The sequence below is a fragment of the Rhinopithecus bieti genome, unplaced genomic scaffold (assembly GCF_001698545.2).
Source record: "Rhinopithecus bieti isolate Rb0 unplaced genomic scaffold, ASM169854v2 scaffold_25396, whole genome shotgun sequence".
Taxonomy (NCBI): domain Eukaryota; kingdom Metazoa; phylum Chordata; class Mammalia; order Primates; family Cercopithecidae; genus Rhinopithecus; species Rhinopithecus bieti.
In genome coordinates, this window is record NW_016812016.1 from 2,522,543 (window position 1) to 2,594,631 (window position 72,089).

At 37.6% G+C, this 72,089-nt stretch overlaps 1 long non-coding RNA gene across 2 annotated transcripts; it reads left to right on the forward strand.

The window, feature by feature from the left end:
* Positions 1-7,888: 7,888 nt before the first annotated feature.
* Positions 7,889-34,208, forward strand: LOC108544418 (uncharacterized). Of its 2 annotated transcripts, none has more exons than XR_001889834.1 (4): positions 7,889-8,000; positions 8,104-8,211; positions 16,819-17,061; positions 33,998-34,208. It is a non-coding gene; the product is annotated as an uncharacterized LOC108544418 (long non-coding RNA). The 2 variants fall into 2 exon arrangements; XR_001889835.1 differs by having other exon boundaries at positions 7,903-7,955.
* Positions 34,209-72,089: the final 37,881 nt, after the last annotated feature.

Sequence of the window (72,089 nt, forward strand, 5' to 3'; positions counted from 1 at the left end):
ATTATAGTCATTAACAATGATGAATGCTGGAAATAGTTGTACTACATTGTGGAGCTAATTTTAAGTAAATGCACCTCACTTTCTTCTGCACATTTTGGATTACTGTAGAATGCCATGTTAATGGCTCCTAAGGGGCTGTGCAAAAGGAGACATTTTCCAGATAATTTTACGCTGAAAGGGAGAAATTTGTTATTAAGGGACATTTTGTCACATATTCCACATGTTATTTATCATATTTGGTTAAAACAATCAAAGAAGGGGAAAGGCTCACAAAATTCAATGTCTTCCTTCCATCAGAATTGATGACTATAATTGTTTTGCAATTATAAGAGCCTGGCAATTTAAGGGATTTTCCATATTACGGAAAGGTTATCAAATGTTGGTGCACATAAGAATGATCTGGACAACTTGTTGAACATCCAGGTTCCAGGCTCCACTCTCAGAGATTTGATTGAGCAGATGCCATTTGCCTGTCACTTGTCTCTTCACCCTCGGCTCCATGCCCTGTTCTACTGTGTGTGCCAGGGATGCACATGTCCCTGGTGACATGGCCCTGTAGCTTCCTGTTACAATAGGAATCACTGACAGAAGACTGGCAATTTAAGAATGGGAATATGTGTGGGCGTTTCTTCTTCTCCCTTTCTGTTTCAGGGGCACCTCTGGCAATGGCTGTACTTTTTCTGAAGTTCCAGCCTACATGGGACAGTACATCTCTTCATGATCTCAGCTCCTGTCTGATGACCTTGGCTTCTGGGCAGGTGACAGCACCACCCACTGTGTTTCTTCCATTCTAGGGCTGGTAATGGTTTTCTGCCATTGAGAACATTTAGGTTGCCTCACTGTCTCCTACTTGGCTGTCTCCTTCAGCACTGATGGAAGGATCTAGGCAGCATATCACAGTATTCCCGAAGAGGGTCAGACCCGGGCATGTGGCCATCCCACAGGACGTCTCCCTCTCTTACTTCTACCTTTGTGTACCTTCACATTCCACACACACAGACACATGCAAATTCACTGAGGACTGCAAAAAAATAAAATAAAATGCAACATATTATTTGGCCACTGACATCAATATTCTCAGTATTGGAACTTTTCTCCATTTTGAACCATTTTTCTATTTGGATAAAATCAAATCATGCAGGTCCAACAAAGAACATATGTAGGTAGAAATAATCTGGATTCTCAGTTCTCGTCTTAGTGTAAGGCTTAGATATTAAGTCCAACAAACCCTTGAGATAGCGGTGTGACATTTAGATAACATTTTCTGCAAGAGTTTGCTAAACAACACAAACTTATCAGCACATGAAATCAGGAGTTGGGAATAGGTCATCTGAAGATGGATTTTATTTTTCTTTAACCTGATTGCTTCCCAAACAAATGCCAGGGACACTGGACTGGCTTTGCTATCCAGCACCTGAGAGTTCTGAGGCAGAGTCTGAGGAGTGACTGGGTCACAATGGCCGGGCGTGTTCACAGAGTCCTGAGACCAGGAGGAAGAAGACAAAATCCTGGGCACAATTCAAGCAATGTCAAGGGAGAAGAGAAGATCAAGTTGTGAGCATGGACTGTCAGAGATGAAACAGGCAAGCAGAACCTCCAAGCTGGGCAGAGGCCAAAGCAGTCAGGAGGATGGACCATGAAGGGAATGGGCACAAAATGAGCGAAGGTGGAGGAAGAGCTGGTGCAGGTCACCCTTGGCTCAGCAGAGACATTCTGCATACATCTTTCTTATGGATGGATCAAGCCAGGGAGATGTTTGCAAGCGTTAGGCTCCTCCCTTCAGACATTGCACTAATTCTTCAGACATCAGGTTTCATAAGTTAGTTCTTTAAGCAAGCACGTCTCTGACTAAGGCAGGAAAAATGCCTTTAGTTGCACCTAGCAGAAGAGCAAATCACAACAATCTAATAGACTAAGGACTGCCCTTCCTTGATATGACTTTGGTGAAGGTACATAACAGAGCTCAGCCTCATGAACTCTTTTTGCAAATGGGGTCTATATGACCTATGGTAATTAAGAAACATGAGAGAACATCATCCATAAAGGTGCTCTGGGATCACCATCATTGAAATCCAGGGTGTTATCATTATGTTTTAAAAGGGCATTCATGGCCGGGCGCGGTGGCTCAAGCCTGTAATCCCAGCACTTTGGGAGGCCGAGACGGGCGGATCACGAGGTCAGGAGATCGAGACCATCCTGGCTAACACGGTGAAACCCCGTCTCTACTAAAAAATACAAAAAACTAGCCGGGCGAGGTGGCGGGCGCCTGTAGTCCCAGCTACTCCGGAGGCTGAGGCAGGAGAATGGCGTGAACCCGGGAGGCGGAGCTTGCAGTGAGCTGAGATCCGGCCACTGCACTCCAGCCTGGGCGACAGAGCGAGACTCCATCTCAAAAAAAAAAAAAAAAAAAGGCATTCATGACTGGCTTAGTAGCATCTAATGTCTTCATATTTCAAAATTCCCATTTTGAATTTGTGTTAGTCCTAAATAATATTAATACTTTGAGTCTTTAAATCTAGTCAAACAGCCTGATTAGCCGACATGGCCCAACAAAGGCTTTTCCCTGAACAGAAAAGAATGCTATATGACTATCATACTGCAAATATTCTAAGAAAAAACATAAACTTCAAATGTGTTATATATGCCTACCTATCTATAACACATAAATGATAGTCACTTAAATTTGCATAGTGCTTTTTGTTTGCAAATACCTTGATGTACATTATCTTATTTGATAGATATATTTTATTTCCTTTTCATATTATGACTTTAAGTTGAAAAAGCAGAAGTTTAGAGAATTTGATATCCAGTAACAAACAACATGGGACAAGGTATTTTGGTCTCAGAGTGACTGATTTCCTTTGTTCTACAAGCTCACACACAACAGAGGGATTCTCCCAGGTCCATGTGCAAATACTCCCCTTTGGGAGTCTTCATTCATAGTTTTGGGTACTTCCTCTCCTCATTCTGTGTCATTTAGTGCTTCCTTACTCTCTTTGCCAAGTGGCTTGACCTATGGGATTTAGTGCATTACAACTCCTCAGGGATCTACATTAAATGAATGAACAGTATTGAGACAAAGATAAAACCCTGGCTATGGAATTTTAGATATTGACACCAGCCTAGATATTTAGAAAGGTTTATGGAAGATCAGAGTTATACTGGCATGTATTGATTCAGATAGATTTAAAAGGCTTTCACTTGCCTATCCTATGTAAGCAGTCCCACCTTGAGACTTTGTATGCTGTGCATGCCTTTTCTTGCTCTATTTCCAAGTGGGTTACCCTTGATTTGGGAATGTTTTATTGAAATATGGATATACAAAGCAGAAACACTTAGCATTGACATGATCTCCACCTATGTTGTCCACTGTGGTAATGGGTCCCACAATACATATATGGCTGCCCACCACTTGTACTTTCATGAGAATACAATGTCCTTAATTGTCTGGCACCTTTCCTCCATCCCCTCAAATCCATCCTCCATTCTGGTCATACACACCTGCCTGCAGACTCTGGAACATGCGATCGAACAGCTGTGTGCATGCTGTTCCCTGAGTCTGCAAAGTCTTTTTCTTCATCCTTCCTTCAAAATTTCTTCCTTCAAGATTCAACTCCTGCTTTAACCATGCTCCTCTAGGCTGAATTAGTTACATCTCTTCTGTATGCTCACATTGCCCTTGTATAGCTCAGTTGTAACAATTACTATATCGTCTTGCAATTTTTCATTCACCTGTTATGTCCACCGCCTGCCACCCTCACCCAAAGGAACTTAGAGTGTGACTGTGGGGAAGGCTTCCTTTGTATCTCTGCCACTTCATATGCTTTTTGAATGAGTAAAACAAAGAATGAATGAATGAATAAGTTTATTGGATGTAGAACTGAAAGAGGATCAAAGATGAGTTCTCTATAATTAGGGCCTTTGAATGGGGGAACCAACTGGAGCCTGCTTGAGACTCTTCAAACAGCATCTTCAGGACAGCTTGCTGGTCAAGGGGTGGGACCAGGAGGTCGCAGTTGTCATTAAATGTAGTTTATAATATCTACGGCCTGGATGAATGATTTGTGTTTTGTTTTTTAGATCCACGTTTTCCACGAATGATTCTACTTAGTTTGTAGCTAGGGGCTAACTAAAACATCAACTGGTGAGACGACACAGAATATGATGTGTTCTGCTGATAAGTTGCTACAACGGATTTCTTGGGATAGGAGAGAAGGAGAAAATCTCACAGCTAAGGGACATGGTAAAATCCGAGTGTAAAGTGGGAAGAAACTGTTAAGCAACAGCTTCAAGCAGCATAAGCAAAGTTCTAGCAATGCTTTTTGAGGAACAGTAATATCCTTTCCCTGTAAATATATATTACTCTGACACCAGTTCAACTTCAGTTGTTTTTTTTCCCCCTTATAATCATCAGATAAATACCAGAACAATCTACTCTGCCTAAATACTGACTGGGGCACAAGGTAATTTTTAATTGAATAATTATTGAACAGCATTGAAAAGAATTGTTTGAAAATAACAGGCAGGTGAAACAACATTTTAAAATAACAGTCTTCTCTAAAAAAGTATGGTATTTACAAACCATTGAATGATCACAGCTCATAGGAATATTTCTGAACTTAAAGTATATCCTGAGATTAAAGCATGTAATGCAGTCATGCATCCCCACTATTTATTCAACAGATATTTAAGTGCCTACTAAATGTTAACCAGTTTTTCAACAAAAGTATAAGCAGCGTGTTGCTGAACACAGGTAATAAATGACCACTAGTGTTCAAAAACTTAACATATGATGAAAACCAGAAAACACATTTTAGACGGCCCTTTGCAATGTACCCAATGAACCCAATCTACTCATGGGTGCATTGCCACATAGGACAGTAAAATCCACCATGAAAATATTTTAGCTTTTGCATGTGGAATTACAAACTCATCCAACAAACTGATCTTAATTCTGACATTTGTTCATGGCTTTAAATTGGCAGAAATCTAATTTTCTTTCCCTCAAGAGCAAATGTCAGTATATTTGTTACCTTGTACCTTTGAACAGAAGCAGAGTAGAATTTGATAATTTTGAGGGGAGACAGTGGTGCTTCTGGAACATATGAGAGGTAAGTTTAAATTTGGCCAAGATTTTTCTACTTTAATATAGGTTGTAAACACTTATCACCAAAGGCAATGTGAAATGATCCTACTTGTTCCCAAACTAAGTTTTATCCATATTTCATTAAACTGATAAATGAGAAACAGATACACTTATGGTACACAATGTGATGCTTTGATATATGTATACCTTGTGGAATGATTGAATCAAGCCAACTAATATTTATCACCTCATATCCTTATCATTTTTGTGATGAGAACATTTCAATCTACTCTCTTAGCAATTTCCAAATATACAATACGTTATTAACTACAGCCATCATTCCGTACAATAGACCTCCAGAACTTATTCCTCCTGTCTAACTGAAACATTGTACTTCTAGATTTTCTCTGGTAATGCACAAAGGTCCTAAGGTAACTGTTCTAACCTGGTATTAGTATGGTAAGTGAGCTGGACCATCCAGCTGAAATTCCTGAGAAGTCTCCAGAAGCCATGTTTTCTGGGCTAGCACCTCTGTCAATTATTCAGGCAGATGAACTTGCTCCATTGCTGTGGAGATGCACGTTTCAGAGCCATATCTACCACATTGCTCTATGCAAAATGCTAGTTAGGGTGCTTGGCAGTCAGTTAGCATGAAAGATAGTCAACACATCCACAATCCACTGTTAACAGTTTAGTTCATGCTGATAACTTTCTAGATGATTGATTCCATTCATTAATTCTGGAGACCTCTCCCAAACTCCCTCCTCAACTGCATCCCTATAAACAAATGAGGGAAACGCAATGGGCAAGGAGAATAATATTTCTTCTTCTTCTAAAGGTAGCTAGGAGTTAATTAAAACATCAACTGGTGAGATGACACAGAATATGATGTGTTCTACTGATAAGTTGCTACAATGGATTTCTTGGAATAGGAGAGAAGGAGAAAATCTTACAGCTAAGGGACATGGTAAAATCTGAGTATAAGATGGGAAGAAACTGTTAAGCAACAGCTTCAAGCAGCATAAGCAAAGTTCATAACATACATAAACATAGCATTTTTTTTCTTTCATTTCGAAGAATGTCAGGTGGGTTTTGAAGAAACTTTTGCAATTTTCATCTTATTTCCTATGAAGGGTAGGAAATTTTGTTTCTTTAATAGGTGTGTCATAGGAAAAGGTATCTGAGATGTTTAACAATCCTCTTATCTAAATAATATCTTAAATACATAATCTCCCTTAGTATTTATTGAAATGATCCAAAGTCTCCTCTTGAATTGGGTATAAATCATGGATATCTTTATTCTGAAAAATTAGAAAAATTAGTCTGCAGCCAACTGACATTCTCTGAAATACTACCATTGTTTCTCTTCTTATCTTTGAAAAGCTTTGTTATAATCCCAATGACTGCTGGAATGAAGGTTATATCTGTTACATGAGGAAGATGGTAGTTTTTGAAAACAGTCTAAAGAAGAAAATGGCTTTCAAGAAACAGCTACCCAAAAGAAAAGTTCTACTATTTTTAAGGCAATTAGTTCACTATTTACCATGATTCAGTGCTGCATATTCTCACTCATAATGACAAACACACCTTATTTCACTTATTATTCCTTTAACTGTTCATTAGTACTGGAATATGTTAATGCTGTAAGAGCTAAAGTTCGTATGTCAGCCACATTTTTTATTATTAAAAATGCTGAGAACTTTAGAAGGACCGTAGCAAACACATGTAGAAGTAAATGCCATATCATTTCAAAGATAAGCTTCACATCACATTATTTTGTTTCTTATATTCTTCCTAATGTCCATCGTACAGACACATTTTCCTCTGCATATTTTGCAGACATATAATTTATAAGGCATTATACTAAACACCTTAGTGACAAAAGTAGTTTAATAAAAGAATTTGTATTCAGGACTGCCTTTACTTATGCTTTTTGTAAAAAACAAATTCATTGATTTTGGAATAAAATAATTTCTTTTTTTTCTTTTTTCTTGTTTTTTTTTTTTTTTTTTTTTTTTGAGACAGAGTCTCACTCCGTCCCCAGGCTGGAGTGCAGTGACGCGATCTCGGCTCACTGCAAGCTCCGCCTCCCAGGTTCACGCCATTCTCCTGCCTCAGCCTCCCGAGTAGCTGGGACTACAGGTGCTCGCCACCACGCAAGGCTAATGTTTGTATTTGTAGTAGACACGGGGTTTCACCGTGTTGGCCAGGATGGTCTTGATCTCCTGATCTCGTGATCCGCTGGCCTCGGCCTCCCAAAGTGCTGGGATTACAGGCGTGAGACACCACGCCTGGCTGGAATAAAGTAATTTCATAGCAATAATGTTTCAAGGTAGATGAGACTTCCTCTCCATTCAAAAGCTTTAAAAAAGTTTTGAGTTAATGTTTATTCATTAAATGTTTGATGTGTAGGAAAAATATACATCTTTATGGATATATCTGCATTAAAGAACTTCCAAAACCTCCAAGTTCTTGAGAGTCTGCCATATATAGTAGAACTTAGCACGTAGTAGGTTTTCAGTAAATGTAGTGTTTTTTCACCTTTCCCTCCCCAACACCTCCCACTGCCACTTCCCATCCCCCATGCGTATTCCCTTATCAGAGACAACAGCAATAACGGGAAATAATACAATTCGAAGTGAGGTATCTGAATATAAACTCCAGAGATTCAAATGTGTTGGTGTGTATAATTAACAAATATCAGAATATTTCTTTAAATTAAGAATTACAAATATCTGTGCACAACTTCTCTTTATGATCAAAGTTTTATATTACTGTATTTCTTTATAATTGCAGATGTTTAAAGGCAGACAGTACTGCCTTCTGATGAATCAGTTGTTTCCACTGGAAGAGGTTGAGCAGAAGTCTGGTAATCTTCACGATGGCCCTGGACGAGGGCGAATTCCTGTAGAGGGTGTGAAGTTGGATTTGGGCAGAGAATTTGAATTTTATAGATAAATGAAGGGTGCTGAAAACATTGAGTGCTCTTCATGAATCTCAATTTTTTCTTATTCCAGTTAAAAACATACATCTGTATACATCACTGATATCTTCTCTAGCCATCATGCCAAAAAGAAAGGATATTTCAACACCAAGAAAGCAAGAAGTGCAGCATCTCTGAATAGGTAATCCTCAGAAAATGGGAGGTGATAATTCTTACAAAGAAGAATGTGCATCATTGTTGTAGTATACATATTCAATACATATCATTAGTATCTACCTATTGCTGGGAATAACCTGATGTGAAATGTAGTGGCTTAAACAAACCATTTTATCATGTCTACAATCGGATGGGTTGACTGAGTTCAGCTTGGATCTCAATTGGGTCTCAATGTAAGTCAGCTGGCATTGGCTGGGAGATCAGCCTTGGACCAGAGTATCTATGTGTGGTTTTGCCATGTGGCTCAAGCTTTTCATAGTATGACGCCTGTGTCCTGGAAGGGAGTGTCTCAAGAGCAAGCATTCAACATAGGAGGCAGAAGCTTCTAGTCCCCCTAAAGTTTATGCCTAACCTGGCTCAGTAGTCACAGGAGCCACCCAGATTTAAGAGAAAGGGAAAGAGATGCCACCTTTCAGTGGGGGCCATGACAAAACTCTGCGGACATCTTTAATCTCTCAAAACCATTATTCTTATGTTTTTCTCAATTTGCTTTGGCCTGGTAAGAACATTGTCAAAGATTGGCACTTGTCGATGGACCATCATTCGAAAATCACAGGTGGCCTAAATCACCTCAACAAGTCATACTTTCAACTCATAAATGTATTTATTTTCTTAAAATAAGTAAAAATGCCACAGTTATGTACTTTTTTATACTTATTTGGCATCAACTATCAGAAAGAAATTTAGCTTAAAAACATATTCCTTCACTAAATCAACAAACATTAATGAGTGTCTATTCCAGGCATTGCTGAATGGTGGATATAGTGAATTAAGTCCTCACAGAGGCCCTGGCCAACAAGAGCTTGCATGAATAACTAAGTCTTTTCTTTGAAGGGATTTTTCCATGGGTAGTGCCTCTTAATGGGTAGGGGAGAGCTGAAATACTCATCAGCTCCATATTTGTTCCCCAAAATATTATAGCAATGATTCATTTCCTCATGCCAGGCTACGCTGGTGTCAAGCTCTTTTCACAGGCCACTCAGCAAAGCAGAAGAATATCTAAAATTGCTATGTCATGAATAGGCTGCAGTAACCATGCAGTAAACTTCATAGATTGGGCATGAAAGGGTGAAGAAAAAATACTTTGCTTTCCCACCTTCTAAACACATAATTTTCTTTCAAGCTTGCATTTCCCCTCCTATTCTAGAAAGTAACAGATTGCCCTACAGATCTCTACAAGAGTCTATAGACTTTGCTAATGAAATATACTCAGGCAAGGTAAAATAATCATATCTTAAAATAGCATTTTATATCACTGATATCTCACAAACGTATTGTAACTGAGAAAGTAACACACACACACATTCACACACACACACACACAGAGAGAGAGAGGGAGAGAGAGAGAGAGAGAGAGAGAGAGAGAGAGAGAGAGAGAGAGACTTAAGATATGTGATTCATCAGCGGGCTCATTGAAATCACAAAAATTAAATCAATTCTCCCCAAGCCCTAGCTTGGTAATAGTAACTTGTACAATTGATCAAGGAAGCTGTACAGTCAATTCAAGTCAATCACTGACAGCTGAGCTTATCAGTGAGACCACCATAGCCACCAATTGCTCAGCAATTAATTGGATTTCTCTGTGGTCTATCCAATTACATCATTAAGAAAAAACCAGACCAACCATTTTACAGTCTGGTTACTCCAGTTGTCTTAATGACTAAATTGTACTGGGCTGCCCAGTGACTCCATCAATGGCTTCACAATTGGCCTGCAAATGATCAAGACAGCCAGTCATCCATGGCCAGTGTAATTTCACTAATAAAGTGGACCTGTCTCCTCATATGCTGCAGAAGCACTAACAGGATTGTTTTCACTATAAGCCATGGCCCCATCTGACACAAGGACATTTTCTGACAATTACACAGCCATATGTACATTTGACCAGCCTGCTCATGGCTTAGAATAACTCTACCACCTCCAGTATGGAAGCTGCAGTGTTACTGAAGATGCAAATCTGATTAAGTAAATTGCAGTTGCAAACCAAGCATGTTGATAAATAGTTGGAAACTTATGAACGCCGTGATGACTGCTATTTAATGTAAATCTCTTTTTTTTTTTCCTGCTTTCAAAAGAAATAAATGACCATTTTCTTCCTTGGCTGACATGTTTGATCAAAGAATGGAATAAAAACATTGAAGAAGTAGTGCTTTTAAAAGCAATCTAGTCATTCTTGGACTATAAAACCTAAATTACAACCCCAGATTTTTCTGGCAGATGTGTCTGTTCAATGCAGCTCTTTGCTATTCAGAAGATATGGGTCTTATTTTGCAAATACGATTTGCTTCACATAGACAGCTATAGACACACACACACATACACATACACACACACACGAAGAGTTCACCTGCTACTATCTTACATTTTCCTCTCTTTCCTTAGTCTGTGCTTGATTTGAAAAGTGCAGATTTTAAAGCCATAGTTACAGATATTTTATAGTTCACTTTTGCTTTGTCATTAGCAATACTCTTTCAAATATTTATCCATGTTGCTTCTAAATAAAACGCCCAAGCAAACATTTATGAGGCATTTGTGAATATATTTAGAAGAGGAATGATTGTCTGTGGGTCGTAAGACATTCTCTGCTGTCATAGATTTTAACTCAGCAGTTTATTTGTAGGTGCTGTAGTGGAAACCAACGTGCCGGCTGGTTCATGGCCTGTAGGAACATCAGCAGAGATCCATTTAATGAGCATCACCAAACACAGGGAAATTAGTATAATTCAGCATGTAAATTGTCACTGAAGTAGATACTCCACCTCCTCCTCCCTTATCTGTGGTTTTCTTTCCTACTTCTGCTGTCCTTTCTTAATCTCTAAAATCTCTTCCTTTCTTCTGCCCACAAAAGACCAGATTGAATATTCCATGTGATATTGATGGATAATTTCAAATATGTATTTAAAAATCATGGTTGGTGTTCTCTCTATAAAAATAGCAAATGGGGATCAATTTAGTGAAATTAAAGCTATTTCAATACTGTTATTAGTTCAATAATGTTACTAGGATTTATTTTCTTACATGCAAATGTAAAAATTTACATGTATTACTTGTAACCAGTTCTATCCATAAAAGATAACAGTAAATTGCACAGTAACTTTCACTTTCATTCCTGTACATTACCATTTCTTAATAAATATAATTAAGTTATGACTTCAAACATGGTATATTTTATCACAACTATTTCATTAACTATCCATGAAAAAAATAAAGAAAAATTCAACTCTTCAAACAAAAGTTTAGGATGTATCACATATCATTTGGCTTAGAGACTATTAATATAGTTTATATTAATATAATGTTGTAAAACACACACACACTACATTTTAGATCTGTTGTCTGATAAATGTATGCCACAAAGGTACAAGAATAGATCCCAGGATTCAAGCTGGATTATTTTCCCTGCTGGACTTTCCTTTAACTTGTATCTTTATAATGGCCAGGTGACCAGATCTGCATGTCCCTAAATTCCTGATCTTTAAAGTTCATTCTGATGTTTTCAATTATTAATGAGGCTACTTGTTTTTTCAATACTTCTTGACTAAAAGTGAAACAGCAATCACATAATAATTATTTAACAGAATTTCAATGTAGTTCATGTACTTTCCAGTGCTCTAGATTGAGTGTCCTAACTGTTGTATGTACAGCTCAAGTCCTGACATTACATTGAAAGATCTAGTCCTATAAAATAATGCAGTTTTCACACTCTTCATATGGTATGCAGTCATCCCTCGGTATCCACAGGGGACTGGTTCTAAGACTAAGACCCCCTTGGATACCAAAAGCCACAATGCTCCAGCCCCTTATAAAAAATGGCATACTATTTGCATATAATCTATGCACATCCTCCTGTGTACTTTAAATCATCCTTAGAGTACTTATAGTACTTAATACAAGGTAAATACTATGTAGATAGTTGTTATACTGTATTGTTCAGAGAATAATGACAAGAAAATTGCCTGTACATGTTTAGTACAGACACACTATCCATTTTTTTAATATTTTCAATCCAAGATTAGTTGAATCTACAGACACAGAGCCCACAGATTCAGAGGGTTGACTGTGCATACAAGTATGTACAATTTATTTCAATAAGAAAACTGAAAGTTAGCGTTTCCAAATGGGGGCCCAGACTCTATTTAATGCAAAACTATCATGGTGATGTCAGGGTCAGAAATGTATTATTAGCACCTAATATACTTTCTTGTCTTCAAAACTAAATTTTAAAAAATCTAATTTATAATAAATATTAAATAGAAATACTAATTACAACCAAGTAATTTGTAATATGTCCTGTGGAGTGAGGCACTTATAAAACACAGGAGGAAAATTGCTGGATATTTAGAAGCTACATTTTAAATAAAATAGTAAAATGAAGAAATATTTTAATAATTTACACAAAATATTATACAACTTAATATGAAGACAAGCAATGCTTTAAGGAAATACATACACAAAGTAACTATAAAGGAGAAGAATTGAAGTTTATTAAAATTAAGAATTTGTGGTCATTAAGACACTACTAAGGGAATAAAAAGGCAAACCACCGAGAAGATATTTGCAGTATGATCAAGGATCTGTGTCTGTGGATCTATTTGATGGCACACATGTCTGGAGAGGTAAATGCTAGCCTCTCAGAAAGGCGCTCCATTGTGTAATGTGAGCAGCAGGGGCTTAGTCCCAATACTGAGCACAACATATTTTGGTGGCTATACATTCAGGCGACTTGGGGCTCTGAAGTCTAAAACTGAGAGACTATCTTATTTCTCATGTTGATATAGCATGAATACCAATTACCAAATACACATTAATAAAGTTCAGATGACATCTTAAGGAGTGACAGAGACAATGAAAAGACAATGGGAGCAACTATAAAAAACTTGAAACAAGCTATCCTTGCTGGAGAGTTTTCTTAAAAGAATTTTTAGGCAGAGAAAAGATAGCAGTGAACACATTTAAGAAAATACATATCAAAGCTGATTTTATTTTAAAGGGCTTATTCCCAGTTCTGACAGGCCATTGAGAATAGGTACAATTTTAATATAAATCATTCGATCAGGTTTTAGTTAGACACGCAACCCATCTTCTTAAAATATTCAAACTACTATACTAAAAACTGGCAGAAGGGGCCAGGCACAGTGGTTCATGACTGTAATCCCAGCACTTTGAGAGGCCAAGGAGGAAGGATCACTTGAGCCTGGGAGTTTGAGAACAGCCTGGGCAACATGGTGAGACCCTGTCTCTACCAAAAATAATAAAAATTAGCTGGACGTGGTGGTGTGCTCCTGTAGTCATAACTAAAGGTGCTGAGGTGGGAGGACCACTCGAGCCTGGGAGATTGAGGCTGCAGTGAGATTGTGCCACTACACTTCAGCCTGGGTAACAGAGCAAGACCCTGTCCTCACCCCATCCCCACTCCCACCAAAAGTGAAAAGACTGACAAAGAGGTGGAGGGTGGCTAATGGAAAGACTTTAACTGTAGCCATTCATGCTTCAGCACACAGTGTCGCTTCTCCTAGGATATAGAGCATGGTATGGTTGAGGTTTAAAGAGCTGCTTAAATACAAAAAAATGTACTGTCTATATTTAAGATTGGCAACGTGATATTATGGGATACATAGAGATCATAAAATGTTACTACAGTGAAGCCATTTAACATATCTATCATTTCACATAGTTCTTTTTTATTGGGATGAGAATAACAAAAATCTACTTATGTAACAAAAATCCAAAATACAATTTTATTAGCTGTAGCCTTCATGCTATACATTCAGTCTCTGGAGTTTTCATTCTATGTATCTGCCACTTTGTATCTGTTGACCTAGATCTCTCCATGTCCTCCCTCTCTTCCCAACCTCTGGATGGCTTTATTCTTTATCTCTGAATATCCAAACTTTGTTAAAAATTGTACATATAAATGAGATTATGCAACATTTTACCTTCTGCATCTGGCCTATTTTGCTGAACATAAACGTCCTTCATGCCCATCTATTTTGTGGTAAATGGCAGGATCTCTTTCTATTTTAAGGCTAAATAATATTCCATTGTATATCAATATAGATATATATTTATATATCAATATCACCCTATATATTTATATATACTTATAGAGAGATGGATATATAAAATATATGCATGTAGATATCTTTCTAATAATATGTACATATTTACATATGTATGTATATATAAATATATAGATATAGATTTACACTACATTTTCTTTGTCCATTCATCCATCAATTAACAGGTTGTTTTCAGAGCCTGGCTATTGCACATAGTGCTGCAATGAACATGAAAATGCAGATATCTTTACAAGGTAGTGATTTCATCTACTTTGGGCATATACCCAGCAGAGAGACTGTTGCGTCACATGGTATCAAAGAGTTTGTCTTTGAATCTCTGCTTCTCCAATTACTAATTGTGTAATAACTTCACAACTTTGACTTCATTTGTCAAGCAAATAATTGCTGAACTGGCACATAGTACCAGCTGCAGGGAACGCATAACCAAAAACAGTCACAGTTCGTGACTTCTCGGTGAGAGAAACAAACAAGTTAACAATTGCTGTCATTAGAGCATGGTCAGTGCTGTGATCGAATCTATTAGCACAGGGCACTGGATCCAGGAGCATAGCAGCAGGATACTAAAGTCAGTCTTGTCAGAGGAGTTTGAACAAGAGTGACTTCATCTTGAATACCGGATGGGTAAAACGAGGCTGAGACCTACTGGGCTGCATTCCCAGGAGGTTAAGGCATTCTAAATCACAGGATGAGATAAGAGGTCAGCACAGGATAGGGGTCATAAAGACCTTGCTGATAAAACAGGTTGTGGTAAAGAAACTGGCCCAAACCAGCCAAAACCAAGGTGGCAGTAAAAGTGACCCCTGGTTGTCCTCATTGCTCATTACATACTAATTCAAATACATTAGCATCCTAAAAGACACTCCTATCAATGCCATGACAGTTTACAAATGCCATGGCAACTTCTGGAAGTTACCCTGAATGGTCTAAAAGGGGGAGGAACCCTCAGTTCTGGGAATTGCCCACCCTTTTCCCAGAAAACTCATGAATAATTCACACCTTGTTTAGCATATAATCAAAAAACAACTATAAGTATACTCAGTTGAGCAGCCCATGCCACTGCTCTGCCTATGGAGTAGTCATTTTTTTATTCCTTTACTCTCTTAATCAACTGGTTTTCACTTTACTCTTTGGACTCTCCCTGAATTCTTTCTCGAGAGAGGTCCAAGAACCCTCTCTTGGGGTCTAGGATGGGACCCCTTTCCGGCAACAGCCTTGAGGGACCAGGAAAAGCCACCAGAGGATGGGACAAAACATGTTAGCTGCGCCCTGAACAATGAGCAAGGGTTCCCCAAGGCATGAAGGAAGAGCAGAGAAGAGACCCTGCTATGAAAATCCTCGAGGAAAAAGAAAGCATAGCTTTTGGGGGAACAACAAGTGGTCCAGTAGGTAACTGGCACTCCAATAATAAAATGATAAGAAGTAAGGCTGAAGGAAGGGGAGGGCCAGGCCAGGCCACACTAAGGATGCACCTAAGCTTTATTCTGAAACTAAGCAGGAATTTTAGGGAGGAAAGAACCCAAATAAAATTGCAATTTTAAAACCTTCATTGGGACTTTAAAGGGTGGGATGGAGAGGAGGATGGTGGCAAAAATATAGACAGAGAGATTAGAAGGGTGTGGGGGTGATCCAGGAGAGATACGGTGGCGGTCTAATCTAAGATATTGGCACCAGGGATTAAGAGAAGAAACAGATATGAGAGGCATTAGGAAAGAAAAATTTACAGAACTTAGTAAGATACAGGACATAGTGAACAATGGGATGTCAGAAATGAGGCTTGGATTTATTTTGGGCATAGTTTGGTATGACGCATTGGATACCATTCAAACCTGCATAAGTGAGTTTCAGGAGAAAGTACCATGTTTAGCAAACTGTCACTGCAAAATCTGCTCTGAAAAACTAATTTTTTGGTGGGCACATTCAGGGAGGCTGATCAATTGTTAGAAAGAGTCTAATATTTCCTAAAGGAATCTAACAACAGTGTTGTATCAGAGGAATAGCAGGACATTCAAATAAACACAGCTTATCTCCTTCTTTCTTGTCACTGAGTAATGTGCTTTATAAATTGGTTTGAAGAAAAATAATTATTAGAAGTTTGCCTTTACTTAGATTAAGAGAGAACTGAGTACTTGAAGCACTCCCTCTTCAGCTGACAGCGTCTTTCGTGTACAGTATGGATAACCAGATCAAACACCAACCAATAACAGTTCTATAACAAGCCATGTTAACTGAGCCTACAACATGTGAGAAGAATCTTGAGAACTTACAAAGGCTTAGCCTCTGCTCTCATTGAACTCCATTAAGATCAGGTAACGAGCATCATTTTTTTTTTTTTTGTGCATGGACAAGTAGGTATTGAATTCTCACTGGCAGGAACATGGCACCTCATTTAAGCCATTAGACAAAGTCTCTACCACCAGGGTTTATCAATTTATCACTACCAGAGTTTTAAGCGCTTCTATCTATTTTCACAAAATTGTCTTGGTCTTTTACAGGTTTTAGTCCTCTTTCTCCAGCAAGGCCGTAAGTCCCATGGGAGACAGGGATCCTGCTATATCCTTTCTTTGCATCTGGACTCACCATCATAATACCTAGCACAGACTGGAGCTACTGAAGTCCTGCTGCCTGGAGTTGAACTAACAAGAGGGTTGATCATCTGTCAGTATCAGATACAAGTTTGCCCGTCAAATATCAAAGGAGCAGAAGGAAGAAGGCGTGGGAGTTATTAAAGTCCTTTGGTAAGCTATAAGGCCTATGAATGATTATATGAGTCTACTTGCACTTGATGAGTTTAGCTTAGTGGCTGCAATGTGTGTATTGCTATGGCTTGTAGATGATGAAAATCTATTTTTTTGTTGTTAAAATCAGAAACAAACGAGAATTTGAAGACTATGCCATGTGTGGATAGGTAAATGTTTCATGGTTGCCAGTAGAATTCAGGCTGGTTTGCATGAATTAATGAAAAAGTGATTCCAGTACAATTCTGGGGTTCCATGCAGTTGACCTAGCATACAAAAGTCATTGTAGGCTACGTGTGGATCACAGGACACTTACAGAAAACATATTTGCTAAGTGGAAGAAGCAGCTGCGTTATCTACCAGATAATTTACAATACATCAATTCATCGATCTTCTTACCATGAGCTCTTCTCACTCTTCTCATATTACTTTAGTTAGTCCTATGGGCATAGTATGTCAGGCCAAATAGGATCATATATGTGATGTATATGTATTAAATACATTTAATGAATATATGCAGAGAGAGACAGAGACAGAAAGAGACACACACACACACACAAAGGGAGACAGAGAGATGGACTGGGGAAGGAAAAATAGCTTTTCTGATGATTAAATAATGTTAGCTTGACACATTAATAACTCCTCAGATATTCAGGTTACAATTGACTAATTATGTAAATAAACTTAAGATTTATAAGTTTTGAAATCTAATCATCAACATCATGAAAAAAAAAACCAAACTCTGTTAACTTCTAGAATCCCATTTTACTTATTAGTGGCAACAAGCTGACTGGCAGAAGGCAGAAAAATTGCATAATTTGACTAGAAGTCTAAAAGTCAGACTCATATAATTTCAACATAAAAAAGATAACTGAGGAGACAATTTTTCCAGGAAATCCTTGCTTCAGTTCTCTGAATATTTTAGTAAAAAAACTCCAAACTTAGAACTACCTGGACAACTGTCATAATATTTCATTTTGCTATGATCATGAAGACATCACTCAAGAAGAAGTGTTCTTACTTTTGACTATTATCTCCCATTTCTTGTCTACCCAAGGGAGACTGAGATTGGGATAAAAGGAGGCATCTAACAATATCATATGAACACCAGCTGTTGCACATAGGTCTCGAGTTCCATTTTATTTTAGACTACATTAAAAAAAGAAGAACTATTGTTTTGCCATTTAAAAACTCTGTTAAAATATGCCACAGAATTTTAGCCTTGGGGCAAATAACAAAACGAAAACCCACTGGGTTCTTTATCCTTTAAGCTTTAAGGCACTTTACAGAGGTGTCCATAAAATAAGTTATGTGCATTTTACCTAACTCAGGCGAGCTCTCACTGTGCTGCACTTTGAGTGATAAAAATCTTCCTCTCTCATATTCACATTTTTAAAGAAATGAGTCACCGCATTCTCAGTTTCCATGTCCAGCACTTGAAGCCAAATCCTTCTCATTTGAAAGGGATGAGGCATCCAGAGTGACTGATTTTGCAAGTTGACCTCTATGATAAATTATTCCCAGATGCTGAGATGGATAAAGTAGCCCCTCTCCCCTGAAATACCTAAGCAGGTGGATTTCGACCAGATGGTTTCAAACACTACATATACTGCCATTCTTCTGGACATAATTAAAAGTTGAATAAAGACCTTTCCACTGCCAAAGGCATAATCATCACACTTCACCTGATAAAACATTTAGTAAGCACAGACTGTGTGCAAGAACTGTCCTATAGCAAAAGCTTTCCATTGGTGGAATTTGTCTGCACTCAGAAAATATTTATGAAACACCTGTGATGGATATTGAGGAAAGTAGGGAGAATGCATAATCCAGGTAAGTGCAATATCATGAAAAAAATTTGTACAGGTCTTAATAATAGAAGCTGTTACAATTCTAATGAATGTAGTCCAAAGACAAACTGTTATGAACAGAAATAGTAGTTACCTTATTTGTGTTCCACCAGGGGATAGCGTTAAGACTAGGATATGAGTTCAAATGGTTTATTTAGGAGATGATCCCAGGGAGCATGGAAAGAGTGGTGAAGTGATACAGGAGAGGCAAAGCAATCAACAAAGGGTATTATTAAGCCAGCTACCACAATGGGTCACTGGAGCTTACTGCTGCAGAGAAGCTCTGAGATGTGGTGTATAAGAGAAGGCTTAGAATTATGGCAGCCAAGAGGAGAGGAGCTGGGGTATTGATATACTAGAGAATCACTGATTGAGGGAAAGGTTTTAAGGGAAGTTAATTTCTTGTCACTGGCAGCCTGCCATGTGCAGAGTAGCCTTCTGCTGACCAGGAACGTTTCCACTATTATGGAAAAGAACCCCTGGACACAGAGTTGCAGATACTGGAAGCTAAAAAGTGTGTGGAGCACAGTGAAGCATTAAGGTCCAATGTGAACAGGGTATGGGCAACATCTCCTGCAGTGATGTGATTTTACCCTCATATATTTTCTTTTTTTCTGTCCTTCCTCTTTTCTTCTCTTCCTATTTCTACTTCTCTCCTCAATTAATTTGGTTAAGGGTATCAGAGCAAAGGGGTCTTGTCTCTTTTCTAATTGTTATTTTTCCCTTGAGAAAATTATTTACTTGGCAATATTACTTTACAATATATTTCCAAAACAACATGAACATGGAAAACAAAACTTTTAATAAAAGCAATGGTAGGTAAACTATGCTGTTTTATGTAATACTGAACTCTGTGGGCTAGTTTCTTCCCTATGTGCACACGTATCACACTGTCACTATTAAAACATCTGAAGTTCAAGATATTGTGTTGTTGTTGTCGTTGTTTTGAGACGGGGATCTCCCTCTGTCTCCCAGGCTGAAGTGCAGTGGCCCAATCACTGCTCACCGAAGCCTTGAACTCCTGGGCTCAAGCGATCCTCCCACCTCAGCCTCCTGGGTAGTGGGGATCACAAGCATGTGCCACCATGCCTGGCTAATTTTTAAAATTTTTTATAGAGACAAGGTCTCACTATGTTTCCCATGCTGGTCTTGAACTCATGAACTCAAGTGATCCTCTTGCCTCACGCTCCCAAAGTGCTAGGATTATAAGTGTGAGCCACTGCATCCAGCCAGGATATTTTAATATTCAAGGTTTGACAATATATTTAATTCTATTCAGCTGGCATCCAACAAGAAACAAAACTTTCTTGAGTCCCTGCTTCCCTAGCTCAAAAGTTTCTCATAGGAAATCAATTGACTTGTAGACTTAACATGACTCTACAGGGCTGCCTTGTTTTGCCTTTTATATGAGCATTCATCATTTTAGAAAAGTGAGCTTAAGAAGTAGCAAGACTTGTAAGCAACAGAATGTCAGATGAAGTCGTGGTTACATCAAAGATTTAGAAATGTCCAATGGTTTTGAGTTGTTGAGTTAGGAATCAAGTTGGGTTTCTGTAAATTTGCTTTAGTTTGTGCTTTTTGTGGGAAGGGGTTGGTGCATGCTAATGATTAAGGGAATATGTTCTACATAAAGACATAGGGAATTAATAAAATATATAGGAAAAATACAGCTTTCCATAATAAGGGGGGAATCAGTCCTATAAAAGAAGTCTTTGAGATATTTCTGGGGTTTCTGAACCTGTTAGTTCACATTCCAAGTGAGCATATCAAACATCACTATGATTAATATATCATTTCTCCACTGTATTCACATTTCTCTGTCATAATAATCCGAACCAGATCTAAGCCTATTTGTTTCAGTCTGTTGTAAATACTGTGGCTCTAGAAGGTAATTTATGAAGTGGTATAAAATCAAGGCACCCATTTGTCCTTCCAACATTGAAGAGACAAAAGCAAACAACTTAAGTTAGCTCTGTACTAAAATTCTGATCACCAAGACTTGGTTTCTACTCACCTACTCAAACAAATGTAATTGAATACCTTGCTAAAATTATGTCTAATGAAGACTAATCTCTGGAAAATGAACAGGCATTTCAGAATTGATAGTTCTTGCAAGGATGCAGACTTTTCAGGTGAGTATCTTTTCTTTTCTTTTTCTAATCCAATATACCAAGAATGGATTCCCTTTTCCTGTTTCAACCCAAGGGGAGAAATACCTTATCCACATCTCTGAAAGCCCCTTCTGGGCCTTCTTTATTGTCAATATGGTATTTTTCCATAGTGAAAACCTGTGGAGCATGTCAATTTATTGTGCATGTCCATCCTCCATATTTATTCAAAGTAACTATTATGGAGGATCAATGGAGCATGAGTTATTCTTGCACTTTGTGTAATATCTCAGAATAGTCTAGACAGCCCCAAGTATCAGTTCAGATAACATTCTGAAAAATAATAAGAGAAAGGACTTAATTAAACTCAATAGGCATTTGCTGGAAGCCCACTTTGTATAAGGCATTGCGCTACAAGTAAAGAAGAATTCAAGAGGTGGGGGACAGCCCCTGATTTTTTTCAGTTTACAATCTCACGAGGAGCTTAAACATTGAGGTGGAGTAAGCAAGCTGACATGCAAAGCATGCTTCATATTGCAGAATGTTCAGACATTTGGGGTTACAATATAGTCCAAATCAGGCTTCTCAAGCAGTTGCCTCTTATGAACTGGTGGGCTCCTTCCTGGCTACCTGTCCTCATGTCTCAACATTACTCCCACTTCTTACTGCAGCTTGACTCAACTTTTAGTAGTTCTCTGAGCATGACAGCCTGTTTTTAGCCACCAGACTCTTGCTCTTTTGCCCAGAAGTTTAAACCCTTTGCTGATTGCCTGGCCACCTCCTGCTTATCCATATGTACCAGCTGAGATAGTATATCCTTCAGAAAACTTCTAATCTGGATTAGATACCACCTCTATTTCCTCCCTTACTCTGAATTCTCTCTGCCTTTACACTTATGAAACTATCATATCCATTCACCCACCAGGTCAGCCAGCATTTAATTATTGAAAGCCTTTGATATGTCTGGGGAAAAAAAAGATCAAATAAAAGAGATAAGGCTTGTGTTCTTAATTCTATGAAAAAGGATAGACAACAAATAACTAGGCAAATTTAAAGTAAAAGATAATTTGGGGTAGTTGTTAGCAATATAAAGAGAATTAAATAGGAAAACGAGATACAAGGTCACTGTCAGGAGTAAAGGGGAGTTAACTTAAGATAGGGTGGCCAGAGAAGGCAACTCAGATGTGTCCACAAGACTGACTCTCCCTGTATTTTCCATTATTCTTAAGCTTTAAGAGAGAGTTCCAGGCAAAGGGGATGCAATAGGTTAATGCTTGACCCTTCCAAATTGCATGTTGAAATGTGGTCTCCAGTATTAGAGGTGGGGCCTAACGGGAGGTGTTTGGGTCAGAGGGGCAGACCCTTCATGGATGGCTTGGTGTCATTCTCATTGTAACAACTGGGCTGTCACTCCATTAGTTCTTGTGAGAGTTGGTTGCTTTAAAAGAGCCTGGCACCTTCCCACATACTCTCTCTAGCTTCTCCTCTTGTCAAGTAATCTCTGCACACATTGGCTCTCTTTTGCCTTCTGCAGTGAGTAGAAGCAGCCTGAGGCACTCCCTAGAAGCAGATGCTGAAGCCATGCTTCCTTACAGCCTGCAGAACCATGAGCCAATAAATTTCTTTTCTTTGTAAATTACTCACACTCAGGTATTACTTTATAGCAACACAAATAGACTAAGATGAAGGATGCCAAAGGCAAAGACCTGGAGGCATCAGTCAGCTGGAGAGTTGAGTGTGAAGGGTAGAGGAGACAGGGAGTAAAGTGGAAAAGGCAATAGAGGTCACATCACGCAGTGTCTTGAGGGCTATGGTAAGATTTTATTGTAAGTGCACTGAAAATCTACTTTGGATTTTAAAAGGTAGATGTGGGAGGGATAAAATATGATTATTTTAACAAAATCATGATGATTGTTACATAGAAAATGGCTGCTATGTAGAAAAAGAGTGCACTGATCTGGATGACAGTGATGGTTCTTGTCGGCTTAGTGATCTGTTTCTCCATTCTACCATATTATGCTTTCTTGGAAGTAGAGGACATATGCTTTGTGCATATCTCTTTATATTTCCATAGTAAGAATAATGGTTTATATATTTTAAGAGTTTCCAACTTAAATGGGAAATGGCTAGTCATTGTTTGTTCAACAACTCTGTTCTCGCCAACTAATTCTTCTACCCAAGCCAATGTGTTAGAATAGGGATATTGAAATATGAGCCTTCTAATTGATTAAAAAACACATTTTTCCTATATATTATTGAAATGTCACAAAGATGCTTTTACAAATGAATATTATTTACTTTGAGAGTAGATCTTTTATTTCTTATTACATATCACAGATACTTAGCATCTGTCAAATGATAATTGTGCTTTTTAAAACCTAGCTTATTAATGAAACAAATATAGTGGAAAAAACAGACACAAATAATAAAATAATAGAACATACTTTTATAAGTAAAATAGTAAGTTGAAATATACTGAATTTTCATAATTTATAAAATAAATACTTTCTTAATAGTTTTGTGTATGCATGTAGAATTCAAAAACATATGTAAAGCTATTTAATTTATGAACTAACATTTCTAAGTAGCTGGCCTTATTAATTATATGGGTTTATTGGCATCATTTTACATCGGATTCATAGGTACAATATTTTTAGGTGAATTAAAGGGGTGAACAGATGAATTACAAGTAAGAAGCTCAGTTTCTTTATTCTCCAAAGTAATGAAGAAGAGGAGTATCAGTCCCTTAGATCCTTATTTCCAGAACTTTCTGATAGAAATATTATGTTGGCAACATATGTCATTAAAATCTAAAAAGAAATTTGCAATTAATTTTATATTTATCTAACTCAATACATCCAAACATTATCATTTCAACTTATAATCAATATAAAAAATTATTAATGAGCTAATTTACATTCTTTTCTTGGTATTACGTTTTTGAAATTCACAGTGTCTTTTACAACACCCCTCAGTTTGCACTCACCACATTCTCATTGCTCAATGGACAAACGTGGCTTGTGGGGACTGAATTAGACAGTGCAGCCTTACATCTTCATCTAGAATCTTCTATCTTGGAGAAGAGAGTGTTTGTGTATTAAAGTAGGAAGAAGGTGACAAAATACAACCCACAATGACTTCAGAAGAGGGTTCTTTCTTTGAAGCTCCCCCGATGGTCCACATAATAATCCATAGCCTTATTATTTTTTGTCACCAAAATCATAGCCTGATGAAGGCCATGTTTTGGTCACTAAAATTCTCAAGCCAACTTCATCCACCTGCCTGCTCTACCTGTGATTCCTGGGACCTATGTCTTACTTAGTTGGAGCTTGGTTATTGGTGGAAGTCAATGTAATCAGCTGGATTCTCCAGTGGAAGAGGTAATATTAAGAAACCCTATCAAGGTGAACGTAATTTTTCCGTTTCATCGCAAATGTTCTGGAAATATGTGCATAGGTTTGTATGGACAGAATTTTAAAAATTCCATCCATAAAACAAGGCAAGCAAAGGTCATGGTCTCCTCCAACTGGAGATCAGCCATTTTCTTGGGGCCAGTGGGTAAATACATCTTTGGCTCATTTCTAGGGTGGAGAGAAAATAGCTCAAACCTGTCACCCTAGGAAATTATTGTTCTTTTGGTCTTTCAGTAAATTTTCCTAAATATCTCCTTTCAATCTTTTTAAAACCCCTTATCCACATGGCCGAATTAAGGTCATAGAGTTTCTTTTCACCTGGCTCATTCAAATAGTGATATATTGTCTTTTGCTGTTTTCAAATGAAACAAAATTACATCATTTTAAGGCTGAATGCCCATTCCTCCACACTGAATATTTAATCAATAAGCTGAAAAGCAAAATTAAAATAGTCAAATATATTGGTAAATGTCTGATAAGAAGTTTTATTTAGAGCTCAGAGAACTCTATTCTTTGAAAAAAAATATAAGGACCAGCTGTGAAAAACTTCCTCAGTTATCAGTGTTTAAGATCACTATGTTTTCTTCTTAGCAAAATAAATAAATAATCACAGACATAATAAATAAAAATTTGGGGCAGCTATAAAAGTCGGGGGAGCCCTGTGTTGAGCATGCTGTTAGCTTTCCAACACTTGAAAGGTGTTAAGTGGCTTGAAAATCTGTGCTAAGTGAGGACTGGTGAAAGTGTAAGTTCACTTCCACTGTCTGGCAGGGAACATTTTAGTATCTTCATTGAACCAGTGTAAATGAGGTTGTCACTAGCTGCAGTGTTAAGATAGGGCCACCAACTGTTAAACAGATCCTGACTTTGACATACTAAAAATGTGGCTCTGATCACTCATTAGAAGGTCTATTGTTAAGAAAAGCTCATATTTTTTATTCACTCAGGGAAAAGGCATGTTGGAGGATTTCAGTGCAGAGAAAAGAGAGATAAGAAATTTTATGTGTATTGGAAGGCTGAAGAAAAATCCATAAACTCATGAAATACTGACTATATCTCCAGAGGTTTCACAGGGTCTGTTCTTTTGGAGAAATGAGCCCCATTCTGATGAACTATAAGGTTGCTTCAGGAAATTCTCAAGACCAATAAATATTACCCTGTAAGCAGAGGCTACAAATTAGACATAGATCAAAACAGCTAAGGGCCCTGCCATACTCCCAGTTTGCCAAGAGTGTTATCTTTGCTTCCTCCCTCCTGTTTGCTCCTCCCTTACCAACTCAGTCAACATCAATCCTCACTGATTCTCCATCATGTACCTTGGAAACATTCCTTATTTTCATTTTAACTTCCTCCCCACGAATCCAACTTCTCTTTACCTGCCGCTAGATAATCATAATAATAGTGATAAAACTCAGTTCCCTAGGCTCCAGGCTCTTCCCAGCCACACCCCTCCCCTTGAAGCAAAGTGAACTATAGACAAAAGCGAAGATCATTTTCCTTTAACAACACACCCTTCTCTTGTTCAGAAGCCTACAGTTCTACATCATTGCCTATTCTATCCAGTTCTTGAGCTTCTCAGATCCCAACATCTGCAGCTAACCCCTACTGCGCCTTTGTGGGAATCAGCCTCAATATGTCGTAAGTTGGATTTCCCCAGAGACAGACTCCAAAGACACAGATTTAAGTAAAATGGTTTGTTTGGGAGGTGATCCTAGGAATTACCAGTAGGGATATTGAAAAGTGAGATAGAGAAGGGAGTCAATAAGGATGCATTGTTGAGCAGGTAACCACTATGGGCAACTCGGGTGCCATCTTACTGGGAAGCTCTGGGAGACAGTGTAGAAAATATCTTGGCATTATCCCACTGGTGGTCAGGGGAGCTGAGGCATTCAGGAATCATCCCTATTGATCATGGGTTGACAGCCACTCATGGGAAGGTGGGAGATATTAAATCCCTTGCTTTTCTTGCCTGGGCTACATGGGCTGTAACAGGGAAAGATGACCCTTGGGCAAAGAGTCACAGGTATTTGCAGTTGGAAGCCACCACACTGGCATCCATGATATTGGAGTGCCAAAGAGATATAGGTAAACACTGACACCTTTCTCCAGACAGACACAGCCTCAGACCTAGATGTGTGGGTGGGCAGAGTCCTACCCACTGTAAACTCTCAGCTGTGTGCTTTTCTACAAAGAACAAACCTTAGTGACTTTTTGACAATGCACATGCCCTAAAATGTTTTTATTACCATGGCATAAGGCAACCTTTTGAAAGCACTTCACATTTCATAGAGAAATGTACTATCAAATGTTATTCAAATGAAAGTTTGTCATCTTTTACAGAATCAGTGAATATTTGTAACTAGAAAGGTCACTGATTTATAGGATTGAAATGAACTTCTCTGTCAGACTGTTAAGTATTAAGCAGAATACTATTAGGTGGCTTTAAGACAAAGTGAGGGAAGCATAAGGATTTTTTATACACATAAGGACAGCATTTGTATTGCTTTGGTGACCAAGCCAGTTTTTAGGACTCTACAATTTAAATAACTGTCCAAAGATGTTGTCACAGCACAGCTCACAATAGCTCCATGTATCAAATGCCAACTTTAAGAAGTTTATAAGTAGGGCCTGATCTGATGGAATAGAACTTCTCAAGGTCATGATTCTAAGCCACTTCATCATCCAAAAGCCAAACACTGAGTTGGGGAAATACCAAATTCATTAGACTGGGTTAGCACATTAAATTAGGTGCAAACATCTACTCGAAACATCTCAAATGAGGCCTATACATTTATTTGGGAGCCTAAAATATTTTAAACCAAAAACTGCTTTTTCCCTAATTCTAAGAACTTATAGTTTAAAGAAACATCGGGAAGCATTTTAAAATAAGCTAAGTAGGTGCTTAAGAGCAATTTATCTTTGGCTTTTTACTAGAATTTTACTGTTTTATTGTTGTTTTCCTCTCTATTTTGTATTGCTATGTCAAAGTTCAGTGTAATGGACTTTGATGAGCGTGTTGGATTGAAAAGCCTGGTCTACCCTTTTTTATGACTGGTGTAATCAGAAGGACAAGAAGGCCCTGAACTCACCATGACAGAATGTCCCTGGAAGAAATAGCTAGTGGAGAAGGAGGATAGAACAGTAGAGTCAATAGCATCCCAGGCATTGCACTGTGGGAAATCACTAAATGATTGGATGTTATGTAGGAGCCCCTTCAACACACTGACCACCCTTATTTTTAATGTTATTTCCCATTCTCAATACACACTTTTTCTTCTGACATAATGATCTCCTCCCCAACTCCAATGAGACCAATAGCGTCCCTCCCTTTCATCATCAGGCACTTTTATTTGAAATACATTTTCTCTTTCTTTTCATCCATCCCTTTTATCTTTCAAGGTTCAAATTAATAAAATCCTACACTAGGGTAGCTTTTCCACTGTCCAGCTGAGAAAATCTCAGCCTCATTTTAAAGCCATCAGAAGTATCTCTTTTTGATGTGTTGGATTCAGTCTGCTGATGTTTTATTAAGGAGTTTTGCATCTTTCATCAGGGATATTGGCCTGTATTTTTCATTGTTTGCTGTGTCCTTGCCTGGTTTTGGTATCAGAGTGATGCTGGCTTCATAGGGTGAGTTAGGAAGAATTCCCTCCTCTTTAAGTTTTTGGAATAGTTTGAGAAAAATTGGTGCTAGTTTTCTTTATAACTTTGGTAGAATTCAGCAATAAGCCATCTGGTCCTGGGCTTTTTCTTTATTGGGAAACTTTTTATTACCAATTTAATCTCATTACTCGTTATTGGTCTGTTCAGGTTTTCTATTTCTTCCTGCTTTAATCTTGGTAGACTGTAGGTGTTCAGGAAAGTATCCATTTCCTCTGGGTTTTCCACTTTGTTAGCATATAGTTGTTCATAATAATTTCTAACGATTCTTTGTATTTTTGTTATATCGGTTGTAATGTCTCCTTTTTCATGTTTTATGTTATTTATTTGGATATATTATCTTTTTTTTCTTGGTTAGTCTTGCTAGCAGTTTATTTATTTTGTTTATCTTTGCAAAAAAACAACATTTCACTTCATTGATCCAATGTATTATTTTTTAGTCACAATTTCAGTTCGTTGTGCTTGGATCTTTACTATTTTTTTTTCCTGTTAATTTTGGATTTGGTTTGTTCTCACTTTTTTAATCCGTTAAGGGATTAAAAATAAGGTACATCATTAGGGTGTTTATTTGAAAACTTTATATACAATGGTCAAGTGACATTTATCCCAGGGATGCAAGGATAGTTCAACGTACACAAATAAATAAGTATGATAAATCACATCAACAGAATGAAGGACAGAAACAATATGATCATCTCAATAGATGCAGAAAAAGCATTCAATGAAATCCAACATCCTTTCATTATAAAAACTCTTAACAAGTCATACATAATAGCAAGGCAGCTCAACAGAATAAAAACCGTATATGACAAACCCACAGCTGGCATCATATTGAAGGGTGAAAAGCTGAAAGCTGAAATAACTAGAACAATAGGAAGATGACTTTCACTACTCTGATTCAACACAGTACTGGAATTCTAGCCAGAGCAATCAGTCAAGAGAAATAAATGGAAGTCATCCAAATTGAAAAATGAGGAAGTCAAATTGTCCCTTCCCACAGATGATATGATCTTATATACAGACTAACCTAAAAGTTCACTGAAAACTCTTAGATCTGATAATCAAATTAAGTAAAGTTGCAGGATACAAAATTAATATAAAAATTAGTAGCATTTCTATATACCAATAATGAATTAGCTAAAAAGAAATCAAGAAAGCAATTCAATTTATAATAGCCAATAAAATACCTAGGAATAAATTTAACCAAGAATATTAAAGACTTCTGCAATAAAAACTACAAAACACTAATGAAAGAAAATGAAAGGGGCACAATTAAAGGGAAAGACATCCCATGTTCATGAATCAGAAGAACTGATATAATTAAAATATCCACACTACACAAAGCAATCTGGAGATTCAATGCAATGCTTATCAAAATGCCAATGATATTTTTCACAGAAATAGACCAAAAACCTTAAATTTATATAGGACCACAAAAGACCCTGAATAGCCAGAGCAATTCTGAGCAAAAAGAACAAAGTTGGAGGCATCATACAATCTGACTTCAAAATATACTATAAACCTATAGTAACCCAAACACCATGGTACTAGTATAAAAAAAAAGATGCATAGACTAATGGAAGATAATAGAGAATCCAGAAGTAAGTCAATGTATTTCAGCCAACTGATTTTCAACAAAGGCATCAAGAACATACATTGAGGAAAGGACATCCTCTTTAATAGATCGTGTTGGGAAAACTGAATATCTATATGCAGAAGAATAAAACTAGGCCTTTATCTTTTATACAAAAATTAACTGAAAATGAATTAAAGATATAGATATAAAATCTGAAACTATAAAAACTACTAGAAGAAAACATAGGGGACATTGGTCTAGGCAAAGACATTGGTCTAGGCAAAGACTTTATGGCTCAGACTTCATAAGCACAGGCAAAAAACAAAAAATAGGCAAATGGGACTATATTAAATTAAAAAGCTTCTGCACACCAAAGGAAACAATCAACAAAGTGAAAAAATCACTTATAGAATGGAAGAAAATATCTGTAAACTATTCATTCAACAAGCTGCTAATACTCAGAATATACAAAGAACTCAAAACAACTCAACAGCAAAAAGAAACAAAGAATTCCATTAAAAAGTGGGCCAAAATCTGAATAGACATTTCTCAAAAGAAGACATACAAATGGCCAACAAGCATATGAAAATTGCTCAACATCATAAGTCATCAAGGAAATACAAATCAAAACCACAATAAGATACCACTATGCTCCACTCAGCGTAGCCATTATCAAACAGACCAAAAAAAAAGTGCTGACCAGGATTCAGAGAACAGGGAACTCTTATAAACTATTGCTGGAAATATAAATTAGTATAGCCATCATGCAAAACAATATAGAGATAGAACTACCATATGATCCAGCAGTCCCATTACTGATTACTTATCAAAAAGAAAGGAAATAAAATATTTTAAAGGGATGCCTGCAGTCAACTGTTTATTGCCACACTGTTCACATAGCTAAGATGGGGAATCAACCTTACTGACCATTAACAAATGAATGCATAAAGAAAATATGTTTATATACACAATGGAATGCTGTTCTGTCATAAAAATGATGAAATTCTGTCATTTGCAAGAAACATGAATAGAGGTGAAGGCATTATGTTAAGTGAAATCGCCCAGACACAAAAAGACAAATATTGTGTATTTTCACTCATATGTGGAAGCTAAAAAATTAATCTCACGGAGAAGGGAGTAGAATGATGGTTACCAGAGGCTGGGAAGTGTGGGTGGGAGGAGGAATGAAGGGAGGTTGGTTAATGGATACAAACATATTAGAGAATTAGATAGAAAGAATAAGTTCTAGCATTTCATAGCTCAGTAGAATAACTCCAGTTAATGATAAATTATTACCTCATTAAAAATAGCCAGAAGATTTGAAATGTTCCCAACACAAATAAATGATAAACATTTGAGGTGAGGGATATTACACATTGTGTGCATGTATCCCAATATTACATGTACCCTATAGATACATACAATTATTATGTATCAATATAAAGTGTTTCTTTTGACATACCAGATGCTTCTTCATTGATATTTATCTTTTTTAAAACTATAGTCCCAATTTCCCAAAAGATCATAAGTTCTTTGAAGAGAAGAGTTGGTGCCTTGAACTTGGCAGTTCTTGGCATTACTCTTACACACAAAAGAAATCAAAGGTCTTTGCTAAATAATGATGTTGGATGATGGATGATACATACCATGGGTCTCTTTCTTTGTTCATTTGTTTTGATTCCATCCCTGAAAACCTAGCCAAGGTCCTGCTGAAATAAAAAATCAAAACTATCTGGCTGACTAGACAGGCAATGGGGCCATAGAAAAGCAGCTGTATTGGCCAGGTAAAACTTTGTGGTCATACCCAGAAATCCTCCCATATCATGCTCTGATAGACCTACATTCTATGCTCTGATGCTGGGACAGAGGTTTCTAATGAGGTATCTAGAGCCTCAATAATCTGTCTGAGGGAGGCAACAGACATTGGTATGCGTCTGCTTTTGGCAGAATGTATTTTCCAAAGGTAGCCACAAAAAATATTTCCCCTGATACATACCCTTCTATAACGTGACCATGTCATTCCCTTGTCAAGGTGAAATTTAATTCTCCCTTTGAATTTGAGCAGGCTTATGACTTTCTTTTTACCAATAGAATGAGATGCAAGTGATGATGCTCCTGACTTTCCAGGGCAGGTCCATGAAGACCATAAACCTCTCCCTGGTTTTCTTGGCAATTTCCCTCTTAGAACTCAGACACCATGCTGTGAAAATCTCAGTCCCAAGGAGAGGCAACAGGTAGGTGTTCTGATCCAGAGTCAGGGCAGAGCGGGTGTCCTAGCCATCCTAGCTCAGGTGTCAGACATGTGAATGAAGAAGCTTCCAGCTGATTCCAGTCCCCAAGCACCCAAGTCAATCACAGGCATTGGGATCTTCCCACCTAAAGCCCCAAATATTGTGAGACAGGGAAGAGTCATCCCCACTGTGCTCTTTCATAATTCACTGAATTCATGAACATAAAATGGAATAATTTGCTATACTACCACAATAACTGAACTAATATGCAATATTAATTTCTATCATCCTCTATTCCAAAGCCAGTGCACATTTGTTTTTGTAAATAAAGTTTTAGCAAAACATAGCTATGCTCATTTGTTCATGAAATGTCTACGACAGCTTTTGCACTGAAATTTGTGGTGCAGAATGTACAACTTACAAAAATAAGATATTTACCATATAACTCTTTACAGAAAATGTTTGTGATGTTATACAGAAGATCTCAAAGTGTGATCCCAGATAACAGCATCACTATCACTTGGGAACTTGTTAGAAATGCAAATTGTTGAGCCCTAGTCCAGACCTACTGAACTAGAAATCCTGGCAGTGGGACTCAAAGTTTTGCTTCAGTAAGCCCTTCAGGTGATTTTGATGCTCATTAAAGTTTGAGAACCATTGCTCTATGCTAATAGAACCCTGATTTTTTTTAAGGCTGCAATATCCCAACCTTTAGTTGGTAGATTATGGTTAGTCTACCCAGGACAATCCTTTACCTGCTTTTCCAGCTTCCCTTGTAGCTATGAGTGGCTACATGACAGTTTTAGCCAATGAGATATAAGGAAGACTCTGCTGGGGATATATTTAAGAAGCTTTTACTTTGCTGATAAAAATGACCATCTGATGATGATCCTTGATCCCTTCTTTTGGCTTGTAATGCTGGTAGGAGGTCTGGATATCACAGCTACTCTGTGACCATAGGGTCACTAGCATAAAGATAGAACCCCGAAAGGTCAGGATGCTGGAAGAAAATGACAGAAACAGCTGGTTCCTCAAGGACATTTTTGAGCACCTAAATCAAGGACAACAAACTCCTACCTCGATGTGTAAGAAAATATACTGCTAATTATTTAGGACACTATTAATTGCAGTCAAACACACTCCTAGCTCATATATATAACAGGCATTCAAATATATATGTTATTCTCAATACTTTAAAAAAGTGAATCTCACAAAGCAAACTTGGCCTTGAAGAGATACTATAAACTATGTGGAGAGTCAAGTTTGCTTGCTTTTGGCTCGAATCATGTCAATTCACTGTTACCGGTACTCATTTCATGTTATTTAGAAGTTACATTTGATTGCATCTGACACCAAAGACATTTTCAGGAGATAATAATTCTAAGTATTATTGAGCATTTGCCAAATGCCCAGCACTCTGCTGACATGACCCTCTATACTTTTGACTATAATTCCTGCTTCCCAGATGGGAGACTAAGGTCCATTAAGAGAGGTGACTGTTTCAGTTGGCATACTGTGCATATCAATCCAGGGAATCTGATTTTAGAGCCTACACATTCAATCACAGCTAATATTAAATAACTTCTTTATTTAATTGCATACTCAAAACTATTTGTTACATGCAAAGGCTTTGAAAGGCGCAATCTTGAAACAAACGTGTACATCAAGAGGAAAAGACTTAAAAATGTGTGTGTGTGTGTGTGTGTGTGTGTGTGTGGTAGGAAAGTTCAATTGTTAAAATTAGAGAGCTCAATGGAATTTTGGCCTGAGTCTCAAAGTACGTCCATCTGCCTTGCACCTTAGCAGGAAGTATAACTGCAGGGATTGAAGAGGATAGATTTTCTGAGTATTAACATGGGCTTCTAAGTTAACACCACTATGGAAAATGGCTCAGATAAGGCAGTGTATGTGTATTCCATTTCTTTACATTCCTTATTACAATCTCCTTCCATTAATACCTACGTCCATTTCTGCTATCCCAAATTGCTTCCCTTTCAGTCTCTAGAGGTGTTGAGGTGCAACATAGTCTTTTAACAGATGCACCCCCACTGAAATGGTGCCCTTCAAAGAGCTCAAAGCACCCCTTTTTTGTCTACAGGTTGAGAAATGTCTCTCCGAAGATCTCCCAGCCTCTTATGACCACAGAGCATGAGAATAGAAATGCTAATGTGGCATTATGAGTGAGAGGTAAGGACTGTCCAGCCTTTTGTGGACAGGAGGCCTTTTGGGCTGATTGAAATGTGTGCATACAGTAGAACGAATGCCACCAACGGATGTTCCCACAGTCGGCACTCAGAGATAGCCCAGGCATTGGTGAGCCTTTTATCTATACTCAGTTTTGAAAGACAACTTGACATTCTTATAATGCCATGCAAATGTATTCCCTTATACAATGTCAGTGATTACTCAGACTCCCAGGACAAGCCACACATATCTTAATAAATTGGGACTACACATTAAACAATTTAGAGAATAATGGTCTTTCACTGAGAGAGAAGCCATGGTTTGTGTCCTTCAAATTACAAGAGAAAGTGTTTAAATTATTCTCAGCTGGCATTCACACCAGACAATGGCGGGCAACAGTGGCATTCTTGTTGTTTCCAACTACACCATGACCTACCCTCCCACTCCCCTCGGCTCTGAGTGTGACGCATTCTGAAACGCCCAAATCAAATGTCATCTTCTCTTTGATGCCTTTCTTGATTCCTGCACCCCATCCCAAGCAGAATTTGCTACACCCTCATTGCTGATCTCACACCCCTTTAGTCATATATCTAGAGAAACATAAATGTAACTTGAGTTATGACTTACAGTAACCTGTGGCTGTAACCTCTTTCCCCACTAACCATTCTCCTATTACGAACTCTGACAAGGCACAAATGATGTCTTATAACTCATCACAATAACTCCCCGTCCTTTGGCCCAGCTTAGTGCCATGAATAGCTAGGAAGGTTGCAATTGCACAACTCCCTGGGGGCACTATTCACATTAAAATCCATATAAATGGCAACTTTTGTGCGGACAAGGAGCTCTTTTCTCAGTACCTACCTAGCATACAAGACATGCTCCGTCAAATGCTTGTTAAGTTAAATAACAGCAGACTGGTTGGGTGGGGGTAGAAAAGAGGAAGCCATTAATTATTTATCCAACATTCATAGGAACTAGCCACAGGGTTCAGTTCTTTTTAATAGTGCATCTATTGGTCTATCTGATCATAGCTAATCAGGCGTTAGTGGCATATGGTTTGAGAGAAATAGCATTCCCTGTTACAGATGTCAGTTAAAAAAGAGACTTTTAAAGCTTCACTTGATGCAAGCCGCCTGCTTAACTTGAGGCCATAAGGAGATGGTGACAGACAAGCTTTACAGCCTCCACTTGCAATCAATTTGCTCTGACCGTGATTCCAAGTATTAACCTTGTTCTATCAAACCCCTGGAGTGTGGGGATGGGAAGACAAGAACATGCACAGAGGAAGCTGAGATCAGCCCAAATAGCTAATGAACCAACAGATTTGATCTTTAGGGGAAAGGAGAAAAAATGGCCTTGGTATGGAAAACAAAACATAAGAATTCATTCCCTTGGGAACCCGACTACAGCTTGCTTTGCTGCCGACATGGTCTAGTGCAATGCCTGTTTGCTCAGGTTTTCTGCCCCAGCTAAAGATATGAGGGTTGGCAAGACAGGGATTTAAATTTGTAGCTATTTCATATTTGTTCGCATGTGTTATTCAGTGCTCCTAAAGGAGACTATACAATGAACGCTGAATAAATAAAAAATAATATAAATCTAAACAAAAGAAAAGTAATACCAAGAGAAGATTGTAGGAATATGACCTGTTAAAAGAAAAAAAGGAGTGGATAGAATTGGACAATCCATTTGTTGTTGTTGTTGTTATTGTTTTAAATCTTTACAAAGTTCATATCCAGAAATGCAATGCAATCATAAAGCTGTATTAACAGAAATACAAATAAGACAGCATATCCCAACGCCAGGAGTCTTCCTTAAGGATTTGCCATCTTGTCTGTCATCTTAAGTGGTTCTCTATGATAGCTATTGCATGCTGCATATTGTCATTCTTATTTTATAGAAAATAGTGATGGTTCTTTCATTCTTTTATATACAATATACATCTTTTATTATCTTTTATGTTAATTTGGCACTAACTTTCATATTATACATTACATAAAATAATGTAGATACCTAATCCTAATAAAATTATATTATATAATTACATATTATATATTTATATAATACATATTTTATGATATATATAGTATAAAATAATGTACATCCCCAATATTCTTAAAATATTTTTATTTCTTGGCGTACCACACAAGCTAATCTAATTTCTGAGTTCAAATTATGGTACAAGAATCTACCTAGGAGGAATAAACAAGAAAAATTTAATACTTCACTAAGTCTATTCTTAAGGAAATGAATTACCAAACAAAATATTTAAGTAGCAACTATAAAGCAGTGTATTTGGTCTTATTTGGTAGAATTTTTTAAATGGTATGGCTTTTAACATGTGATTAAGTATAAAGAAAAAAATTAAAATACCCCAGAATCTTACAATTCAGATTGCTGCTTTTGATCTTAAAGAAAAACAAAAGGAATACATACACAATTTTTAAAAATTAAATGAACAGGAAGATATCAAGTGAAAAGCCTAGTTCCTCTCCATAGAGGGTCTACATAGTGTGGTGCCTAGACCAGAAGCAGCAGTATCCCCTGGGAAACTGTTAGAAATACAAATTCTTAGGCTTTACCCCCGATTCATTGAATCAGAGTCTCTATGGTGGGGACCTGGGTATTAAGAAACTCTCCCGGTAATTGTGATGCACACTGAAATCTAAGAACCAGTATTCTAGACAAAGGCAATCAGAGTTCAAAATCTTACATCTTTCCAGACACATTTTAATCACACACATGCACATGCACACACATATACAGTCTTTTTTTATACAAAGTGAACCACATTATACACAGTGATCATCATTTTAATTTTTAAATGACGTCGTTTGTCTTGTAGGTCGTTTCATATCTGCACTTAGAGATGCACGTCATGTTTTAAGATTATTTAGCCTTTCATTGGTTGTGCCATATACCTTAATGGTTCAACCAGGTCAGTTATGTGATCATTTCTGGTATTTTCAGTTTGTATATTTTACAGTGAGCATTCTTGCTAGTACATATTAGAAAACATGTATGAGCATATTATTGAATAAATTCCCATCAGAGGCAACCCAAAGTCACGAGGAAAAGTATATTTTAGACTTTTGTGCATATGACCTAAATGTCTGACAAAGAGGTCGAGCCAATTTACACCCCAAGCAACAATTTATAAACAGTGGCTATTTTTCTGGATTCATTTGACACCGGATATCATCAAATTTATTTTAACTGCTATCAATCTGATTGATTACAACATGACATCTCATTATCGTTTATTTGCCTTTCTTTAATTAGGAAAGCAAAGATGGTCCTCTTGCATTTTTATTGTCCATTTGTATTTCTTTTTCTGCAACTTGTCCATTTTCCCTTGGGTTCAGTGTATTTTTTCCTTACTAATTTGTATAAAATTTTGCAAATTAAGATTAGTCTGACCTGTCACATGTTTAGACTGTATTTTTATTAGTTCAGATATTTTTAAGTGGGTTGTAAATTAATAGATTTGTTAATGTTTTCTGTTTTGTGCTGTGTGTCTCGTGTCCTGCGTGGAAACACTTTCTACTAATTCCAAAATTTTAAATAAATTCACTCATGTTTTTCCTCAAACTGACATAGTTTAATTTTCACTTTCTGGAATTTACTTTGGTAAAAGAAATGAGATTAGCATCCATTTTTTTTTTTTTTTTTAAATCCAGTTAGTACCTTGTCCCGGCACCACTTAGTGAAGAAGTTCTTTTCCCAATGATTTGAATGCCATTATTACCTCTGAATCTGGAGAATTTGGGACCATTCTATTACAATCTATTGGTTCTCTAGTGCCAAGCTCATTAGCTAGTACAGCCTCATTGGCTATTTTTATATAGATAATACTATTTCCAGCTCATTCATTTTGTTTTGAAACATTTCAAAGCATTTTCACTTTTATTTTTCATTATGAACTTTGTATTATTTTGTCAAGTACAAAAATAAATTTGGATAGAGGGTTAAGACATTGAATTTGCAGCTTAATAAACTGAGATTTGTCCGTTTGTCAATATATAATATTGTGGTTTCCTATAGAGAATACCTGTATCTCTAATTTTACTGAAGAATTCTTTTATGTTATCTTTAGAGCTTCAAGTTTTCTTCATATAGGTCTTTCACATTTCTGGTTAACTTTAATACTAGGTATTTTATTTTTCTTGTTGCTATTATAAATGGATTATTTATCTCTCCCACTGTATTTTCTAATTGCTCTGGGTTGTTTACAAAGCTACGAATTTTAATTCTTCATGTGTGTTTATCTTTTGTGATGCTTGTAATGAATTCTTAAAAATTATAATCCCCCCAAACATGATGCTTACACATCTAAATGAATGTTAGCTACTGAAAAGAAGCATAATCAGACTTCATTAAAAACATATTTTGAACATCCCTTTTTTTTTTAAATTGCCCACCAGAGACAATGTCTCATTTACTTCACAGTGACACATTTTTTTTTTTAATACAGATTGATATGGCCTTGCTTGGCCAACCAGTGTATATCAGCTAGGCTTTCTTTAGATAAACTTAACTACTTTTTTATATTACCCAGTGAAAATAAATAGAAGAGTATTTGTGATCATTTAAAATATTCCAAAAAAAGAATGTTAACTTCAAAGAAATCTCCAAATATGAAGTTCCAGAAGTGGCTTTGCCAATGGAGAGAACATTGAGCATCCAGATAAAGAATTGAAAAGAATGACTGACTACTTCCATGGAAATCAAAAAGAAGGTGACAAGAAAGATTGAAAACAAAATAGAAAGAAAAATAATAGTAGAATTGATCAGTGAGTCTTAGACCTTTTAAAAAACAAAGCATAATAAAAATGAAAAAGGCAGAAAACAAAGACATGTACACAACAGTTAAAATCTTAACAGGTTAATAATAGATATAGAGAAAATGAAATTAATGATAACATAATACTTTATAAAACTCATCCAAATACATTGAAACATCTATTTTCTATGTATAATTAAACTGACCAAATAGAAAAGATGAAAAGTCAAAGCTAATGATTTTGTTCCTGGCACTTTTGTATATTAACTAATTATTTGGTATATTTCTCAGTTGATTCCACTGCATTTACTAGGTATACAATTATATAAGCAGCAACTAACAATAATTTTTTTTCTAAAAAGATTTAATGCCACATGGTTTAGATTAAGCTGGATCTATGAAACATTGAATTCATCTTTTATTTTCTCTGTGAGCAGGGGCTCCCCTTCTATTTTCTACCATCTAGAGACGAATCTATATTTGTCAATATTTACATAAATCAGAAGCATAAATCACATAAGAACCCTAGACATGGCCTCCAGGATCATCTGACTCTTGCCCGTTTCTCTTCTCAATTATGTTGTCAGAGAGCGATACCTGAGATGAAGTCTCTCAGGAACAGAACTAACAATAATTCTTGTCTCTTCCTTACCAATACCTACACTTTTAATTTTCATGTCTCATGTTGAATTACATGTGCTATTTCTAGGATAATTTTAATGGTGGGGATAGTAGGCATTGCTATCTTATCCATAGTAAGAATATAAAACTTAACAATTTTTATCATTTAACTTGATGCTGAATATTTATTTGAAAACGTACATATTCTTGGTTAATGATAGACAATTATTTTAATATGCCACCATTCATTTTGCTAACATTTAATGTTTCGGCCCCAATAGTTGTATGATTATATTACATAAGACTGTGACAAGATTGTCCTATTTCATCATCTCTATCAAATTTCTACTTAGATGTTATATTGTCTTTGCATAAAAAATTCGGAAGCTGCATTATTTCTCTATGTTTTGGAAAGCTTAAGTAATTAGTAAATTGGTTCTTTAAAATTTCAGAAGAATTCCCCTTGAAAACCATTTGAGTCTGGATATTTCTTTTGCTACACTCTTTAAATAATTTTCTAAATAATTTTTGTAGTTATTCATCAACTTGAGTTTCATCTCCTCTCTAGAATCACTTTTGTTAACACTTGGTTCCTAAAATTTTGAGAATTGTTAACGTGCATTTTTGAAGAGCTTTATAAAGTACTATTTTATTATTCTTTTAATTTCTAATGTAACTCCCATTTCCTTTATGCCATTTTAAATTTTATGCACTTGTGTTTTCTTCCTTCTTTATGTAGTGTTTCCAAAAAGTAAAGTTATTAATCAACTTGAATATATTTTTTCACTGTTTAATTCATTATTTTTACATTTGCCACTTCCTTTTCATACTGCAGGTTTTATTTTTTAAGCTTTTCTATTTCCAACTTTTTCTTAGATATTCAATACTCTTTTATGGCCTGGAATATTTCTGAAACTTCATTTTTGGGAACTCATTTTAGAATCCCTGTTACAGTCTTTGAATTATTTAAATGGTGACAAATCCTTCCCTTTGTGTTTATGCTGTCATATAAGAAAAGTGGCTGAATATTATTTCAAACAAAGCTTGCCTGATATGAATGTTGACCAGCTGGGTCATATGATTTTACGTTAGGAATCCTGTGCCTCCGTAATTAAATGAGGCATTGTTTCTTGTGGGTCTCATATACTGACTCTGAAGGCAATCCAAAACATAGTTCAAAACATGCTTTCAACCAAAGGCTATTCTTTAGAAGCTAAAACTCCTTTGAATGTGTAAGCACTTCTTTTTGTCATTTTAAGAGCTCATTACCATGTAGTCAGATGCTTGTTCACTGTGGCTAGAAATCAGAAAGGCAGATAAACCAGGGATGAAAAAGCAAGGATTCAGCAAGGCTGGAACTTCTGTAGAAGTCCTGAGCTGATCTTTTTCATTCAGCCTAAAATGCAAAGTCGCTCATTTCAAGGGAAGAAGTAGCTGCATTTCTTTATAGCTATTAGACAAATATGCAAAGCAAAATGCTTTTCTAAGTGAAGAATGAAGCACAAGCCAATATAAATACTTCAAAATAACGTGTGCTTTTGATAAAGGGTAATGAAGAGAGAGACTGCAAAAAACAGTATTGGTAAACATTAAGTTTTAATGTAACCTTACACCAATGCTAGGGTTTAAAACGCCCTCATAATATATTTACGTATTATAGGTCTGTCATTTTAACTTGAACAGCTAATGTCATTTATGGAGAAAGCAGTCACCTTTCCTGAATAATGACTGTATACCTATTAAAACGAATTGTGTTTCTTTTTAAAATGTACGTTTATTCTGTTCTTATTCTGTTAATGCATATCTTTTCCTTCTTTACATCTGCAAAATGTCAATTCTGCTATGTTGGGGTAATCAATAATTAAATAGCTTTACAGTAATTACCTCTTAGTAACACATTTTTCCACCTTCACTACATAAACTAACTCTACTAACATCAAAATTAAACAAATACATTGGTGAGAAGGTCATCATGTGAAAATGTAACTCAATTTACAGATATTTTGAATCACATGTTAAACACCAATTGTCCTGCGCATTCGTGTGAAGAGACCACCAAACAGGCTTTGTGTGAGCAATAAAGCTTTTTAATCACCTGGGTGCAGGCGGGGTGAGTCCGAAAAGAGAGTCAGCGAAGGGAGATAAGGGTGGGTCCATTTTATAGGATTTGGGTAGGTAAAGGAAAATTACAAGTCAAATGGGGGTTGTTCTCTGGCGGGCAGGAGTGGGGGTCACAAGGTGCTCAGTGGGGAGCTTTTGAGCCAGGATGAGCCAGGAAAAGGACTTTCACAAGGTAATGTCATCACTTAAGGCAAGGACCGGCCATTTTCACTTCTTTTGTGGTGGAATGTCATCGGTTAAGGCGGAGCAGGGCATTCTTTCCTTCTTTTGTCATTCTTCAGTTACTTCAGGCCATCTGGGCATATACGTGCAAGCCACAGGGGATGCGATGGCTTGGCTTGGGCTCAGAGGCCTGACACCAGTGCTTCCTAAGAGGAAACAATGAATCGGCCTTCTGAGCCCCCCTTAGGAACTTCAGCTCTACTATTAGGAAGGACAAGACTTCATATACTTGTGGCTCTGGAAATTTAGTTACCCTTAAAATACACCCACAACAACAGCAACAAAACTCTAATAATCTCCGCAATGGCAGTTAAGTGTGGCATTTCTTGTAAATTTCCCAGGTGTTTTCTAAGGTTTTTAGTAAACTGGTCACTTTGTGTCTAAGCTACTAGAATCTAAATGGAATCGATGGCTTCAGTGATTTCACCGCCTTCATGGCTAACACAGATCACTATCCAGTCAAAGCAACGAACTATTCGTGCTCAAATGAGCTGCCTGTGGATACGAAAAGATTAAGGAATTATCCTCAAAGTCATTCTTTGCCTTTGTTAACACCAGTGGAAGCGATTACATTAAAAGAGTATATTTCTTGAAAAGTGATATAGACTTAAAAAATCAATTCAGAAAAGTAAAATATAAAACGTTGTAATTCCCCAAATTCAGAAATACCCATTGTTATCCTTTGGTAAACAGCATGTCATACAGCAGTAGGCTTATTCACAGGAGAGAAGATTAAACTTGAATTCAAGTGATAAAAAAGTTAAAAGATTTTACATAACATTTCCATAGCACAAAAATTTTATTTTCTAAAATATTTCTTTAAATCTTTTAAAAAAGAAAAGATTTTTAAAGCATTTTAAAAGTTGGAGTCAATATGTGCAAACTATGGATTTCCCTGCCCAACTGTAAAAAAGAACAAAATCATTCCTTTGTAGCAACATGGATGCAGCTGGAGGCCATTACCCTAAGCAAATTAACACAGAAAACCAAATACTGCATGTTCTCACTTAGAAGAGGGAGCTAAACATTGGGTACGCATGGACATAAAGATAGGAACAACAGTCACAGGGGACTCCTAGTGGGGGAGGGAGGAAGAGGAGCTAGAGTTGAAAAACTACAGATTGGGTACTATGTTCACTATCTGAGTGATGGGATTCATTGCTCCCTCAACCTCAGCATCACACAATATGCCCATGTAACAGACCTATGCATGTACCCCTGAATCTAAAATAAAAGTTGAAATAAAAAATAAATAAGTATGTAAATAAAACTATGTATGCCAACAGTAGAAAATGTTTCTTTGGCCTGTAATCCCAGCACTTTGGGAAGCCGAGGCAGGCGGATCCCAGGAGTTCGAGACCAGCCTGGCCACCATGGTGAAACCCTGTCTCTATTAAAAATACAAACATTAGCTGGACTTGGTGGCGCATGCCTGTAATCACAACTACTTGGGAGGCTCAGGCAAGAGAATCGTTTGAACCAGGAGGCAGAGGTTGCAGTGAGCCGAGATCGCATCACTGCACTCTAGCCTGGGCAACACAGTGAGACTGTCTCATAAAAAAAAAAAAAAAAAAAAAAAAAAAAAAAAAAAAAGTTTCTTTATTCCTACAGTAAGGGATACAGAAATTGGCACACTTATACTTTGTACGCCATCTCAATCACTTAATTTTGATAGTTACATGATTCTTTTGTATTGTCAAGGTTTAAAATGTTTGTATTCTATTTATAACTATAATCCCCGTTATTGTTTTATCTGCTTTCTGCATTTAAATGTGTGTATTGAGTGACACTGTTTCCTTACCTTCCTTATCTCTTTATTTTCAAGAATCCAGATCTCTTGGTTGGCTGAACTTCACAGCCTTGTGTCCACTTGCCTTTCACACCAAAAACGGGGCAAGTCCACTCTCGCCCCTCGGTTCATATGTGAGATAATTTGTTATTTGACTTTATATTCAAAAGAAAAGGAGGAGTATTATCTTTTCTGTTATTTTTTTCCCTTTATCTTTGTAGACAATAACCAACTATCTTCTGGCATCCTATGCTATAATACATCAAGCATCACATTTAATTTACTTTTTCTGCTTACATAGAAATGTAATTTTTTTTTCTTTATCCTTGCAGTTCAGTAACTTCAGTATTATAATGCCTTGCTATTGAATATTTTCATCAATTTTTCTGGCACATACTGTGTGCCTTTTTTTTCCTTACAAATTAGGATCATGTTTTTCAACTCATGTTTTCTCATTCTATCTTCAAATATAATTTTTTCTCTTCCACTTGTTCTCAGCAACATAAATTATTAATTCATTGGATATCTTTTGACTTGTCTATAATAGCTGTCATCTAATCCAGAATGATTTGCCCTTGCTGGGTTTTTTTTTAATATTGTTAAGATTTTCTCAAATTTATCTCCTTGGTCTTTAATTTTAGTCCATCTTTTTCTCCTTTTGTTATTTTAATGGGGCTTAACTCTAATGCTTTTATGTTATGCCATTACTTTTTATTTGAACCCTTGCATCTATTCTTAGATCACTTGTTTTTGATAAGCTATATTAACCAGAACTCTGAGGATATGAAGAAGTGTTTCATAAAATATTCCTGGGTCTCTTTGGGTATTATTTCTGTGAGATATGATGTTCATCTGCTTTATATTAATATCCCTTAATTTTCCTTTTATTCTTTTAATTTCTCTTATTTTTTCAACTGGCCTAAAAGTATTCTTGATTTTTTAAATTCGGGTGGCTACTTTGTGCAGAAGAGTATCGGGATGAATAGAGAGCATGGTGGGATATGTATGATGAAACATGCACAGTGGCTCCTCAGGAATGTTGGACACCTGAGGACCTGCCTCAGGGAAACTCGGCTAAAAGCCTTTCAGTTAGGGCTCTCTGCTTCAATCTGACACTCCCTGCCTCCTTTCTCTCCTTGACACCCCTTCACCTCAGGGAACACTCCTCCCCTTAAAGATCTAGTTACAGAACATAGAAAACAACCATGCTGCATAATTCCTCCCTAAACTTACCCTCATTCTCTGTTTGCCTTATTATGTTTTTTCTCCCCTACTGAGTCACTTAACTGACCTGAGGTTTTATAACTTGATGTAAAGAATTCTTAGATATGTCTTTCAGGATCACGACACTCGTTGTGGGAGGAGAGGGAATCTATATTCTCCAAGAGAATGGAGATAGCAGAAGTCAGTTCTCAGTTCCCATGTATCCATCTGGACTGCATGATCTCTGATAGGAGTGAGAGCTTCAGAGCTACTGCTGTGTTTTTGTTTTTGTTTTGTTTTGCTCGGAACTTGTGTTCTAACTACTTTTAGTGGCTCTTATTCAGTTAGAGACAGGACAGTACTACAAAACTCTTTACTCCATGATTTTTAATTGAAAACAATAATCATTTTCCAATAGTTTATTGTGTAAATTTTCAAAATTCAGAAAAGTTGAAAGAAATCTACAACGGCCCCCCATTTATCCACCATCTAGATTCTACCACTAAAGCTTTACTGTTTTTGTTTAATCATATATCTATCCACTCATCTATTTCTCCATCCATTCATCAACAAATTAATCATGTTTTATTGTTATTTTATTTTGCCAAAAAAAAAAAAAACTGAATAGCAAGTTGTCAGAAGAAGACGATCAGGAAATAGTGAAACTTCATTTATGGTAGCAGTCAGTTTAAAAATAAGATGTATAATAATGCTCTTGTGTTGCCCTTTGACAAAAATGAGTAATGCTTTCAAGTGAATTATTTTACATGTAGCTATTAGGGGCCAAATATGCATTAATGACCAGATGCATAAATTTCTTTTCTGTGTAACTTGGTCTGTTGTGGCATCTGGCTTCAAACAAAAAGCCAGTTTACTCAGATGTGATTCATACCATATAAAATAAAAGTAGAAAAAAATCATTCCTCAGAGCTAATTTTTCTTGATTCTGGTAGCATGAGCTACCAGGCATCTGTTACAACACACCTTACTGTTACATCAGAGAAGATAGTGCTTCTCAATACACACGTGTTGGGGGGGGTCAGAGATACTGCATGTTAAAACCAGCTGCAGTGCTTTTTTCAAACTGTAGAGTCACACACTCAATCCCCTAGAATTTTTCATATGCTTTGCTCTCTACACAGATTTGACATTTGAGACTATTACATGGAAGATCCACTAACAATTAACCTTTCTTTCAAGGAATAAAGCAAGAAATGTTGAGGAGGAGAAGTGCAAACTATTTAATATTTGCACTTTTTGAAGGAGGAGGGAACTGAGACATAGGTAGCCAGCTTGCCTCCCTTTCCTCGTCATGGGTCAGCAGCCGTGTGAAGTGGGAAGAGAAAGTATGAGTCTATTTTAAGTGTATTTGTTTCCAAGCATAGTTTCTACTAATATCAGTGTAACTTGCTCCCCCTGGGGTAAACTCCACCAGTCTGGAGGAGATGGATCTGAAGATGAAGGTCTGACTATGGGGAAAGAGACGCAACTGGAGACACACTGGTTGCAAAAGCTCCAGGTATGGCATCACTTGAGTGACCATATATCCTCATTTTCCAGAATAGTTACTTTTTTTTTTTGGTCTTATTTATTGTTATACATTATTAGCAATGTATCTTTATCCTAAAAGTATCCTATTTTGGATAGTAAGCTGTATCCTTACCTAAGGCATCATTGAAGAGAAAGATAGTGGAATTTTCATGACTTTTAATCAATATAGATGACTGACTAAACCAGGAGGAGCCTTTTAATGAATGAGACAAATACCCTCCAATAGAACTGGAGACTCCCCAGAGTGACAGGTAGAAACTTCTGCATGGTGATGAGAACCACAGGGTGTATCTAGAAATAAGGTCAGGTGAACACAGCAGTCTGATACATTCTTTGCAAAACAAATAAGACAAAAACCATGATGTAAAGTATTTACCAACTAGGACTGTAGGTGCCTTTCCACTTTGCTAATTATAAACCTCCAGCACACAATCCTTAGCTTAAGAGTTAAAGCTGCCCACATGAATGGGGGAGAACTCATGCTGCCCAGGTCTCAAGGAGAATCTAGACAAACAATTTTTGTGCAAATAGAAAACATGGATACACTGTATAGACTTGTCATCCTCAAGAGTCAGTCAAGAAAAATAAACAAGCCACATACAGGCATACATATGCATAACCAGTATGTTTGAAAACATTCAGCAACTAAAAAGAAAATTAAAAAAAAATGTAAAAGATAAATAAAGAGTATAATTTTGAAAAATATTTACCTCAGCCAGGAAAATAAATTAAATTTCTGGTAACTGCTGTTTTGTATTCCCCGGGACATCAAGGGGAAAAAACCCTAAAACATAGATTTACTACAAGGTAGGAAAGACTCTGTATGAGACAGAAAGGAAGCTTATAGAGCTAGAGAAAGAAACTAATAAAAATATAAATGAAGAATGCTGTTTAAGGAATTAAATTGGCATTAGACAATTTTAATAACTGGTATGCAGTCTCCAAATATGGTCACCAACAATTTTTTTTTTTTCCATTTCTCTATCTGCATATGTCTCCATCTGTTTCCCCTCTCCTTGGATTTGGATTGGCCTTGTAACTGATTTGACCAATTCAAAGGTGAAAGGAGAAAGGTTATCGGGCTTCTGGAACCACACAGGAAGAGCATTAGCAGCTTCCACTGTCTGCCTCTTAGAGCCCAGGTGCCATGTTGCCCAGGCTAGACCAGTGAATGACTACAGCCTGTCTGAAAAGAGGCCTTGGAGGAAGACAGGCCATTCTTGCAGCTCCAGCCCCAGTGAGGTTGGAATTGAATGTAGCTACATAAGTGACCTCAGTCATAATCAATTAAATCAAATTTACTTGCAACTGAAGACTAGAAGAACCACCCAGAAGAGCCCATTCAATTCACAGAATTAGTAGAAAATGATAAGCATTTGTTGTTTTAAGCCACTAAGCTTTACAATGAATTGTTAAACAGCAACAGACATCTGAAACAATGATATTTCTTATGCAGGTAATATATGCCAAACTTTGTGCTGAGTGCTTTATATGTCCTGTCTCAATCTTCAAATTCATCTTTTCTTCATCTCTAACACCATTGCTCTGTATCAAACCATCGTTTTTCTCCAATAGAAAAATAAAAATACAAGTTTTCAAATTGTATTTCTAGACTTCTGACTTGAGCCCTCCCCAATTCATCCACTCGATATACAACCAAGAGATCTATTTGAAATAAAATTGAAGTATATCTCTATGAATACCAGACCTCATCTCTGTAATCTATCTCTTTAGCCATATTTCCCATCAATTGTCCTCCAATACTATCTCATTATTTCTCCCTGCTCTTACCCCACTACATAGTGTCCTTTGCATATATGTTCCTTTACCTGAGAAAACCTTCTTTGCCCCCATTAATTCCACCAGGATTTTTACCTTCTTTTCAAAGTGTAGCTCAGGTATCATCTCCTCCAGAAAGCCTGTCTTCATTATCTCTGCTGCTATGATTTGACTGTGTCCTCTCTAAAATTCGGATGTTGAAACTTACTAGCCAATGTGTACATATTAAGAAATGAGACCTTAAGAGGTGATGAGGTCATGAGGTCTCCTCTCCTCATAAATGGGATTGAAGCCCCCAATAAAGAGACTTCAGACAGCATTTGAAGGGCACTTCCACCTTCCACCATGTGAAGACACGGTGTTCCTCCCCTCCAGAGATGCAGCTAGAAGAAGCCATCTTGAAAGCAGAGATAGCTCTCATCAGAAATTGAGCCTGCTAGCATCTTGATCTTGGACTTCCCAACCTCTAGAACTATAAGAAATAATTTTCTAGCCTTTATAAATTACCCAGTCCATGTTATTTTGTTATAATAACACAGACATTTGCCCAGGGCCAGATCAGTTTCCCGTGCATGGGTCACATAGAAGGTCATTGATACCATTATTAAAACAGCTTTGCCAAAGCATTGCATCTGTTTGTTTGTAAGTCTTCCACCTGCATTTGACTGTAACTCTGTAAAGGTAAATGCTTGCTCTTCCTAGCAATTGCTATACAGCTGTGTGACCTTAGGCATGTTATGTATGCTCTCTGTGTCTCCACATTCTTTATTTGCAAAGAGGATTTCTCCTATAGAGTTTTATTGGGAGGATTAAATAAATTGGGCACATACAGTGTTTAGAACCACTCAAAAATTTTTAACTTATTATTTTAATTATTACTCAATATGCTTATTAAGCATGCTAAATCTGAAAAGATAGCTAGGATTTAGAGAAACGTGGTAAGGAAAGGGAGAAGGATGAATGAGGGATAAATTAAGAAATACATTCAATGTATTCAAGGTATAGATGATGCCCTCGTCATCTCAGTAAATAGTGTCACCATCTACCCAAACACTCAGACCAGAAACCAGGAGGGCATTCATGAGACAGTCATATAGTCCTGCATCCCTCACATTGAATTCATACAATCTCTCAGCTTTCCCTCAAAAATGCATCTTGAATCTGTCTACTTCTCTGTTTCTATGGATACCACCCTAGTCTAAACCATTACTGTTTACTTTGTAAACAACTACAGAAGCCTCCCAATGAACTTCCATGTTGCCCCTTGCCCTATAGCAATCCATTCATCAAATAATAGCTAGAATGATCTTTCAAAGTGACAATCAGGTATTTAAATTCCTCTGCTTCATACTTTCACTAGAGCCACAATATTCTTAAAGTCTTTTATGATAAAGCCTTGCCTACCATTGCATGCCATTGCCCTCTTCCTTCTTATTTTAAATACCTTTTGGCAAGGTGGGCCTCTTCCCATTCCCCACTCAGTTTTTTCAAACCACAACAATTTCTGCACAGCCTAGTCTTCTTCCTTTGTTCTCCCAATGGTTTTACTGTCTCATCCTTCAGGATTCAGCTTAACTATCTGCTCAGAGAGAATATACCAGACCAGTAAACTTAATGTAAGCCATTCTTAGTCTACTGTCTCATGTGGCAAGGCTATTCTCTGTCTAGTTAAAAGATTTACTAGAATCTTAAATAAATATTTATTTTTCTGTTTGTTTAACATGTGTCTTTCCCACTAAACTATATATTCGAAGGTAGAAGTGGGCTAGGCCATAAAATGTTGGTTAATTACAGTGGTACTAAGTGGAATTTAAGTATCAATTCTCAAAGATTTATATTCAGAGGGCAATTCCCTGAGAAGACACATGTATTTTTTAAAAAATAATACGATTTACAAAGAGGCAATTTTGTAATGGAGCAACTCCTCTAAGCTAAATGTGCTAACCATGCTCTGATACGCTAAAATGCATTATAACTTATCTTTTTCCTATTTTTCATACAAGAATGGCACAGCAGAACATAGCAACACAAAACATCAATAAGGCTCCAACACAACTAGAGATGTCTTTTTGCCCAGTGTGGAACAGTTGCAATGGTTTTCAGGATATCTCCTGTGGCAGGTTCTTGGTTGTATTTTCTACAGTAATGGGAGTTATACAAATCTATTTCTTTCTGTGGCAGAAAGGCAAGTCTTTATGGGAAGAAGTAGCAGGAAAAGTGACTTCTGTTTTTCTGACCTTTCTGAATCCTTAGGCTGTGGAGGGGAATACAAACAAACAAACAAACAACCTTAAATTCCCTGAGTGAGGTGGAGATTATCATTGGTTTTTTTTTTTTTTTTTTGATCAGCCAGTAAGTTTTCCAGAGTCTTAATAAACCTCTAATTGTTATTGGCTGCAGAAAACTCTTTTCCTGCTGCTACTTGGTATTTGGATACATGGGCACACTTTCAAACTGTTAATGGTTGAGGTTTCACAGCATCACACTGAATTAAGCAAAGCAAAATATCTCAATGGACAGCTCACATTGCCTAACTCTTTACCCAAATATCAGGAACTACTGGATGAACCACTGGAACCATCATTAGGACTGAAGCACAAAAATGCCTGTTTGATTAAATCAAAGTTCAAGAGCATCTCTAATGTAGCTGTTCTGCAATCTAATGCATATAAAGAGATAATAGCTTCTTAGAACATCAATATCAAGGTGTATGCAAACAACTCTAGGGAGAATTTCAACAATAAGAGTGGCATTAATTCCAAATGTTCTCTGAATCGTAATGCAGAGTCTCCAGGTAACTCCTGGGATCCCCATAGGATATGACAATTAAAGGACCAGCTTAAATTGAATTATCATTGTTAGTCTCTGTGTGATCCCTACTTGCTGTTTCTTCCACTTCTCTCCAATCCCTCTTTGTTGTTATATTTTTTTCTTTTACTCGTAGCACTGCAATCTTTGATTAGATTGCATAGAATTCTCAGCACTTAAAGTTTCCATAATATTTCATAAAACCTAGATCCTTTATCGAGACAGCATATGAGCTATAAATCGCTTTTCTTTCCATTCTCTCTTTGGTGGTCAGTTCCTTCAATTATGACTGGAAGTGGTTGTTGAAGATATTCTGCAACATATTCATACATCAGAGAAATAAGTAGACATACAGAACAAGGATCTGAGACTTTTGCTTTATTTAACCTTGCTATTGATATGCCCGGGGTTCCCAGAATTAATAACTCTGAAAATACTGGTGGAGATTTAAGATTCAGGTAACTGGACTTCCCATGTTTGGGCATCTAGTCCATCATCTGTCTCCTTTCAATTCATACTCATAGACTAAAGTGGAGTCATCATACTGAAATGTATGTTTCTTTCTCTACTTCTTTAGGCTCCTAGAGCTCAATTGTCCTTTAGTGGTTAGCTAACAAAAGAAGTTTGGACAACACTATCATCTGACTTTTGGGATAAAACAAAATATGGAATGACAATGAGAGAACTCATCCAGTGATTCTAAACTTCTCCATCTTCTCCACTGATAATGATATTGGTGATATTAATGACAATTAACTCTGTGAGTGTTTAATATGTGCCTAGACTGTTCTGTGTGCTTTATGCTTTAGATATAATATTCATTGGGTCATCACACTAGTGAGAGGTTAGATGTTATTATCTTATTTTAAAAATGAGGACAATGGAGCACAAACAGATCAAGTAATTTCCCTAAGTTCACACAGATAAATGTCTGCAGCAGGGAAAAATTAAATGTAGTAACAGACAACCAGCCATTCAGTAGCTGTATATCTTTGCAAAGTTACTGGACTTCTCTGAGCCTTTCATTATCTGTAGATTCATGAGTTCACTCTCTCTTAGAGTTCAGAGAGATGTCACTCATCTCATATAAAACAGAAACAGAAAATGCTGTATCTGTTAAACTGTATACCATAACCCACGTTCAAAATTTATGTATTCATTCAACAAACATTGTTTAGGCATCTACTATGTGAAAGGCTTCATGCCAGCTGTTGAAGGTAAAGACATGGATGAAATATCCCAAGAAGTTCCCAGTCTATTAGGCAAAATAATTGTATATTGTGTGATCCAGTAAATTAGCCTGTAGTAGAATATCATATTTGCAGCAGTGGGAGCCCCTTCAGAATACAGAGGCAAAACGTGAAAAGAGCTTATTTAACTACATGGTTTAGCAATGCCAGTAAGGTATCAGGACTGAGTTTTGATGAAAACACACAGGTGTCAGTTTCCCCAGGTAGCTACAGTCATGATTTTAGAAATCAAAGCATATGCCAATGGCAGGTAAGGAGGCGAAGAAGCACAGGGCAGCAGACTGCATTCAGGAAACTGGGAAATGTAATATGACTGGATCTTTATGCCCATAAAGCGGAGTGGTGCAAGAGGAACTTGGAGAGGTGGAAGTCATGATGGCCTTGCAGGCCACACAAAGAATTTTGGACTTCTCCCTCTACCTGTTGCAGGACCAGAGAACCAGGGAATAGACAGTTGGATTTGCATCTTAGAAAGATGACTTTGGCAGTAGAGTGGAAGACCAGTTGCAGGAGGCAGACAACAAACCTGTAGTCAGGGAGAACAAATGAAAGGCAATTTCACAACCCGGACATGAGACAGTGAAAGAGAAATGCCTATGTGGGCCTCTTCTGCACATTCCTCTTGAAAATAAGGTAAGAGGCCAAGTGTGGTGGCTGGCGCTCGTAATCCCAGCACTTTGGGAAGCCGAGGTGGGTGGATCACCTGAGGTCAGGAGTTCAAGACCAGCCTGGCCGACATGGTGAAACCCTGTCTCTACTGAAAAAATAAAATACAAAACTACAAAAATTAGCCAGGTGTAGTGGTGCACACCTGTAATCCCAGCTACTCGGGAGGCTGAGGCAGGAGAATCATTTGAACCTGGAAGGCAGAGGTTGCAGTGAGCCGAGATCACGCCACTGCACACTAGCCTGGGCGACAGAGCGAGACTCCATCTCAAAAAAAAAAAAAAAAAAAAAAAAAAAAAAAAAAAAGAAGAAGAAGAATAAAATAAAATAAAATAATGTAAGAAAGTTACAACAGGAATATGAAAGAGAAGGCAACTGGAGCATTCTGTTCTTTTAAATGAGATGGTTTTGATGGGATTTGGTTACTGATTAAGGGTTCTTGGTGAGAAGATGGCAGCATTGTAAGGTAAATACTAGGTTTCTCACTTCAGCAATGGGAAAGCGGTAGTGTCTCCAGCTCACACAGGAAATATATGAGAAATATAAATTTGGGGTGTGGTAGATGAATGAAGTTCCAGAAGTGTTATGTTCACTGAGGTTTTGGGACATTTGAGTGGGACCATCAGGTCAGCAGCTCATCTTCAGCTTTGTGAAAAGATTTGTGGTAAGGATATAAATATGGAAGTTAGGAGCACATATGTGTTGTTCAAATGTATGAAGGAAGGTGATCATGTGAAGAAACAGAAAGTGATAGGACAGATAGGAAGAGGGACATGGAAAGATGCCTGAGAAACATGAGGATTCAAGGAGAGAACAGAAGAGGTGGAACCACAGGAAGAAACAGAGCTGGCTGCCAGAGGTGGGAAAAGTGACCAAGAAATCAACTCAACCAAAGAGTGGAATACCACATTAAATTGGTCTCACAAAGTGTTTATACATAATAAATCCCCAAATTCCCTTCTCATGTTCAAATGGCATACTATCTAAGATAACAGTTCATTCATTTCAACCATTCTGTATTTTATAACCTCTGTACCTTAAGTAAAATATTTAAGGTTCAAAGATCTTTCGCTAAGTTTTCGCCTATATAGGTAAATGAAATTCATCGAGGGATTAAAATAATCTAATCAAATCTTATTCCAGGGCCTCAAAATCTGTGAAGCAGAAATTGCCCGGATATCAACTTCGATTTAGCTACAATTGTTCCTTTAAGAATGAAGTTCAGAAGCATGTACAATATTTATGTGTCAATTATGAATATAATTTAAAAAATTTTAAAGAATAATAGAGCTCAGAGTAATACAGAACATTTAATAATATACCATGATCAAATATATTTTGGTATATTATTTTATGCATGGATATAGAAACGCACACAAAGTTGGCTTTTGTGGTCTTAGAATAGACCCGGCAAAAAAATGGTTATGAGGAAAGTAGAGAGAAGTGGATAAAAGTACAGTTATTGACATTGGAATTAGATTCAATTAGACTTGAATTTTTGACACTACACTTTGTAGCTGTGCAAACTTGACCAAGTTACTTATCTTCCCTGAGGGTTTTTATCCTTTTCTCTAACATGCGTAAGATTGACCTCATGTGGTTAGTGGGATTATCACCTCAGGAAATTCACTCTTGGCACGGTGTCTGTGCATAGCAAACAATCAATAAATATTGACCAAATACAGTACAAAGAATACTTGAATAGGAGTTGGGAGCCTTGTATTCTAAACCTGGCTCTGGTGGGGCACAGTGGCTCACGCCTGTAATCCCAGCACTTTGGGAGGCCAAGGCAGGCGGATCTCTCAAGAGCAGGAGTTTAAAACCAGCCTGGCCAGCATGGTGTACTGAAAATACAAAAATTAGCCATGTGTGGTGGTTCATGTCTGTAGTCCCAGCTACTAAGGAGACTGAGGCAGGAGAATTGCTTGAACCTGGGAGGCAGAGGTTGCAGTATGCCAAGATAGCGTCACTGCACTCCAGTCTGGGCAACAGAGTGAGACTCCATCTGGAAAGAAAGAGAGAGAGGAAGGAAGGGAGGGAGGAAGGAAGGAAGGAAGGAAGGAAGGAAGGAAGGAAGGAAGGAAGGAAGGAAGGAAAAAAGAAAATCAACTTGGCTCTGTCACTAACCAACAGTGTGATGAAAAAAAAATATCATCATGTCTCTCAGTGGTCTCTTCATGTAGAAAATTGGAGAGTTGGACTAGATTAGTATTTTTCTAAATTTTACTTAACCAAACCAGCACTTTCTCTTTAAGTACAATCTTATATCTTATAAAACTAAATAGAAGAGTAGCTGCTGCCCTGGTTGAAGTAGAAGAGTTTTAGAATATGTATGTGTGTGTAAATATACACAGTATACATATTCAGATATACATGTATATTTGCATATCATATTTATGCTGTAGTAACAGGAAAAATCCATGTTCCTAAATTCTTATAACCTCCACAAGTAACTGCACCAGCAAAAGAGCAAAGCAGAACTTCCAGGCAGTTCCTTAAACAAGGACTGTTGTTTTTACAGACTCTAGCGTTGAATCACAATGAGCCGAATTTCAACTTTCATTCTTAGTTAAATGGACAATAGGCAGACTAATCTATACTAAAGAGGCTTCTTTTCCTCTCAACAGTCGCATTCTTTTCATGTAAGCAATGCAATGCTAAGTACTTATAGTGATTGCAATCTCTTCCAAGAAAATTTTCTATGGCACTTAAATATAATCACTACCTAACTCAGGACAACTTGTGTCATCAATACACTCTCTTGTTGAGTAATCAAGACATGAAATTTAGTTTTGCTTTGGTTTCTTCTCTCCCTCCTGTAAAATAGAAATGTATTTTTGGAACAAATATGTTGCTGTTAGGCAGATTTGAAAATACGAACTTTTAAAAGGGAATGTTCTCATTGTCATGTAGTTTAGAAAGAGACCACTCTTGTAGGTGTGTGTACTAACAGTATCAGTGTATATCAGCAGAGCCTAACAGTTTAATTATTTTATTATATAATTTGATTTAAACAACTGCCAAGTTGACATTTTGGGTGGTCTGGAGTATAGTCAAGATGACAGCCTGGGATCCACAACTAGAAGAAGCCAGCACCAAATGGAGCAGAGAGCTAAGTCAGAAATAGCCAGCGTCAGTCAGCAAAGGCAGCCAGACAGTTCAAACTTGTCCTTCAGGTGAGAGAAGCCTCCCAGAAAACACAGCCCATCACCCCAGAGAACATTTTGGGACAGGACGGGGTCCTGCTTGATAAATAGAACAGCAAGGGAGTTACAGCAGGTCAAGGGAGTAAGGGAAGAGTGTCAAGAGTCAGATACTTGGGAGTATGTGTGTGAGGGGATGGTGGGTAAGACATGAACACATGTACCAGGTGAGTTTGTGTTACTGCCGAAAGAAGTAGCTGCTATTCAATTCTTGGGCATGTGTGTCCAAGTCTTCCAAGAGAAGCCAGAAATATGTATTTTTAAGTGAAAACTTCAATTGTGAAGCATTGTCAATAACTTCATTTTGTTTTTTAAAATACTGTGAAAATGGAAGCAATCTTATGCCAACCAACGTGAAATACATTTGCCCTAGGGCTTTACGTTTGAGATATCAGGCCTAGAATTCCAGACTTGTAGGTGTATGCTTATAAATTTGGCACTGATTCATGGGTACTTTTCCAGTTTTGTTATAATTTATTTCTTTGGATCTGAGTAAGCATCACCAAATTGCCCTAATATTTATGGGAGGCCAACTTTATTCTTACTTTGGCATTCCAAAGAAACTTCCTGAAGCTCAAGAAACATGGCAGTCTCTTCAAGGGTGGTCTTGTCTGCCTCATTATTTTACTTCTTCAAGATATCCTGGGATGAATTCTCTGACCTTCCCCTCACCCTGAAAAAGCCCCATTCTTTCATTTGCCAAACATTTCACAATCTAGCAAAGTGTATCATAAAATATTTGGCTATTCCATATGTAAACTAAACATAAAATTCTAAGTCCCCCAACTCACTGAACAGATCATCTCTTGGCCAAAAGGACCCCACAGAAAACTTGAAAACTGCTTTATTGGCCATAATGAAATGGGAGGTCAGACGCGCCTTGTTACACCCACTCCCTGGCTAATCACAATTAGGCTTTATTCCCTAAGGGCTAAACAGAAACCAGGTCTTTCCAAAGACCACACTACTCAGCTGCCTGAGGCTGCCCTTCCTTTTTTGCCTGATAAGAGAACACTGACCATGGAGTTGTTCTGTCCAGTCTATGGAGAATGTGCAGTCAGAGTTTTTGTGACCTTGGCTTCACCTCTTGATGTTAGAGCACGGAAAACGCCACCCTTGGCTCATGCTTGCACTCCCATTTTTTGTAGAGAGATTCAGGAAGGGGCATAAAGCTCCGTTGGATCTGTGTGCGTTTCTTCTATCACAAATATTCATAACTCCTCCTACAGCTTATTAAATATGTATATTTGGTCACCAGCTCAGCATAAATTCCTGTTCCCTTTGCCCCTCCTCAAAGTGTTCATTTCTGACTTCTGACTGGAGGTTACACTTCTCAGCCTGTCAGAATGGCCACCCTGAAAGCTGCAACCCTTTATAAGAAACAAACTGTCAGGCCTCTGAGCCCAAGCCAAGCCATCACATCCCCTGTGACTTGCACTTATATGCCCAGATGGCCTGAAGTAACTGAAGAATCATAAAAGAAGTGAAAGTGCCCTGCCCCGCCTTAACTGATGACATTCCACCACAAAAGCGAAAATGGCCTGTCCTTGTCTTAAGTGATGACATTACCTTGAGAAAGTCCTTTTCCTGGCTCATCCTGGCTCAAAAACTCCCCCACTGAGCACGTTGTGACTCTCACTCCTGCCCACCAGAGAACAACCCCCCTTTGACTGTAATTTTCCTTTACCTACCCGAATCCTATAAAGCGGCCCCACCCTTATCTCCCTTCGCTAACTCTCCTTTCGGACTCAGCCCGTCTGCACCCAGGTGATTAAAAAGTTTTATTGCTCACACAAAGCCTGTTTGGTGGTCTCTTCACACGAACGTGCATGACACAAACCTCTCCTTTCCAAATTTATGAACTTTGTCATTCTTAAATTTCCACATAGGATATGGCACAGGAGCTAGGGGCACAAACCAATTTAAATGGCTGTGAGAAGAGGATCAAATCCAAATTCAATTTAAATTTTTCACATTTATATAGTCATATTGTTTTTAGAAAGTCATCAACACCATTTTTTTTTCTCTGTTGAAGAGGAACAGAGGGGAAAATATCACTGCTGTCATGGAAAATACATTTTTTCCTTTTTTTCTCTGACACTCTATTCTCTTAGCAGTTCTTTCGGAGTGGGTGGCAATGAAAATGCCCAGGTGAGGCAATGCAGTGTGCTGCTCTCCTCCTCCCTGGCCAGTGCTCCTCAGAGTTTCGTCTCACTCTCCAGTTAGTAAGACCTCTCTGAAGTCTGAAGTGAAAGACTCTCCCCTTCTTTCACACTCAGCATGAAGGGAGGAAGCAGACCTTTATCAGGTCCTTGGGGAATTTGGACCCATCAGAATCTCTAAAAAGTGTTCAGAAGTAAACAGTGGATCCTTCAAGGGACAACCTTTGAGATTTCAAAGTAAAAGAGACCAGGAAAACTCTAAAAAGCACAGTATAAAAAGGAAAATATACTAAATAGGAGTCACTGAGAGAAAAGTGAGTTCTGGAGGCCTAAGGCTCCCACTACAGGGGAGCATTATGAAACAGCAATTAACATAACTCTCTTGAATTGCTTAGAGTCTTTATAGCTACTTTCCTATAACTTCCCTGCTTTTACATATATATAACTTCCTCCCTTTAGGCACCAGTTAATACCTCCATTAAAACTCCCCAAAACCAAAAGCAAAGTGGTTTCAAAACAAGTGGTTGCAACTGTTTTAGAGCGCAGGAAAGAGAAATGGCAGAATCCTTTGACCTCCAAGGGAAACTATTTTATTACATTAAAGAAACACAGGAAGAGAGAAAGAGAAAATATTTTCCTTTTCAGGAGCCGTGAATTCATGTAGATTTTACCATGTGCAAAATGTATATCAATATTGCTTTTCTTTGATGGAAGACATTTGATTCATTGCTCCAAGGAAGATGTTAAAAACAAAACAACAGCAAAATATTGGGAAAAGAAATGAAATGAAGACTGTATCTCCTCATCTTCTTCTTCCTTATTTTGCAAACTTTGAGATCAATGGTGACTCTCTTTTAAGGACAATACTGTTCATAATATCTACTTGAGGGAAGAGAGAGACCCTCTCATATTGTTTTATATTGTTTTATACTCAGAAAAGGAAAGAGAAGTGAAACTAAAGGCAGGTAGCCCGGCGCCTAGGAACTAGAACCGAAACCAAGGAACCAGACCCGAAACCAGGCCTGGGCCTGTCTGACCTAAGCCTGGCAGTTAAAATTCGACCTCTGACCTAGCAACTGATGTTATCTATAGATTCCAGACATTGTATGGAAGTACATACTGAAACCTCCCATTCTGTTCTGTTTCACTCTGACCACTGGTGCTCGCAGCCAGTGTCACGTACCCCCTGGCTTGCTCAATCGATCAGATCATGACCCTCTCATGCGGACCCCTATAGAGTTGTGAGCTGATTAAAGCCACTCCCTTCACTATCTTGGTGCCTGAGGGGTTTTGTCCGCAGCTCGTCCTGCTACATACTCACTATTTTGCATTTTTTAGCATTTGAGGATGTAGCTAGCACCTCCTAAAAGAGAATCTTTTATCAGCTGTCTTCAGGAAAAACAACCACAACAAAACTATAAACACTGCTTGAAGTTTATAATGCTTAGGTTATCAACCTGTGACTAAAATGCTGCACGGTTCCATTAAGCGTCAAAATAAATCACTGTAATATACTTGGCTAACAGGGCTTGGACTATTAGGATGAGTTAACAGGGAATTGATCTGATTAATTAATTAGTAATAAGATTTTAGACGAAAGCTGTGCCTTTTCAAAGAGCTCCCAGTGCTTTGTAATCATCATCTTACTTTTTCCTAGATGATTCAGAGAGGAAAATGAGATGTCAGAGCCCCAAAATCACATAGCTGATTTGCAGCAGAATCAAGTTTAGAATCTCTGTCCCCTCATTTTAAATAATATGTTCTAAACACTGAATCATCATATTTCTCTGATTAAAAAAAATAGCGCTCCCTGATTTACAACTTAACATCTGTGACATTCTAAAACTGTATCATGTCACTTGAGGTCAAGTGAAATCACAAAACAAAACCAATTATTTGTAGACAAGATAACTATTATTTAATCATCTGATGGAAATGAGTTTCAAAGACATAAGAGCAGATGAAACAAAGTACAAAAAGGGATAACAGCAACCTCCTGATTATCTGGTAGGGCTTTTACTACCTCTGCATCAAAGAAGGGATTTAAATGACTCAAAAGGAAGATATTTTGAAATACCACTGATATGGTTTGGCTCTGTATCTCCACCCAAATCTCATCTCAAATTGTAATTACCACACGTTAAGGGGGAGGTGATGTGCTCTCCTCGTCATAGTGAGTTCTCACAAGATCTGCTGTTTTTTGTTTTTTCCAGGAAATAAATATCTGTTTTCAATGCTTAATTTCTTTTTATGAATTTATTTTGTACTTAAATCGATTTTGGGAAACAGGTGGTGTTTGATTAGATAAGTTCTTTAGTGGCGATTTCTGAGATTTTGGTGCACCCAATATCTGATGGTTTTATAAATGTTTAGAAGCTCCTCCTTCTTTCTTCTCTCTCCTGCCACCATGTGAAGAAAGTCCTTGCTTCCCCTTCGTCTTCCGCCATGATGGTGGGTTTCCTGAGGCTTCCCCAACTATGCGGAACTATTAAGCGTCTTTCCCTGAGTCTGGGGTATTTCTTTACAGCAGTGTGAAAACGAAAACATACTAATACAACCATTCTAATCACATATTTAATATTAGAATCAAATCTTAACAGCAGCCAAAACAGCTTTTGGTGTGCTGTGAATCTATGATTACTTAGCTTCCTTGCCAGTTGAGAAAGAGTTAAATGACCTAGAAACCTAGCTCTGCTATAGCCCTATGACCTTGAAAAATTCATGTAATTTTCTGAGCCCCGTTTTCTCATCTACAAAATGCTACTAGCATCACTTACTATATGGATTAAGTCATGTATGTACTTGAAAGTGCTGAGTAAATCCTGTGTTTCTCTAGTGATGCAATATTGTAACATCATAGGTACACAGTCCTTAGTCTTTAGGAAAGATCTACACAAGTTTAGGCCAAAGAGCTTGACCATGTGTTAACTCTGCCTGGGGCAGGATGAAATTATGGCCTCATTGAATACAAAAGAAATATTTTATTTATTATTATTATTATGTTTTTTGAGACGGAGTCTTGCTCTGTCGCCCAGGCTGGAGTACAGTGGTGCGATCGCGGCTCACTGCAAGCTCTACCTCATGGGTTTACTCCATTCCCCTGTCTCAGCCTCCTGTGTAGCTGGGACTACAGGTGCCTGCCACCATGCCCCGCTAATTTTTTTTTTTTTTGTATTTTTAGTAGAGATGGGGTTTCACCTTGTTAGCCAGGATGGTCTCAGTCTCGTGACCTCATGATCTACCCACTTCAGCCTCCCAAAGTGCTGAGATTACATGTGTGAGCCACCATGCCCGGCCCAGAAAGATTTTAAAACTATTTTAGATGCGTAATTATAGGGTTGTATATTGGTAAACAAGAGAGATTTCTAGTCAAAGCTTGCAAATAACAATCTCAAAATTGTATCTGTTCTGCAGATGCTTTGTTTTACTCAGACATACATATTATTTTAAAGTAAGCTGCTTTCTAACTATTTTTTTAATAGAAAACTTAGACAAAAGACTGTGACTTTCTATCTCCCCTCTCTGAAAATCAAACTCTGGCAGGGCGTGGTGGCTCACATCCATAATCCTAGCACTTTGGGAGGCCAAAGTGGGAGGCTCACTTGAGCCCAGGAGTTCGAGACCAGCCTGAACAACATGGCAAAAACCCATCTTTAAAAATAATAATAATAAATAATTAGCCAGGCGTAGTGGTGTGTGCCTGTAGTCCCAGCTACCTTGGAGGCTGAGGTGGGAGGATCACTTGAGCCCAGGAAGTAAAGGCTGCAGTGAGCTATGATTGTGCCACTGCACACCAGCCTGGGTGACAGAGGGAGACCTTGCCTCAAAAGGAAAAAACACAACAAGAAACATTTGTCCCTGAGGCTGAGTCCCTGCTGCCTGATCTTGATGGTGTGTTCCCTCTGCTGTTTACTTAATTCCTGTCAATTTCTGGAGGCATTTCAGTGTATGAGACTTGTAGCAGAATCTGGAAAATTGGATTATTGTTCTGCAAATATCTATGGCTTTTCCAAATCCCTCCTACCCGTGGACAGAACACACTCTCATTCCTCATTGATTTGGAGTTTGATCACAAGACTTGCTTTGGCCAATGGAATGTCAGCAGATTGGACATGAGAAGAAGGTTGAAGTGTGCTTGGGTGTTTGGCCAGGACCTGTGTTTATCCTGTTTGCCAGGAGGAGGGTGTGTCCCAGGAGGTGGCCCCTTTATCTAAGGGCTTAGATTAAGACACAAGGAGTGGATTTGAGCCCTTCTTTCAGGATCTTAGCCTGAAGCCAAGGTTGGGTGACCTACAGCCCAAGGCAGGTCTGCTCCAGCACCCCTGAATTAAAAAAACAAAACCTTGTTGTAAGCCACTGAGTTTCAGGATGGTCTGTTATGCAGCACTAGCGTGCCAATGGCTGACTGATACCCTACATTATTGTTTTCTCTGTCTCTCTTTCTCACTGTTTGTGAGTTTGTGTCTTTCTTTTAAGTTCCTGATGAGAGTTGAGAACAAGGATGAAATAGAAAAGCTGTAATAGAGTCAGAGATGAGTAAAAATGGGAAAGTCTTCCGGAATTATTTCATCCAAACCTATCATCTCTCCAGAGAAGTGAAGTCAGTCTTTCAAGCTTAGGTAGAATCTACTTTTCTTAGTCCTGATTCAAAGATCTTTATGTCCACCACAATTCTTCCTTAGACTTAGAAAGGTTTTGCATGACCACTGATAGAGGAAACATCTCTTTCTTCTCAGAAGATATAAAGAAGCAGGGGTAAAATTAGAAATTTGTGGGCAAGGCTGGATGCAGTGGCTTATGAAGCAGAAGGATTGCTTGAGCTCAGGAGTTCGAGGCTGCAGTGAGCTATGATCGTCCAATTGCACTGCAACCTGGGCAACAAAGCAAGACCCTATCGTCTAAAAAAAAAAAAAAAAAAAAAAAAAAAAAAATATAATATAATATACTAATATATATCTATATATAAATAAAATAAATTTAAAATAATAGATTTATGGGCAGAAAACCTAGCATTCCTTTCCTTCAAATGCAAAACTAAAACACATCATTATGTGGGGGGGAGGTGCACTCACACACATGCATGTGTGTCTACCTGCAAACTTAATAGTTTAAGGAATGTGAGCCAGTTGTTGATGAAAATACATGTATTTTTAATTTACAAACAAGCCTCTCAGGATGAGATTCACAGATGTAAAACTTTTCTGACCTTCCTTATTTCTTGCACACTCACTCGCAAATACAAATTTTAAAATCCTTTAAACTCTTCGAACAGAAGTAAATACACAGATTCAGTGTTACTTTTCATAATAACTTTAACTATATATACAGTCACGTGCCACAAAACGATGTTTTGGTCAATAATGGACTGCATGTTCAGTGGTGGTCTTATAAGATTTTAATGGAGCTGAGAAATTCCTATTGTCTAATAATGTCATAGCCATCATAATGTCAGAGCACAACTACTCATGTGCACTATTATCATTGCACAATTATTCATGTGTTTGTGGTGCTACTGGTATAAATAAACCTACTGCACAGCCAGTCACATAGAAGTCTAGCACGATTATGTACATATATAATACTTGATAATAAATTATTACGTTAGGTCGGGCACAGTGGCTCACACCTGTAATCCCAGCACTTTGGAAGGCTGAGGCGGGCAAAGCACCTGACGTCCGGAGTTTGAGACCAGCCTGACCAACATGGAGAAATCCCGGCTCTACTAAAAATACAAAATTAGTCGGGCATGGTGGTGTGAGCCTGTAATCCCAGCTACTTGGGAGGCTGAGGCAGGAGAATCGCTGGAAACCAGGAGGCGGAGGTTGCGGTGAGCTGAGATTGTGCCACTGCACTCCAGCCTGGGTGACAGAGCGAGACTCCGTCTCAAAAAATCCAAAAAACAAATAAAAACAATCATGTGACTGGTTTATGTATTTACTATACTAAACTTTTTATCATGATTTGTAAGTGTACTCCTTGTGTAATTAAAAAGGTTAATTGTAAAACAGCCTCAGGAAGGTCCTTCAGGAAGTATCCAGAAGAAGGAGTCATTATCATAGGAGATGACAGCTCCACGAGTTCATCACTCCTGAAGACCTTCCAGTGAGACAAGATGTGGAGGTGGAAGACAATGACATCGATGATCCTGACCCTGTGTAGGCCCAAGGTAATGTGTGTATTTTGTTTTAGTTTTAACGAAAAGTCTGAAAAGTGAAAATAAATACATACATGAAAATTAATAATTTTAAAAATGGAAGAAAAGCTTATGGAATAAAGATACAAAGGAATAAAATATTTTCGTATAGCTGTACAACGTGTTTGTGTTTTAAATTGTGTGATTACAAAATAGTCAAAAGTTAAAATAAGTTAAAATCTATAAAGTAAAATATGTTACAGTAAATTAATTTATTATTGAAGAAAGAAAAATATTTTTTCTAAATTTAGTGTAGCCTAAGTGTACAGTGTTTCTGAAGTCTACAGTAGTGTGTGGTAATGTTTGAGGACTTCACATTCACTCACTACTCACTCACTGACTCACCCACAGCAACTTCCAGTCCTGCAAGCTCCATTCATGGTAAGTGCCCTATACAAGTGGACCATTTTTATCTTTTTTAACCATATTTTTACAGTATCTTTTCTTTATTATTATTATTTTTTTATTATAATACTTTAAGTTGTAGGGTACATGTACACAACGTGCAGGTTTGTTATATATGTATACATGTGCCATGTTGGTGTGCTGCACCCATTAACTCGTCATTTACATTAGGTATATCTCCTAATGCTCTCGCTCCCCCCACCCCCTCCCCACAATAGGCCCCGGTGTATGATGTTCCCCTTCCTGTGTCCAGGTGATCTCATTGTTCAATTCCCACCTATGAGTGAGAATATGCAGTGTTTGGTTTTCTGTTCTTGCGATAGTTTGCTGAGAATGATGGTTTCCAGTATCTTTTCTATGTTGAGCTATGTTTAGACACACAAATATCACTGCACTACAATTGCCTACCGTATTCAGTACAGTAACATGTTGTATAGGTTTGTAACCTAGGAGCAATAGGCTATACTGTATTGCCTAGGTGTGTAATAGGCTATAACATTTAGGTTGGTATACGCACAGTCTATGATGTTTGTGCAATGATGAAACTGCGTAACCTGACATTTCTCAGAACATTTCACCATTGTTAAGCAAAGCATGACTAGACTACACACACACACACAGACACACAGACACACACACACACAGCCTCGTTTTCTTTTTGCTTATATACATTTCTTTAATGCTATATACATATATCTTTTATTTTCTCTATTGCCTATTTTTTTTTGCAACTGAAGCTAATATGCTACCTAATTCTAAGATATGATACAGCTTTATAAATAATGGTTGCTCATAGACTTAAGAAAAACTTTCAGGTTTTCAATTTCAAAGGATGAAAAAATTTTACTTAACAAAGAAATAAGCCAACACAGGGGTTGTGAATGTCTTTGGCAATCAGTGGTTAAAGGGATTAGCAGAGATCCCCTGAGAGGAAGAAAGAACTTTATGCAGTGAAATAGAAAAGAAAATCATTTAGAGTAGAACTTCAAATAAAAATGAGTCCAGAGAGAAACAATTTCAGATTTGGAAAATGAACAATGTAGACAAGGTACTTGAAAATTGTGAAAAATTTGGCTTGTAAACATGAATGTGATCTAACACAATCTATGAGACTTAAGACTAAAGTGACTTCATACTCTAGAAAACATGAAAAATCAAGCATTTCAAGGTAGAAGAAATGAGGGGCTAAAGATAATCAATACAAGGTGGAGAATTCTTTGCCAGTTGTTAAACAAGTCTTTCTTCATTTAAGAAAGGATGGCTTGTCAGCATGAGTTGCAAATCAACAACTCATTTTTGTAAGAATTAGCAAAAAGAAGTCCTTCTCTCTAGAAATATAGTTATTGTTTGACAGTATATCAATAAATATACAAAACTGGTAAGAATATGGCGTGAATAGCATCTCCTGCATCATGCGGTGCACAGACCATACAACCTCAGGCAGCTGTCCTGGGTTGAATAAACTGTCCTCAGCATTCTTAGAATGTGGTGTATTACAAGGGCTCCACTATTCATCTCAAAAGATGATCTATACAAGTTTTGAGGAAAACCGAAAGAGAAAACATAAAATATAGTTACTCATTGTGTAGAGAAATTATGTACTTGTGCTATTGTATAAGCTTTATTTTTTAAAAAGAGCAAAAGCTGGCCTCTCCTATTTGTGGTATCGATAGACTGCTGAAATGTACATAAATTCTTGGCAGCACTCCCCTGAGAAGTGAGAGCTCCTTCCTTGAATCTGAACTTGAACATGTAATTGGCTTTGGTCAGCGGGACAGCAGCAAATCTTACACAATCAGAGACATGAAAAGTGTTGTGCAAGGGGGCTCGCCCTCTGGATAGGTGGATCCTTTCTGTCACCATGAAAACAAGCCTGGGCTAGCCAGTTGAGGTTAGAGACCCCACATGGAGAGACTTCCCAAGCCAGAGAGTCCTAAAATATAATAGATGTCTGTTTTTAAGGCATTATATTATGAGGCGGTTTGTTATGTAGCAAAAGGTAACTATTACCGTGTCTCAAGAAAAGAACTGTTGTAAATTCCACATCATCACCATCGATGGTCTAAGTAATAAAAGATGGATTGAGTCATCTCCCTTGTTTGCGATTCTTCTTGTGTCCATAAAACTTGACCATAAGACATCTTTTTCTGTTGACCATCCTTCCTGGGGTTTGAGGGTGATTCTTAACTACTTTAACTTTTTAAGGGAAAGGAATCTCCTTAGCAGCTGGTCAAGAAACTGGTATTAATGTCTGCCATTAACTTCAGGAGAAAATAAGAGACTTGTTTGAAGAAGAAAAAAACTTTACTTCAGTTTTAAAAATTTGACAATTGTGAGTGGTAAATGTTATCTTACTGTTTATGAAATAACCAATCACTTAATTAAGGCCTAGAAAAGCAAAGAGAACCTCTCAATTTCTGAAAAGGAATATTAAGACCTGTAGCCAAAATATCAGTCCATCCCTTAGAAAGGCAGCTTGCTTCTATTGTGAAGAAGGTGTAGTAAGCGGTAAACGATGAGAAGGAAACCGTAAGGAAAAATGGCTCTGATGGAGACAGCGTGTGATAAGCAGAACTTTGCTTCTAAGAAATAAATCTCCAGGTTAGAAATGTTATTAGACACTACCAAAGGGAACACACAGAGACCCACACTAAAAAGCATACTTGGTTGGGAGAAAAAACTAACAAATAAAAAACATAAGAGAAATATGACAATTATTTCCATCATTGTCTTTAGGCGGAGGAGTAAGAGTGATATTTATTTTCTTCTTCTCATTTCCCTGAATTAGTTTCTCTCTCTCTCTCTCTAGAATATTTTATTGCTTCCATGAAAGGATACTAAAAACAAAAGCATGTGCATTCAATTTATATCTGCTTTTCTTGAAAGTATAAAGTACAAATACTTGCATTGTATAGATTGTCATTGCAACACTAGATGAAGGCATGCCAAGGACAAACTCTATTATCTATCTATCTATCTATCTATCTATCTATCTATCTATCTATCTATCTTCTATCTATCTCACCAATCTATCTACACACATGTATATATATCACTGTGATATATCTATCTTGACATATTCCTTTCTTGTTGCTGTTGTAAACATGTTCATTTTATTTCACTTTAGGATCTCATTAACTTTTAAGTTTTCCTTTTAACACAAAACACATAAATATGTGCAAACAGTATATGAAGGATAATCAAACACAGTATTATAATTGAAAAATAAAAATATTATTTCCCACTGTAATACATTTGCATGTACATTTCAGTTTGCTTGTGCCATTTTCTACACATTTACAAACCTGCACAATACACTGTTCAACAATGAATGTTTCTGTTATGAAAATTAGGTCACGCTTTATTGGTAAACAGGGAAATCATCAGTACAATATGGAAGTCACAGTGGTTCACACATTTGTTGTTTACAAGGCAAGGAGAACCAGAAGAATGGGAGTAGAATTATAAATTTCAGCAGGAAAGAACAGAACTCTGAACTCAGTATTTGAATTGGCAGCAGAGGCCATTTTGTTTGCATTAAAAATAATAATAAGGAAAAGCTAGCAATTGCATCCAGAATTCCTTTCTTTGAGAGGAGCACTCAGCTGTCAATGGATGGCAGGTTGCACTGCAATGAAGGCCAAGGGATAAGAGCTTATAGAGCATGGAAGGCTATGTCGGATAGGGTAGCTAGACAAGACCTCTTTGAGGAAGTGCCATTTGAGAAGAAATGTCACTAGAAGAAGTGAGAGAGCAAGGCAGCAAAGAACGGGGGTGGTGTGTGGTTTTCCAAGCAGAGGGAACAGCAAGTGAAAAGGCTCGAGGTGGGCACAAACATGGGACATTTGGAGAATAGCAGGAAGGCCAGCATGGGTAGAGTGAGCAGAGAGCAGAAGGAGAAAACATTAGAGAGATTAGCAGGGACTAAATCATAAAGGTCATTGTAGGCTGAGATGAGAAATTTAGACTTTATTCAGAGGGTGCTTGGAAACCACTGGAAAGTTCTGAGCAAGACATTGATATGATCTGATTTCGTGTTTAAAAACTCACCCTGGATGCTGCCTGAGAATTCAATATAAGGGGAAAGAGTCAAATCAGGAAAACCCATCAGGAAGCTTTTAAAGCAGCTTAGATGAAAGACAATGATGTTTTGAACTATGGTGGTAGCATCGGAAGAAGATTTTTTTTTAATAATAAAACTGGTAGGGGGCTGGCGCATGGATTGGAAGTGGAGAGCAAGGGAAGGAGAGAAATCAAGAACAATCCCTAGGCTTGGGTCTGAGTAAATGGGTGAATGGTGAGGCCATTTATGATGGTGGGAAAGGCTGGGCAAAACAGGTTTGGTGGAAGGGAAGGAGTCAACAGTTCCTTTCAGACAGTTAATTTTAACATGCCTATTAGACATCCCTGTAGAAAACTATGAATTTGAAGGTGGTATTAAATGGATGAACAGAACAAATAAACATTCTTTCTAATGGTCAAGTAATCAGAACTTGCTAATGATATGTGACAGTGTTCATCTTAATCAGATCAATATAACAGAAAAAATATATAAAATAGAAGACATAGAAGAACTTCAAAATAGAACACAAACGCTAGGTCGTATCTAATTGGGTGGCAAGTTTAATAAGGCAAAAGTGGCAGATAATGGTGCACAGCACCGCCAGCTTTCTCTTCATCACACACTTCTCTTCTGTGGAATGGCAGGGCTTTGTTTCAACTGGCTGGCCACTTCCAGCCTTTCTTCCAACAGAAACATCTCCCGCACATTTCGCCTCAAACCACCAAGGAGGAAATGGATCATTTGGTTCTAAACCCTGCAACCCTCCCACTTAGAAATGCAACTCTTTAATATGTTATTGAAATTATACAAATCTTGCTAAAAATCTAACTCAAATCAAATCAAAGTATGTTTATGTCTTACTTTGATATTAGAAAATTAGGGTACGTTTCACAGATTTCCAACTCTCATAACTTGTATCTTTTTATTCATGCATTATAAAAGTAATTTTTTTGCAAACATCACCTGAACAGAATCAATTAGCCATAAAACTACATAGCCTTTGAATGCATTAGTCTATATTTGTAACAATTGACCCAAATTCAATTTTCTCAGTTGAGTTAGCATAAAGCATGTTAAATAGAACATTGAGACAAAAATTTCTGGTTTTTTTAAGGCAAGATTATTTGGATCCGATTTCTGTCAATATTAGGTCAGTTCTTCACTTCATCTAATATACTTAGTCATAGTCTAAGCATGTAGCTATGACTGTATCAAATATTCATTGCTAGTGCCAGATAGGTAAATATACCACAAGCCAAAGTTATACAGAACCCTTTCACCTAGTCACAATCTGAGAACAGCTTCAAATGCCTGTGACGTTTGTGGGTGTGTGTGTGGTGAATATATACTTGCACACCACACTTTTTTTTCCTTCTGCATTCAGCCTCTGTCTGGTGTCTTACATCATAAAATGATATGATACCACGCGATGGCAGGCTTTGAAGTTGCAAAGTTACTTCCCAATTCAACTCACTGCTGATGTTGTTCAAAGTCAAAACCATCTCGGGTGCTTCTGCCACTGAGTGCAACCAGGATGGGCTCGACAGAGGAGCACTGAACTGTCACTGACCTTCAGGGGTCAAGATGTCTCCCTCTTACTGAGATGTGTCAGTGGTGGTGCACAGAGGGTCTCTTTAAGTATCAGTTATCAGGTAAAATTCATCAAAGACCAAAGCTAGAGCTAAGCAGCTACACTGTCTGAAAACATTCTCTAGGCTTTTAACAAGAGAACTGAGCAGGAAATAGAATGGTTACAGCTTTCTAAAGGAAAACCAAAATACTGAAATTCCCTTACCTTTGATGTTAATGAATTTATTCTTACCAAATGGTTATCTGGATGTTAGACACCAAGACTTCCACTCCATTTGGTATGTGTATATGTTGTGCACGTGCCCATACACCCATTCATTTGGCACATATTCTTTAAAATAGACCTTATAGATGGTACAGTAATTGTAACAAGCAACGACAAAACTCGGAGAGCAATGATCATTTATTAGTGCTCAGGAATATCTGGATGGTCTTTGGTTATTAGCGAGTCACCAGGGCGGTTTTATCTTACATGTCCCTCACCCTTCTCCTGGGACCAGCAGGAATACTCTTCTCATAGCCCTAACAGGGTGCAAGAGGAAGAGTAGTTGCACCAAGGCCAATGAAAGCCTGGACTAGAGGCTGGGCGTGGTGGCTCACGCCTGTAATCCCAGCACTTTGGGAGGCCGAGGCGGGCAGATCATGAGGTCAGGAGATGGAGACCATCCTGGCTAACAGGGTGAAACCCCGTCTCTGCTAAAAATACAAAAAATTAGCCAGTCATGGTGGAGGGCGCCTGTAGTGCCAGCTACTCGGGAGGCTGAGGCAGGAGAATGGCGGGAACCCGGGAGGTGGAGCTTGCAGTGAGCCAAGATGGCGCCACCGCACTCCAGCCTGGGCGACAGAGCGAGACTCCATCTCAAAAAACAAAACAAAACAAAACAAAACTGAAAGCCTGGGCTAAGAGTCACAAGCAGGCTGTTATCTCTGCTTCTTGCTATTGGACAAAGCAAGTCACATGGTCAAACTCGTGCTCAAAGCGGGTAAGGAAATAGACCTGCTCCATTAGTGGGAGGAACTCCAAGGTCACATGGCAAAGGGTATAGGAACAGGGAGGTTTAGGTAGAATGGTTAGTAATTTGTCTACCAGATCCCACCTATGCATCTTTTAATCTGAAGAAATAACCGTAGCACAAGGTCTAACAACATGGAATTGAGGGCAGACAGACCTGAGCTCAAATGCTTACTAGCTCTGGCCCTGGAGTAATCAGTGTCACCTCCCTTGTCCTTACTTTCCACGTGAGTAAGATGAAAACAATAACATTGGCCTCAAGGATTTCTGTGATTACTGAAAAAAATGTATGAACAGTTGTCTGTAGTATTCTCCTAAGAAGTTATGGCACTTGTTATCAATGTTATTGCTATTGCCATTATTTCCATTATTATTATTATTCAAAGCTAGAAATAGTTGGGGCTTTTATTCTATCATCTGTCAAAACTGGCATACTCGATTTCTTCCTTAAATGCTTCAGATAGAAAGCATATCTCCTCTGCCCAAAAAATAACCCAAAGAGAACAAAATAAAAAGTATGGACTGCATGTCCTTGGGCATCATTCCTGTCCCACACAGCTGTTGAAAGAAGAATCTGTGAGA